Source organism: Haemaphysalis longicornis, unplaced genomic scaffold, assembly GCF_048455015.1.
Source record: "Haemaphysalis longicornis isolate Haplotype H1 unplaced genomic scaffold, Haemaphysalis longicornis Haplotype H1 scaffold_8, whole genome shotgun sequence".
In the NCBI taxonomy this organism is placed as follows: domain Eukaryota; kingdom Metazoa; phylum Arthropoda; class Arachnida; order Ixodida; family Ixodidae; genus Haemaphysalis; species Haemaphysalis longicornis.
Window position 1 is genome coordinate 128041129 of NW_027526445.1, and position 72089 is coordinate 128113217.

The window sequence follows — 72089 nt, forward strand, 5'->3', positions numbered from 1 at the left end:
CCAAACAATACTGATGGGGCAACACAACTCACCTGTGTGAAGTCGATCTGCTAATGGAGTAACCATCCGCGTGCTTTATTCGTGCTGCATTTTGGCTTTTTAAACATGCCATTTAAATAGTACAGCCAGTGGCAGGCTAGCAGGCGCACTAGCGCAAGGGTAGCCACTTTTCTGTTTAGCCGTGCACACCACTGGGTGGACAAACTCTTTGTTAAAAAAAAACTATCACTCTGGCTTCAAACTTTTTTTATTTTTATTTTTTTAGGTGAACCATTCACAGGGGCTTAGAGATCTACCACTGAAAGCATGGATCTTAGCCATCGCCGATGAGCCAGTCATCACAGCCCACTGCACGTGCATTGCAGGTGAAGGTGAGGCTTGCTCTCACGTAGGATCAATGGTGTTCGCTGTTGAGACTGCAGTAAGAATCCGGGACGCAGCTGCTTCGCAACTTGTCGTGCCAAGAAGCGTCTTATGAAGAACTAGGTTTCCTCATTCACCGTGCCGAGAAGTTTCTGGAAGAACTGATCATCAGACAAGGGATGGTACAGCATGTTGAAAGCAGCACACGAGAGCAGTCGAAATGCACAATGTGGTACGCGTACCGGGCTGGGCGCATCACTGCCTCCGTCATGAAAAGCGTGCGCTGCACTAGTACCGAAACACCTTCCATTTACTTGCTAAAGAAAATCTGTCACCAGGAAATGCAAAAGTTTTCCACTCCTGCCACAACGTAGGGTCTAGATCACGAAGCTGATGCAATAAACAGCTACGTCGCAGGAATGAAAAATCAGCATGTCAGTTTTGCTCATTCAAAATCTGGCTTGTGGCTCTGCAGTGACCACCCGTACATTGCAGCAAGCCCAGATGCTTCTGTCCAATGCGCGTGCTGTGGTAAAGGCACGCTTCAAGTCAAATGTCCCCATTCTGCTGCTAATAAAGGAATGCTAGCAGCAAGCGAAACCTCGGACTTTTGCCCTAAGTTTGTTGATGGGAGCCTGCGCTTAAAACGGGCACACGCGTACTTTTACCAAGTGCAAACACAGATGGGGGTGTGTGGTGTTGCGTACTGAAAGAGTGTTAGGATGATACCTTTGTCCAGAAGATGCTAGCATCAGCGAGAAAGTTCTTCACCCATGTGATTCTGCCTGAACTATTCGCAGAGTGCTTTACTATGAAAGATACCGTGAAGCCTACAAGCGACAGTGACAAAGACTCCTTCTGCTACTGCCAGGATCCAGAATCGGGGAAAATGCTATCTTGTTATGGAGATCAGTGCAACTACAAGCGGTTTCACTACACATGTCTTGGAATGAAGCGAGCACCAAAGCAAAAGGTGTGGCTTTGTCGAGATTGTGCGGCACAAAACAGGAGCCAAGAGTGAACTGATAACACACCCTAAATTATGATTGCGGTACTGTTCTAAATATTTGTGACTTCTAGTGCGCGTGCAAGGTCTTGAGCAGCAGTGTTTGTGCCCATTTGTACAACAATAAAAACACGGCAAAAGAAACTGTGCAGTTTACCATTCATACAAAGTAGCATGCAAGGGCTATAAACAGTAAATTTCGAGGAAAGAGCCAATACAAAAACTCTGCAGCATGCACTACTTTGGAAGCATGACACGGTGAAATTTTTACAGCCAAACACAAATACGGAAAATTTGAACTAGAAACAAATTAAATTGCCATATTGCACATTATTTACAGCATGACACAGACAACATTAAAAAAAATGTGAAAAAGGGGTAACAAAAAAAGCCCAACAAACAATAATGAATATGCAAACAATTAAACAATCACAGGCAAACAAAAGGCTGACAAGAAGCACAGAGATAGTGTAGCTCTGAATCGTTTGCCATCTGAGCAGCAGGTGTAGCTGTCATGGCTGGATTTTCAGGTACTACAGAAGGACACAAGTTGGTCAGTGCACAACATACTGCAACCATCTTATCCAATGTTGTGTGCACGTCTCCCGGCCGGCAAGTGCAAAAGTCTATCCGCTGGACCAACTTCATAATGATAAACTTGTTGCGCACTAACCCTATTACTCATTCGACGTGGATGTGCACATTAGCCAGCTTTAGGGTGTGGGCCACATCAAGTGCCGACAATTGTGCTTTTCCTTTGGTGAGCGCGGGAATATGCAGTGTGGCACAGTACAAACCTACACTGTCGGCAATGTTGAAGCCCCTATCCGCAAGGACTACATCTCCATGCATCAACTTGTCGAGAATTCCACACTGCTCTGTTACGTGCTGGTCACTACTCCTGTCAGCCCAAAACGTTATCACGCCCTGCGGTGAAATGCCGATTAAACATTTGGCAGTGTTGCTGCCCTTGTATTGCGACCAAGTCTCACATCGTGGCAACAAAGACGATGGCCGCTCAATCTTGACCTCGAAGCAGTCTATTACGACAACTACCTTCGTTACAAAAGGATCAATGAATGCCTGCGGCATTGTATGCTGAATATCGCATCTAGATGGCCACACAATTTGTGACTGCAGCCTCCAGAATGACGCGTGCAACCACTTCTCCAGGATCCTGCTTACAGTAGAGACGGAGATACCAAACCTGAAAGCAAGATCCTGGAGTGGGAAGTTCCATTTTAACTTTAACAAAAAAAGAAACAAGAAATTATTGATGTGCCCGGAAATTACTAATTTCCGGGCACATTCCAACTGCAGTGTTTTTAGTCATCAAGTCTGACATCAACTCTGTTAACCCTGTTTAGTCTCTGTCAACTATGTTTACACATCAACTCTGCTAACCATGATGCAATCCTAGCAACTTTTACTGGACTTGGCTTGGGCGAGAGGTTACATGCATGGATCTCGAACTTCCTTGAAGGGCGAAAAGAAAGGAGTCCCTCAAAGAGCAGTCTTGAGCCCGTTGTTGTTTAATCTTACGCTTACTTACCTAAAGAGGGTTCTCCCCAGTGGCGTCAAGGTCACACTCTACGCGGATGATATCTGTGTTTGGAGTGCATCGAGGTCGCGTCGGGTCCCACAGCAGAAGCTGCAGAGGGGTTTTGAGAGAATAGCTGCATACTAAGCGCCTAGATGACTCAATCTTTCTTCTGGAAAAAAACTTAAAGCAGTTCCACTCAATGTGAAAGCTGTCGGAAGTGCAGAGCAGCGATTCGCCATAATGGGCTGTACCGCCGTTTTCCGCTTACTGCTACCACCCCATGCAATTCAAATTTCCCGCCTTCGCAGTGCTCGCGCGTCCCCTGCCTGAAACTGCGTCATCGGGAATTCTATTATCTTTGTTCTTTTCACCTCGCACGTGCCGGCGTTGCACTGCCACATTTTTCGTGTACTGTCGTAAAAACCAACCCAACTTGCATCCTTAACTAAAGGAACGCGGGCGCTGCTGGTTAATTACGTGTATTTTTCCTCAAATGCACCTATAGTTTTCTTCGCGCTAAGCAACGGGAAGATGTATGACAAGCGCCAGCGTTTCCGCGTTTCGAAAGCTTATGACTATATATATATCCACCGCTCGGCTTTCGAAGCCTCTGGGATACGCCGCGAAGAACAGCGTTACCCCGGGACGCCGCCTTGGTGCTCTATATACTTGGGTCGAGCGAGCGAGCTAGGACGACAAGGCGAGCGCCTAAAGTGCTCTGCACTTAATATCCCTTACAAAAATGCTTCTTTACATTCTGTAGACGTTCTGTTGACATCCTACCAACTTTATTGCTATCCTACATACTCTTACATTCTATTGACAGTTGTCTGTAAGAAGTCTATTGAATATATGTTGACACTTGTCTATTGACTGTTGTATATAGAAAGTCTACTTATTTGACATTAACATTTGTCTGTTGACGGTGGTATATAGAAAGTCTGTCAAATTTATGTTGACATTTGTCTGTTGACGGGCTTCTGTAGGAAGACTACTGAAAGTTTTTGAGACCCTTTGTCGCAAGTTGAATTGAACGCGAACACCTGATTCCTTCGTCCTGGAGTCCGGTTGAAATTAATTCATATTGTTTTTTTCTAAATACCTGTAAAGGTCCACAATATTTGAGAACAAACTATTTACTTGACTTTAACCAAATTACGTTACTTTGTTTGAATCAGCTTTTAAACAAACACACACACACACACACACGCACACACAGACACACACGCACGTATCTTTCTCCCTCCCTCTCTCTCTGCATATATCTTCACACTTGTGCACTCCAAGAAAAACAAGTGGCAAAAGGGAGCAACTTTCACTGTTCGTACCTAGAGCCGCGCAGTTTTTTCCTCGGAACAACTAGTTCGTCGTCCCTCAGCCGCACGGGTTGGTCCTTCACGACTTGCTCGCTTTCACTCTTCACGGTGATAAACATGGCTAATCAGCGGTTCCGAACAAGCGCCAGCCAGCGGCATCAACCACTCGCAACCGCTCGTCACTGTGTTTTGATTTACGCAAGCTAAGTGCTACATGGTTGAAAGGAACGAATTATTTGCGTAAATATTTCGCGACAGACTGCTGGACGCGTCTCTAACAACAGCGATAATCGAAAATCGCCCGCTATGCAAACCTAATCCCGCGGGCGCAGATGCTTTGGCCGCTCTCGACCAACCGCCACCGGCGCCCCTCCCTATTTGCGTACCTCCGGGAGAAACGCGTCAATCACCGGAGGCAGCCAACACGCGGCGCGCTTTTTGCAACCCATTCCAGTTTTCCGTTTTGTTTGGCTACAGCTTGCAACTATAAAGTAAACAAGAAGATATGTGCAATCGTTTACGTCCCAGTGTTTCCCGGTATTGTATTTTGGAAATAATAACGCGCAGTTTTGTAAACATGCCATGAGAGGCACGGCTCACCGCGGCATCGGCATCCCGCGGATGGCGGCTATATATACATGAAGTGCACTGCTAGAAAGTGTGCGGTGGTGGTGGCGTGCTTCTTGGCGTTTGTGCTTTTTCGGCTATAGTGCATAAGTTAGGGTTGTGTTGTTATGTGACATTTCAAAAAGAATGTATGCCTCCGGAAAATGTGAACGGTTATTATCCTTGAACAACCCTGATCAGCCTACCTGTTGCTGGTTTCTTTTTTTTTTTCGTTTTTGCTGCCACTACACGATCTTTTAGAGAGAAATCATGACGACCTTAAATTAAGCGGTATTGACAGCAGGGTCTACGAATGGTCAGGATTTCCTACTGCATCACATTTTCAATATTCTGTCAAAAAGGCTTCGGTATGCATCAGCGATTGAGTATAAAGTCTACACAAAACTTTCTGTAGAAAGTCTACAGAAACGTTTCAGTTCAAACACGGTGGCCAATGGTTGACAAAAAGTTGGTAGGCTGTTGCTAGGAGGTCTGTAGACAGTAAGTAGACAGTCTACTCAATGTTGGTAGCTTTTGTCGACTTTTGTCAACAAACATTGAATTCAATGTTGGTAAAAATTTTTATGAGGGATATGTCGCAATCGCGCTCACCCGCAAGAGCATGGACCGGTATAACACTCAGATACTGGATTCTGCGTTACGTCCGAACCCAAAGATACCTTGGTATTATAACAGACAGAAACATCTGCTGGTCCCTGGAAGTGAAAATATGACGTAAACGAATATTAACAGTATCAAAAATTATTGGATATGTTGCTGGCACTCGCTGGGGCAGTGATTGTCGCTCTTCGGTGCTGCTCTTCAAAAGCACACGTTGATGGTGTCTTGCGCTACTGCCTTCTCGTGCTGCAGCAACTGTTCCCGGCTAGAAAAAAACAGCTGGAAGCGACAAGAAACAACTGCTTTAGGAAGTGCCCTGGCCATCCTGCAGGCGCGCCATGTTGTGGTACTATTGCAAGAGCTACTTGCCTTCCCATGAATGTGTTACGGCTTCAAGAGACGCTACGTATTTATTTGACACACAGGTTGCACACCACAACCAATTTCCTGGCTCGAATTGCAGATTAAGACACCTCCAGCTTCGGACAAACAATAAGGACAATGAATGCTTCCGTTCGAAATCAAGCACGACGGACCATCTCTCTGCATTACCCGCCCTGGACTCTGTCATCAGTTCACGTAAAACCTTTCATACTTGGAAATGGTTTAAAAAAAATTCCCTCGCATTTCCCCGAGGGGGAGAGTGTGTAAGTGCGAATGCACGGTTGTTGATTGCGCGATTACGGTGGATATCGTGATCTTAATGAGTAGTCGAGAGATTACACACACGCACACAACTACAAAGAAAGATATTTCACTCGTTATTGCTGGTACCGTTGCCCGGTCCGCCATCATCGTTATCGAGATGCAGGACCAGCGATCGCTCTCGACGACGGCGCGCGCTCGACTAATACCCTCCCGCGCCACGCGGCCGCTACACGAGCGCCCTCACGCGTCGGAATGCGGAGCGCCCGCTACGCGAGCGAGAGCTCTCCCGCCCGAAGTGGAGAGGAGGCGCCCAACACCCGCAGTCACTGAGCGGAGAGAGGAGGAGGAGAGTAGCGCGCGCACATCTCCCCCCGTTGCTAGGGAAGACGAGGAGCGCGCGCACCCGCAGCTGTTGCTATGCGGACGACGGCGGCGGACGATTCAGGCTCGCTTAAGAAGTGCATTCGCACTTAAAAAGCACCTGCCCCATAATGCCCTACCTTAGATTACACTTGCGCATATTAACAGCAACTACCCGCATTTTTACTGGTGGATCGTGGAGTTTTTATTCCGTCGGCTAACAAAGCTCTTTCTCACCGGCTTGGGCGAGTGACTTCGTTCACGGGATCAAGGAAGCCATCCGATACATCTTTCGCCAACCACCGACACAGTGGACCATTTTCTCATATTCGAAAGCGGCCCTACATATCCTGCAAGGTGCTATACTGCTTCAGAATCCACGGTCACATATAGCGTTAAGTACACCGTCTACACCATCTCGCGTACCGTGCTGGCCATCGCGTAACCCATCTATAAGTCCCCGGTCACTGTGGTACACTGGGAAATCAGAGCAGATGAAGCTGCACGCAGTGGCCTAAACATGAAAAACAAAAGGAAGATTTTCTTCGCAAAACATGATGCCTCAACTATGACCAAGGCACTAGATATGGCTGAAAGAAACCACTTATGGTTCTTCCTGGAGACAGAGAGAGATCAAACATTATTCTACAGCTCAAGTCCGAGCCACGGAGTTATCAGTCCACGGAGGAAGGGGGTGTTCCACGGTCCTCCGACGGTGGTGGGCTTGGCGGAGGTGCACAAAGAGTTTCAATGTGGGCAGCCACAAGAGGGACCACAGGGCTGCCCTATAGGGTTTCTGGGGGAGCGGCCCAGCTAGACCACGTGTAGGGAATTTCAGGGGGGAAGGGCTTGGTGCTGTGTACGGGGGCCTCGTCTTCCCCATTTCTTTCTACCAACCCCTTTCCTGCTGAATTATCACCACGATTTTCTATTCTCCATTGATTCACACATGAGAGTGAGGCTGCCAGACCGACTACCTCGACGACAGGAAACATTGTTTCATAGACTGCGGCTCAATGCGGCGTTCACAAATGCCTACGTACGTCGTAAAGGCCGGAGTCCGAGTCCATATTGCGACAACTGTGGCTCCCCCGAAACCATCGGACATGTCCCACTAGAGTGTTCCGCTTGCACCGACGCAAGGAGCCTTTTGCAGCAGAAGATTAAATGTCTCCACCTTGTACCAATTACGCTGAGCCTTATACTTGGACCATGGCATTCTCTCTCCTCTCAACGTAGAGTCCTCGACGCAATATTTGACTGCCATTAAGACGTCGCCGTCGCTGATCTGCCCTTAGTGCGGACAGACTACGCTATTTCCAATGCCCCTATACGACATCTCTTTTTTTTCGCATTTCCTCTACTACTCTTCTTTTTTTGCTAATCTACTATCTTCTCCCAGTTCCCCATCCTGCAAGGCAGCGCGCGGACGAACGCATGTTGGCAAACCTCTCCGCATTTCCTCTTTAATAAAGCGCGCCTCACACACTCAGCCTCGGAATTCGGCAGAGCAGCTCGGTAAAGGTTATTCGCATCCCCGCGAACCACAAAGGCGAGGATTCGACTTAAACTTGAAATATATGTACTCCGCTGGGCGTCCTTCTTCATACTTCTTCACAGAGCGAAAGGGCACTTAGTTTTTGGCACGCAGACATGAAAAATCCACCGAACACTGGTCACGCGAACTTCGTGTACAAAAAAAAAAAACTTAAGAAAAATATGCTGCTCCTTTTCTCTTTGACCCACTGTTCATTTCGCGCAGTTCTCCCACACACTAAAAATTTTTACGCCCAAAAGGGTGCTTCAGCTTGTCGCCGCAGGAGCACCCTAAAAACTGAATATTTTACGCCCTTTAGGGTGCTTGGATTTTGTCGCCGCAGGAGCACCCTCTGTGAAGCACCCCAGAAGACAGGTGCCTTATAAACACCCTTGTCCGCCTAAAAGTATCCTAGGGTGCTACTTAGCACCCCAATCTGTAGGAGCATCTTCTGCAAAAGCACCCACCTAAAGGGGTACAAAACGGGTGCGTCATCCTCGGTTCACAGGTGCAGCAGGTGCGAGACCACATATTGCACAATATCACACACGATTATGGTATGAAACATTTGTGCTTTCCAAGCTCGGTTCTGTGAGACATTCCATTGAAGCTCAACATCAGCTGATAATTTCCTTGAACTTGTGTCACCGATTGTTAAAACATCAATTTAAAAAGTCAGGAGCCACATCTCAGTACAGTTATAACTTTAGAGGTAGTTGATTACCCAAAACTTCGTAAAAAACCAATTATATGTTCACTTTGCCGAACTGCAGTACACATCCTTCGAGATTCACTGCAGAGCCTAACCATGCTGTGCAGTGAAAGCAATTAGGTGTGCAACACTTCAACCACACAAAACTTCCTTGAACCTTAAAACCCTTGGCTTCTTAGTATTGCATCAAACTTCCAATCAAGGTAGCTACCTGCAATGTTTAGTGCCTTATTCTTGAGCTGAGCAGGAAGGTTCAATATCAAGGAAGACCAAATGCAAAATGTATAGTTTCCTCCGTAATGCGGCTCATAATATAGTTCCCTCCGTACTGCGGCTCATAATCTACTTATAAAAGTTGGGTACCCAAGCCATTTATTTTCGTTTGCATTATTGTTTTTGCTTTACGGAAAAATATTCATATGGTACAGCACTTGCAAGGTTTGGTGGTATTTGGAGTTTTATAAACATACCTTTAGACTAAATGACCCCACATAGCAATAACAAGAACTGCAAACATCACAGAACAATGCATACAAGTTCCCTGGTGAAGCCCATGGTTGAAATGTAATGCCATTGTTCAGAAAACATTATTTTATCATGAGGCTAGCTTGTACATGGTGCCTTGCATTATGTCCCTGCCGGTGGATGTGGGGTCATTTGTCACTGTTGCAAATGAAAAGCCAACAGCCAGGGCCCATTAGTTTTGGCTAGTATTACGAGGTGCCTCACGGTAAGCATTCTACGTCGATAGACTTTTTTAGAGTTGACTAGAACTGAAATCAGCAAAAGATTCTCTACAAAACATTCATTCTATCCGCAGCTTTAGGGTTTGCTAATTTCCATAGTTGGGTTTCTTCTGCCTTTCTTAACAACATTTTTCTTTTGATAAGAAGGTGCACAACCAAAAGCAAAAAGCTTTTCTGTAAACCTTTGGTAGCTATATAATTGTTACAAAATATTTTACTCTAAATATGGCAGCTTAAACTGAGAATATTTGCATTTAAAAACATTAAAATAAGTTTAAATTGATCATAAATTTTTAGCTGTTTTTACGCAAAACTGTACATGGGATATGAAGTGCACCACAAGGAGGGCTTTGGATTAGCTTTAGCAAATTTGGGACATTTAAGGTGCACTGAAATCTCTACACATGCGCTTTTTCACTTTCTGTATCCACCAGGAAAATGGCTGCCAATTTAGACAGCGATTCTAAATAGTAGTTGACGTGCATTTTAAAATAATCACAAACATTATAGCCACAAAATTAATTTTTACAAGTTGTAGACATTGCCCGTTACACCAGACATTGGACTACACTGTCAAGAGCTTTGACATCTACAATGACGTCTACAAAGCAGGCTTATACTGGTAGAATGTTTCATACCATAATTACTGTGTGTTCAGAGCTCACGTGTGAAGTATGGATACTGCTGCTTCAGCAAGAACCGAGGATGAGCACCCTTCCTGGTTCTGAAAAAAAATAACAGAGGAAATGCCTTAAGCAGGATTCTGAAACGGGGTTGAATGAAACAAGAATGAACAAGAAATTCTTTCAAAACATGTAAAGCAATGCAAACAAATATTTATTTCAACTTATTTCTACAAAAGACCACCTCATGAAGACTGGTGGTGGGGTATTGGCTCAAAAAAAAAAAAGCAGAGAGCACTTATACAAATGCTACAGGGAGCTTTCGCAGCCAACAATTGTTTGAACACACCTAAACTAATCACTGTTCAACAAACTCATAAAAAATGTTTGAATGCATAAAAAACCAGTGGTAAACACAGGAAACAGTTAAAACAGAATGACGGCACAAGTTTGTCCCGTCGTTCTCTTCTGTGTCCTGGGTTTTCCTATGGTTTTTCATCCATTCAAACATGTACCAGCTAGCCCAGTCCAACGCCTTGGTATCATAAAAATATGGATAGTCAATCCTTACACAAAGTTGAAAAAAAAAGAAAGTATAAAGTAGGTGACAAAATTAAAACGACAGCAAATTGGTTGGCTTTTAATTTTAAATGATAATATAAAAAATAATGGCATGAATGAAAGTGAGCAGCACGCGAAGTACCTTGTTGCTAGCCCGACATTCCACTTTGAAGCAAAATGTCCGCTTTCAACACTACACAGGCTAAACATGCAATGAGGCATTCCTTTAGGCACACAAAATATACCATAATTGTTAAAAAAGCTACGAATCAGTTGAAAAAACCTGACCATGACAAATTGGAATTAGTGACTAGATACAGTTTCAGAAATACACAGCGACATCATATAAAAATATATGGTTCCCATACAAAGATTGATCATAACAAAAATTCAGGACATTTATCAGACTGGCATCAATGTGCAAAGCAGCTTAATGAAGGAAGACGGTCTTCACTAAAAACATGTTAATATTGGGAGCTCATGTGCTTCCCTGCAAGTTGGGTGTGTAAACCCACTGACATCTTAACTAACCCGCCTGAATCATCACTTGATAGACATTGAGGAATTTTACGAATTGGTTTATTGTAGCCAGCTGTCTAGTTTATTTCCCTATTTTTCTTGGCATTTCGTGTCTAATTCTAAATTTGGTGACTAGATAGCTTTTACTATGGTCATGCACTGGTGACAACGAATATTTGATTTTACTTTAAAAAAATCTCAGTTTTGTTTTATTGCTCACCAGCCAACGATCTGAAATATCAGAGGTGCTTAAAACGTATGTTGGCATTTCCTTCCTGCAGTGTAGTACAAATAATCATGACTTTTACCATAATTTGTTCACAAATCGTAATATGTGGAAAGTATTCAGCTTAATGAAAATGTCATTTCAGAAGCATGCACAATCAACAAGGCCTCAATGACTCTCATGACGTGCTCCACTTGTTTCTGTCACAAATAACCTGAGTGCAGACACATTCCACCGAAGACGAAGGTAACATGCCCTCTTGGGTGATGAATATTTAAAAAGCCTTACGAGTAAATTTGCTGCTGAGCACGTGAAATTGTGGCATTAAAACAAAAGATCCCTCTGCGGCATCTTTCACTTGGAGGAGCGCTTGACCACAAACTTTGAGAAGCTGGAAAATGCTCCATGAACCGCTCCAGCCAGCAGAAACGATGCAGGACACAAGTTGGTAGGCGGACCGTTGGCATCCTGCGATTGTGAAGATATTTCTGTTTAGTAGATGCTCTTCTTTTTGTACCACTGTTTATTTCACCTTTAACAAGCAGCTGAACTCCTTAACGTTCGCATAATAAAATGCTGCAATGCGGAACAGTTAGCAGGGTTACCTCAATTTTGCTTTTCTACGAATTAACACAATGTAGGTAATCTGCACACAACTACAATCAAAGTACAATTTTCACCTACTTCACTGCTAACATCAGCGTTTGACTGCTCAAGCACAAATACAGGTTAGACATGTGAGCAATCTGCTAAACGTATCCCCACAAACTGAACAATCAGGCATCAGAAATCGGCAAGGAAGGAGGTATCACGTTTAAATGGCACTTTTTTTGTTCAAAACATAAACAACACCTGGAAGCTTGAAGCGTGAGAGGGGGTCTTTCACGCTGACAATGTCAGAACATAGCTTGCTAGTGGGCACCTGCACGATGTGCACAATGTGTTTCTTGAAAATGCGTGCGAAAGTTTGATTGATGTGTAAGACGAGAATTGCAGCACGTTTTGACACAGGCCTTGTGGACGCTTCTGCCTGCTAATGTCAATGTGGATTCTTGCTAGTCGCCCTCTTCGCTTCTTTCTGAATATAATGCTTTAGGCATTATATTCAGGACAACGACTGCATCAAAACGTGCAGCAATTACCTACGTCCCACACATCGGTGAAACTCTCGCACACATTTTCAAGACACGCAGTGCATACATTGTGCATGTGCCCACTAGCAAGCTGCGTTCTGACATTGTCAGCGTGAGAGACCCCCTCTCACGCTCCAAGCTTCCGGGTATTGTTTATTAGATTCCATGCGCTGAATGCAAATCAGTGTACATTGGCGAAACGGGCAATCTGCACAGAAGATTAATGCAGCACTGGAACGAAGTGAACAAGGGCCATGCAAAAACAAGTCCACTGGCAGAGCACCGTGAGAGGACGGGACACGTGGTCGACTGGAACAAGACAAAATTACTGACAACTGAGTGCAATCTATCTTCTCGATTACTGCTCGAGTCCCTCATTGTTCAGACGACGCCCAACATTATCAACATAATGGATGGCAATCTGCACCATATCTATGCAAACTCATTGCGCCGCGTAATGCCCAATATATAGCTTCGTTTTCCACGACATATGCTCACCGTGAACAAGCAACAAACCGTTAAATGGCTTTCTTGACTTGGTCAGTGACCTACGTTTCATCACTGCAATAATGCTTCTACCTGCCTACACAGCATTCCGTCAAACACTGGACTACACCACATGAGCCATTGGCGTTCTTAACCTGCACCAGAGTATATAACCTTTCACTACTGCTATGAGATAGACCCATAAACGCACTTCAATATGGCCTTTATATTTAGCTCTTGGAAACATTATGTATAATTTTACCTTTAAGTTGCACCTGCTACAGCAGCTGGTACTATACCAAAAACATGAAAAAAAAAACGGTGGTTTAACACGCCAAAGCTACACTTGGGATATGGGGAGCACTGTAGGGGAAGGCTTCGCATTAATTTTGACCATCTGGGTATTTTTGTGCGCATCGAAATCTCCAAACACGGGCGTCTTTACGTGTTGCCTCCATCTGAAAAGCGGCTACACCAAGCGGTATCTAACCGACATTCGCCTCCACAGCACACCACCCTAGCCACGGCAGTGGGTTAAACATATGAAATAAAGCGAGTTTTGGAGTGCAAATGAAAATATTAATCACACGTCTTATTTTCCCAATCGATGTACCTTTTGAAATCCACCATGCAATCCCCCCTCCCCTACCGGCCTACCAAAACACCTTTGTCTCAAGAGGTAATCAGGCTGTTGTTAATGAAGTAAGTATTTACAATCCGAGACTTGCCACCGTTAAAGCCATGCACTTTGTTTTAGAGATAAGCGACATTAGCCATTTGCAGCACCAGGAGTTAATTGTGCTAAGATCAGATTGAAAGCATTGACGGTAGTAGTTGAAAGAAATTGTGTGATAAATTACAACATCATCTGCAAATAGACTTACATGGGAGGATATGCAACATGGAAGATAGACCAAGCAACCTGCCTGGGGGGACAACAAAGTGGCACGAGCAAAAGAAGTATATAGTTATTAGAAGTAAACTGCATTTGAGAAGAATGAAAATCTTTTGCTCAAGTGAGGACATTAGGGTGAAGTTTGAGAAGTAGTCTGTGGTGTGCAATGCGATTGAATGCTTTAGAAAAATCGAGAAAAACTACCGCAGTTTGTAAGCCTGTGTCAATGGATCAATGTAGATCGTGAACAAATCCTGAAAGTTGTGTTTCTCAAGTAACCCTTGTGAAAACCGTGGTGATACTCGAATGTGATATTGTGATTTTATAAATAATTAGCGACCTGAGAGTGGATGAAATGTTTCCTGACCTTGCATATGGTGCTTGTTAGGGAAATTTAATGGTGAAGTACCGTCTCCTGATTTAAAGACTGGTGCTACCTCGACTATCTTCCAACCATTGAGATTAGTGCCTGTCATGAGAGACTGCTAAAAAAGCGCTGTCAGAATTCTACAGACTGCGGGATGTACTTTTCGGTATAGTATGATTATTACCAGTATGATCTGAAGTAGACCAGTTTGTATTGCAAGTTTAAAACCATATCGAAAGATCCTAAATGTTTGCTTGGCTTGATTACATACGAATACTTGCTTCAAAGTCAGTTCAATTTCTCTTCTTGCCCTTTAGTCGTCAGCCCCAGATTCTCTTCAATATCTCTGCTAAGCAATGACACGCTCCATACGCACAGCACTGCTTCATGAAAATGTTTCAAATAATCAGAGGCCACAGCACTGCTAACAGGTATACATCATGGCAAGTTCCACAACATGCAATAACTAACCTGAAAGTACATAATCGGTGGGTGCACCGATATGGCAGCAGTGCCTGGACCGATGTGTCGAGCAAATGCGCTGACTTCTGAACGGGTGGTCCAAGCGGCCAGATGATGGATGAATGACCATTCCTGGCGGCAAAGCGTACGGAGCACCAACGAAAGGCCAGGCAGTACTTGGGTACAGCAGGTGCAGTGTCGGTTGGCCAAGGGAGGCCCTGGCAAAGCCTTTGAAACTGGACTGGAAGGCAGCTGACCCAGGACAGCCAGCAGCAGCACCTGCAGGTGCATAATCTGTGAGTGTGCTGACACTTGTTGAAATACAAGAAGAGCACACACAAAGCACGAATGCTTACATCAAGTAGATTTTTAATCGTTTAAAGACAGTAACCTCCAAGGCACTAATAAGAACATTCCCGGAACACCCCAAGTGAAATTTAGGTCACAGTAAGAATGTATTTATTAGACCCGCAGGTACTGTGAGTGGGGTATGCATGATATATGCAAAGCTAGCTACTGAGCTAATTTGCATGGAACGCATGCTAGCAGCTCATCTGTATCCCTTGCTTTCAATCGGAACTGGTGTGTGATAGTTGAGGCTCCTCCATTTCAATGTCTGACTTGTATCTGCACGTTCAATTCTCCAATATAAATCGAGTTGAGTGAGTGCCTACAGCTTTTTTGTTAGTCTCTGTATGGCCTGCGGTTTTGCGAAAATGAGAACTTGCGAATTGGCTCAATTTTCTGCACTAATTTAAACAATACATATGCCTCCGATATCAAGCCCCAGACTTCACGAGAGCTACTCTGACAGAATCGGCAGGCGCCTCGTAGGCGTTGTGAAATCTCCCCCACTACCCCGAGACTATGCTAACTCCCTGCGAGGCCACATGCGCGCATTTCACCTTCAATTTGCACGTATGTGAATTCTATACCTCTATGAACTCTCAGACGGGCGTCGTCATATTCGTGCCGGACTCGTGAAACTCGGCAACGTAAATTACCGCACTCGCTCGCTGGCACGCGGCCCGAACTCTCTCACCGTTTCCGGCCCTTGCATACTATTTTCTCCACCTTGCACTTTGTAAATTCTCATGTTTAACTACACCTCGTGCGCCCTCATCTCTTGCCTGCTTTTCTTCCAGCACAACTCCGTCAGCACCCGGTCGACGCGTACGCTGTCGGGGCGCGTTGGCGAGCGAGTACGGCAATTTCGCTGTTGTCGAGCTTCACGAGAACAGCACACATATCGCGGCCCGAAGACCGCGAGGCGTACGGTCGCCGGTCTCGCGAGCGCAATAGCTGCGAAGCGCACTGCACGGAATTCGTGAAGGGGGGGGGGGAGAGATTTCACAACACCTACGAGACGCCAGCCATGGAATCACGTGTACGCGTTTTCACATGCACTTCCAGGGAACCTCCTGTTCATGTTATTTCTTGGTATACCGCGGGTATTCACGAGGGAGGACTAATCACAGCGTTGTGCCACTCACGCGAAATTGCGACTGCGATCTGCAACCGCAAAGGCACTGTTTGAGAGACACATAAACAAACGCCCCGGTGTTAAAGAGCCTTGCGTGATGTGAAATTATTAGCAGCCGTGTACCATAGCGCGAGCATCGTAGCCAAGGTCTAGCTTCAGCGTAAATTGATGCTGACTTCTGCGGAAACGGTGGACTGGGCGCCAAACAAGTATACTAACTCACGTAGGCTCTCAGAGCAAACGAGATGGGGGTATAGCGAATTACTGACCCATAAACACCAGAACTCATTCCAACCAAATACAGAATAATAAAAAATGCGTACTTACCCGAGCAAAAACGATGTTTCCAACGTAAAATTCTCCTTCACTGTCGTCTTCATCTCGCGGACACACGAACACGCTTTGTTCTGATGCAATGTCATCCACTTTTGACGCGCAGTATTTTATCCGGCGATGATCGTTCTTCCGGGGTCCCCATGTTCAACACACGCGTAGGTTAGAAGGGTAGACATCACCCATAAAGCTTCTATAACTATGATTTAAGCTTGAAATAGATAAAACAGATTAAATCACGCCACCAACCACTCGGCACAAAACGCCATGAAAAAACACACACAAAAGTGAGAGATAGTTGCCAGACTTCAAATGCAACACCTCTATGTTTGACGAAAATTGTGTTACTACTGTAATGTTGGTAATTATCTTTCTGCTTTCAAAGTCTGAAATGTGTTTATAACTTAAATTTAAGGTTTTTAAACACAAAAAGTGAATACACATAAAGTAATTGACATATATACTGATATTGTAAAGAGGTTTGACGTTTGTTTTGGTTTTGTTTTCACGGCGGGCTTCTCAAGAGAGAACGTGCGAGAAAACGAGCTACTTTGGGTTTAGGAAGAGGGCGGTAAATGTCGGCGTGATAGAAAGCAAGGAACAGGTGCTTACCCTGGTCGTTAAAAAAGGAGCTAATGAAACCCTCACGTAAAAAAAAAAGAAAAAAGAAAAAAAAAAACGTTCGACGAGGAATCGAACTATTGACCTACAAAACAGTAAACGGACGCGTTAACAAACAGCTATGTCGGCGGGCGTGTTCAAGACGCCTAAAACAACTCTGTACTTACGTAAGTTGTCAACGAATATTGTTGCTTGTGTCTAGTCATCGCCTCCTTTAACGATGGTCTAGTTTATGCTGCATTTTTGAAATTCTGGCTGTCCTAACGCTTGTTTCTCACGCACCGGTCTTGCAGACGAGGCCGCATTGCTAGCACTGCAAGCGATTGAGCCAAAGCTCCATTATTTGACTCAAGCAAAGCTATCGCAGTCAACCCGACCTTTTCTGCGCAAGCCACGGCAGCCACGAAATAAATGGAATGTGCCGTTAGAATTATGGCGTTGATAACGCTTGTTTGACCGGCACCGTCTTGCAGACAAGCAACGTCGCTCTAATACTACAAGCGATGTCACTCCTGGCATGTCAGGCGCATCAAACCCATCGTGTAAAACGACTGCTAACAGTGCGAAAACCTCTGAGTTCGTAACAAGTGGGGATTTGCGGTGGCGGCGACGTAATAGGTACAGCAAGCAGGTAGGCAGAACAGCAGCGTAGGGTTACAACCTTTCCCCGAAAAAAAAAACGGGCCTTCCGGGGGGGGAGGGGGGATTGTGTTGAAAAAAGACGTCATGTTTTTTAACATGCAGTGCCATTTATTGTAGTGTTTTCTTAGAGAGAAATCAACATAACGTTTGTACTGAAAGTGATTGAGAGCTTGGTTAATCGCTCTGCATGTGCTTCACTGAAAAGTAACCGCAATTGCTGACCGCGGCGGTAGAATTTCGTTATTTTGTTCTTCCCTTAGGTCCCCCTCCATCTGAGGCAGCGCGCTCGCCCGCGTATTTTCTCTGCTCGCGTGTCTTTGCGCAGCTTGTCGACATAGGCGTGCGCAGAGTTCTCAATTTGGGGGGGCAAAGTCTTAACGCTGCGCCCCCCCCCCCCCCCCCCACCCAGAGCAACTCCCGACCTCTTCTCACTGAAGGCCTTGCGGTGCGAACGCAGTGCAAAGAGGGATGGTTATAAAATTTTTATTTCAATGTGATGGAATTGCAACACACACAAAATATTTCTGAGCAGAAATTTTACTTTCATGTGTTACATCGGCAAGGCAGGCATGGGGCAAATTTGGCGCCCCCTTCAGATGATTAGGGGGGGCGGCCGCCCCCCCTGCCCCCCCTGTGCGCACGCCTATGCTTGTCGACACGTATTTATCGTCTTAGTTGTTGAATTGACGCTTATAAAACGCCAAAACGGGCATAATCACGGCACAAAAGCCAAAAAACCGGCTGATGACGACTGGTTTTAGATATGGACCGGCAACCGGCCCGCTGTTTAAAAAAACCGGTCGGGCCGGTCCAAAACCAGGAAGGTGGCAACCCTACGGAAGCGACGAGCGAAAATGATTTTACACGACCGCCCCCGTCGGCCTGCGCAAAAAAGGAAGATAGAACCCCTGCATACACGCCCTCGAAGAAAGCTGTACAGCCGATTCAATTTGTTGTGGACGAAGAGCAACCGAGGCTGCAGCCACAAACGATTGCGCTTGCCGTGGTATGAGCCAAAGCATATCTTCACATAGTTATGTTATCGTCCGTCTGACTGTTACTTACTGAAGGGAAAATTCAGAACACAAACGTTGACGTCTAGAGTCTATGCCAGACATAGACGCTGCTGTTTAGGCCCTAAAAACCACCTTCAGGGCGTCTGTCGGTTCTGTCTGATGGCGCGCTCGCGCCGCTGATTACGAACGAGGCGTCTGTTGGCGTTGACTTATCGTGTTGGCGAGCCGGTAAACGCCATCACGGTTAAACTCCCTGTTGGAAGACTACGCTGTTGGGACGATAGAGTGCCGACAGAGCTTCTTATTGGCCCCACAAACGCCATCAAGGTTAAACTCCCTGTTGGAAGACTAGGCTATTGGAACGATAGAGTGCCGACAGAACTTCGTATTGGCCCCACAGGCGTGCTGTGAGCCCAACAAGAAAGTCTTGTTGGAATTTTTGCCCGGGGCATAATAATACGTGAACAAATTCTTAGGTAAATTCGATTTCGTTGAGGACACCGATGCCTCGCGTAAAAGTTTTATTTATAGGACTACAAGAGGCATTTTGTAGCCTTTCCTTCCCGTGCACCCAGACATCGAAACGAACCTTGTGATACACTCGAAGCAGTAGATTAGTGCAGAGTGGAATTTAAACATTCAGCACGTTTTGTTCAATTTACGAACAGCAATTTTAGAGCCTTTCCCCTGGTCTATGTGGAGAGTTCATATTTATTCTCTCAACGGGCGGTGAAATAGTGCAATGTGCGGTTTAAACATTCAGCCGGTTTTTGTGGAATTTTGCATGCTTGCATTCACACACCGTTCTTTTAGGCACCCTAACGATAAGGTGCCGTGGTAACACCCCAATCGAGAAGAAATACTTTTTAGCACCCCTGTAACGGTCGTAGCACCCTATGAAACTGTTGATTACACCCCTGAATTTCGGCACCCTCGAGGTGGGGTGCCCTAGCAATATTTGGGTGCTTGAAAGGTGCAAAAAGGGTGCAAAATGTTCAGTACACCCTCCTTGCACCTTAAAGGGTGTAAAAATGTTAAGATTTACACCCCTTAATATGTGGCACCCTCATGATTGGGTGCCGGAGCAATGTTTTAGTCCTTAAAAGGTGCAAACAGGGTGCAAAATGTTGAGTGCACCCTTTTAGCACCTTTAAGGGTGTTAAAAAGTTTAGTGTGCACTGAGTACTCTCACTGGGTCGTGATTAATTCGCCCGTAGTGAAGCGCCCTCACCCCCCCCCCCCTTCAATTTGTAGTTGACTCTCAGAACCCCACATACTTACCCGAAGCAGTGCATGACCGCTTCACAAAGGGGATCTACCCTCTCAAAGCGCACTTTGGCGCGAGTGCTGCCTCTCCCACAACCTCAGACTCATTAAAAAAGCCTTTGATCTTGATCAAATTAGCGCGTAGCTGCGCGGACGTCTGCTCTCAGGAAACGACGACTTCGGCGCTGTCGCTTGAGTGGTCCTTGAGGCCACTCCGGATGATTACGCGAGGATGTTTCATGAGGTAGGGTGCACTAACGCTGGCAAGTATGCACTCTACCTCGATAAATAATCGCAGATATCCGCTGGGGAAAAATTACGCCGAAGACAAACACATTTCCGAGTCCCGATGCTCTCAACCGATACTATACAGATCTTTTCTTTCCACCTCCGCACTGCTCGCAACAGCAAAGCAGACCGGCATCGCAAGATATGGTCCAGCCGTGGGCCGAAGACAAAACAGACCACTGCAATACAGATGTCAATACAGTCGAACCTTGTTATAAGGAAGTAATACCTATGCAGCAAATTAGTTCGTGCTATCCGCTATTCGTTGTAACAGTAAAGGCAAAAATAAACGCTAACAAATCGAAAAGCTGGCTCGCGCAAGAATACTAGATACAAAAATGCATTTTTTTGGACTTCGAGTCCACCATAAACAACGTAATCCTTACTTTTCTCCTTGTTGCATATCCACCTCAATGGACCGGAAGATGAATATCGGAAATTACAACAGAACAAAGTTGCTTGGCAATACAGGCGTGCGTCTTTATTTGATATAGAACGTGATCTTCATCTGGTGGCTATTGACAGCACTGAGCAGGATGCAGTTTTCCAAAATGTCCGCGAACAAAGGGGCCGTTATACTTCTGCAGTTTCAGATAACGTTTTTTTTTTTTCAAGTAGCTTCTCAGACTCCCGGTCAAATATTTCTTCGTTATATCCGATGTCGCGGACGGCTCTCACGGTTTCAGTTTCGGTATAAAAGAATAAGTGTCATTGAAATAAAGCGTGACCAACCGAAGTTTGTATTTAGTTCGCTATAGTCGATGATTCTCTATATCAGTGTAGTTATAACGAGGTTCAACTGTTCACATAAAAAGTACAATATTGTAGCGTGAAGCTGAGAGCCACTACGGACCAGTAGCTACTTTAAATAGAGAAACAAAGAGCGAGATCAATCACTACAGTCCTAATGGCGACGACGCCAGCAGGCAGAGCTCGAACGAGCCTCTTCTCCAAGTCAGCACACAGACGTACCCGCAGCCACTCTGCGGCGGGATTGACCTTTATAGCAGAACCCGCGCTCTTTAAATGAACTTCAGCTGTGGCAATATTAAGACTACATAACAAAGGCAAACTGTTTTTCTCGGGTCCACCCAGATGCCGCAGGTCGCCGCAGTCCGGAGGGTCGACGCTACCGAGGGGATACAAGAAATATTGTCTGATAGGTAAAGAAGGGAGATTGTTCAAGACGTCTTCCCTTCAAATCTTACCTCGGCCATCATGTTAAGTGGTCTAACCCTTTCTCTCATCTTTTTCTCCCTCTAATTTTCTCACCCTCTCTCTTTCTCTTTCTCAGGAAAACCTAACGCCGCGAGGCTGCACTCTTTCAAAACACACGCCGTGAACTTAGAGGTGCGAAACGCAAAATTTTCTGTAGATTCTTTTCAATCTTTATTGGCTAACCTAAGCACCCTCTGTGCTCCTCAGTTGCCCTATCTGCTAGAGGATGGTACCCTTTTTTTTCATGCTTCTTTTGTAGCACTGACCAAATTGGAAGTAACCCTTTTTCCCGTACTATTGTGAGCAGTACATCCGACACCTAGCGTGGGACTGCGGGGGCATCCGACCGACACACCCGACAAATGGCGTCCTACGAGGCGTGGACGCCGTCCGCCAGTACAAATTGTGCCAAGACGACGTTTATTTATTTACTCTCAAGCCAATGTGGGAATTTAAGGACGAATCTGGCGTAGCCCGAACAGTTTAGGGCCTGGAGAAGTCCGCACCCATCTAAAACGCCTCCCCCCCTTTTTTTCTTATAGAGGGTGTCCCAGCTATCATGCATTAGATTTTTAAAACACTGGCTCCAATCCACGCTGTGCAGGTGGTTGGAAAGCATAGGTGTGGACGACACCCACAACAATTCCACATTCGACGTCCCTTGGATTCACACGCGTGGCTATTGAAAGAGTGAAACAAGATATTCTGCCAGCCGTTATCTGGGATTCGCGGGGGCGCCTTCCCGAACGCAGCAGCGTCGGCCACGGCTGGGCTCGAGCGGCGGACGCCGCCGCTGTAGCCCGGCTGTGCGTCGGGAGAAAGAAAACGGAGGGGAGCGTGTTTCGAAAGGTGAGATAGGGGAACCTAGCCATCCTGATGTGCTAGCTCGGGGCTACACCAGTGCGCGGCACAAGCGCAGACACCGAAACAATCCAGCATGCGAGCTTAGCGATTCCCATTTATGCAGTCTGTATAAATGGGAATCACTAAGTTTAAATGATTTAAACTGAACGGTGTCGTAAGTTTGAGAATTGCCAGAAAGCAGACGGAAATTTTATATTCGCTATTTATCAGAACCAGTTGCTCCATTCGTCTTTTGTAACACCTGTTAAAGCACAACCGAATTGGTATTCAGCTATTTAGAAAACGCAGTCCCATTTGTGACCAGCAGTGCGCAAAAGGTGGCGTTTCTCTAACGGCCAGGTATCTGTAAGTGGTCTCTACATTCTGTTCTCCGCCCTGCAATTCCATCCTTACCGTATCTTTGCAGTACGACCACTTTCTGTCGGGTCCGGATTACCCAGAAGGTGCTGTCGAACAAGTTGTTCAAGCCGTGCGAAGTAAGCGCGCGATGGACGCGAAGCTGCGCAGAAAGAGGTTTAACACCGTCGCCGAAGCAGACGACAAAGCCGACGGAGAGTCTCGCCGACGCGCCCGCTGGGGTGAGCACGGGGAACGCTGGGTAATAGCGCCCTATCCCCGCGCCATCTACACTGTGCTCCGTGCGTGAAAAGCTGCCTCCCAGCCGCGTTGGGAGTTTCTTGTCCCGCACGCAACCAAAGAACCCTTGTCTGGTAAAAGTAGGAAGCTTCGCTTTAAAAGAGCAATGTCGTTACTCGAATGAAACGTAGTGCATAATGTTTCCAGTACAGTGAAGTAGCGGCCGGATTCGTAATGAAAATTTTTAATAATTATAATTATCTAACTCTAGTAGCACGGTAGTAATCATTAAAGTGCCAGTGAGGCACTTGTAGGTACCTACGAATGCCATCTAATGACGAAATAATTGCGTACTCATTCAGAAACCCCGCGAAATATGAAATACCAGGTGACGGCGCTCCCCCACCCCCCCCCCCCCCCCTCCGCATCTTCAAGCAGTGCCCTCGAACAGGCTGCCTCTGAGTTAGCCAAAATGAAATCAAGAAAAGAACCAAGAAATCGCGACCATGTTTTAGTTTATCTGCCACAAGCGCCCCGCGAAACTTGCATGCATGCCATTATCAAGGTGATGCGCTGTCTCAACGGGCGTATGACAGGCAAAGCATGTGCTTTTCATAAGCATATGTGAGCATATTGCCCCTTCGGACAGCGGCCAGGAGCCGTTGGACCATGGCGGCTACTTGAAACATCCGGACATCGTTCCCTTGAATCCTATTCCCTTCCACAACCGTGTGTTCGGTATGCCGGCTATTTAGCCCATCTTAGAGAAAGCCTGCTATGGCGATAGCACGGGCAACCTCGTGAAAAGATGCGGTACGCCATCGGAATTCATAAACAGCCAACTCAGACAATGGTTTCCACAACGCTGTATTCGACATTCGTTTCCAACAGGCGCGGGCGCTTCCTGATATACCTACCACCATCACGTGGTTGGATTTTAGCACTGCCACAATCTTCTGGATCAACTGCTAAAACGAGCCTGCTGTTCGGCACCTGCGGTCCAGCGGGTATATCTTCGTGTGTATGTACGCGTCAGTACTCGGTTCGAGACCGAGTAGGGCTACTTTTATTATTTCCGGGATTTCTTCATTAAAAAAACGCTCCTTTAGTTTCGGCCTAAACTTTTTCTGTGAATAAACTGGTTTATTATCATTTAGGTCGGCTTAGGTGAGAGAAGACCCTATCACTACGTCTAATTAAAGTTCTGCGCCACACCGGAAGTGCCAGGTCTGCAATGTCCCGCAAACGGAATTGTTGCTTACCTCAATCTATGCCCGCCACACGAACGCGCGAATTGGGGGGCGATTCATTTCTCTTTGTGAAATGGCAATGGGGATGATGATGATGTCGATAGTGGTGGCGTTAGCAGAATAGCTTTTACTTCAATAAAAAAAATCCAGGCTTTGACAACGGAGGTAATAACCCTACGCTATGTTATTAGGTACAAAAGAACGACACGCAAGAGCCGAAACGGAAGTTCGCGTTAACCGGAGGCGCCTGGCAACTGGACACTTCCGTAGAATTTAACGCTTCCCACCGGTCACTACTCCCTGGCTGCTTGTATAGTATACGCTACTATGAAAATGAGGACACAGGCGGGGTATCGTCTGCGCATGCGTGCACGCCGTGTAATTGTCGATTCTTTAGCGGCCCCCTCCGGGCCAGTCGAAAGGTATCCTAGTCTGGCCCAGCTCGTGTATCCACTTGGTGGCAATCCACTTGGAGCCCAGGAGTACGGGGCAGGCGCCGTGTTTTGTGCGGTTGTCCCCCTCGCTCAGCTGACCGTACTTGAAGCGGTGCTCAAAATGGAAGCCGTGTTTCTGCTCCGGCAGCAGGTTGATCCAGAAAAGGGCACGGCCGGCCTTCGCCTCCACCTGCGGACAGTGCGGGCTACTTTGGTTAAATGATTCTCACACTCAACCGCGTATCTTTCCCGAGGCACTCAGTGGAAAGCCCAAGCGTCCATTAAGCATTAGTGTACTGTTATTACACTTTGGCCTTCTGTGTAAATGGCGCGATTGCTTATTCCTAAAAGGTGGAGCCAGTTCTAAATCGTGCGCATTTACCTGAGAGAGAGAGAGAGACAGAGAGAGAGAGAGAGAGAGAGAGAGAGAGAGAGAGAGAGAGAGAGAGAGAGAGAGAGAGAGAAGCTTTTATTAAAAATATGCGCGCAGGCCTGTTTAGTCCTCACATTCCAGAGAACCTCTGGTGACGTCTTCAAGCCGCTGCCTGATGTACGCCGCCAGTTGCCTTTGCTCTTCGGTGGTGCTTGTTGCGGTCAGAGAAGCATTTACCTGAGAATTCGCACCTGCGGCGTTGCTCGTGCGGCGAACGATATACTTTCGTAGCTTGGGATGCAACAACAAAAAAATTGCAGCCTTTAAAACGGGCCTTGGAAGGTTTCAGAGTAGGGGTAAAGATTTCTGATGGGTCCCGGTAGTCACTTTGATTCATTAGTTGGGTTTAACCTCGTGAGTGACTGATATGCGTGCAATGGCTTGAAGAGCTCTAAAGGTGAATACACCAACAAAACAACAGTATAGCTTACGGTTAAATAATGCCATTTCTAACTCTAAACGCTACACGGACAACCCAAAAGTGCACTGTAGACGCCTATCTATAGGCGCCGAGGAAAAAAAAAAAACATTACGCGAACACTCATGGCCACCCTGTGAATACGAAATCATTAATGTGCAACAATTACTAAGCGGATAAGCCGGTATACGGGCGTCGCCATAGCGCCCTGGATGTCTGGTGACAAGTGCGCAGCTTGGATAGATAAGGGTGCTCTCTTAAGTCACGCGTCCCATCTTTTCTCATTGGCGACTTTTCCTCCTTATCGCAGTTATAAGACTAAGAGCTTGTGCAATCACCCTGTACGGGCTTATTTACAGCCTTAACGTTAAGTAGATAAACCGTGACCCTAAAACTCATTGTACGTATAAAACTACGGGTACCAGTTAACCTAAGAAGGGAGGCAGGAATGTCAACGAGGCTATGGTTGACCTTCAAGATAGTTAACATGTGGTTAAGGTAGAGCTCAAATTGTAACATTAACCCGCCGCGGTGGCTCAGTGGCTAAGGCGTTGCGCTGTTGAGCACGAGGTCGCGGGTTCGATTCCCGGCCGCGGCGGCCGCTTTTCTGATGGAGGCGAAAAGCAAAAACGCCCGTGTGTACGAGATTTCGGCGCACGATAAAGATCCCCAGGTGGTCAAAATTAATCCGGAGCCCTCCACTACGGCGCGCCTCATCGCCTGCGTTGCGTCGGCGCGTTAAACCCTACAATCAATCAATCAATCAATCAATCAATCAATCAATCAATCAATCAATCAATCAATCAATCAATCAATCAATCAATCAATCAATCAATCAAATTGTAATATTAGGCCCAGCGACAGGCCGGTACATACTCGCGTTCGCATCGAAAATTCTTTACACCAAAGGAGACATTTATTGGAAACTGCCCTCTTATTAACTACATCTCAGTTAATTCGCATGCTTTAATTATGCATGCAGGCCTCATCAGTGGATGTCTCTAAAACACGTTTATAGGTTGAGTACCAGAACGCCTTTACTAGGTCCGCATTTAGGTATACCAAGAGCCTCCCTGCCGTCATGTTGTGGATGCGAGCTCTCCTTGCATGCCAGAGGTGCTGGGTTCGATTCCCGTCAAGCGCCTAATTTATTCAAAAATATTTTCTCCCGTTTTGTTCTTTACACCATCGGACCACTGTGTGTTCCGTCCCTGTGCCAGAGACACGTACCGCATTTTCCACCTACGGAGTCATAAATGCTTTCACAGAAAAAATATTTCATAGGTGTGGCACCGGAGATTTCAGCCTACCGAAGAAGTGAGTACAGATTCAGTGTTACGCACCTCCAGTCCGAGCTTGGGGAAGATAGTGCTCCCTCCTCGCTTCACGTCGGACAGGTACATGAGCCAGGTGGCGGCGCGCTGTCCGAGGACGCTGTCCATGTGGCCGGCGCGCTGGTAGGGCGGGCTGTAGTCGTGGTGCGGCGAGTAGTGGCCGCCCACGCCGTAGTTGACCACCTGCGTCTCCTCGGCGCACGCCACGTCCATGCCGGTCACCGCGGACACGGCCGCACTCAGCCGGGCCACCATCGGGTGGTGCTCGTCCTTCAGCCACGCCACCTGCACGCATGGGTGGCACACGCGGGCAGGTGGTGCAGGGGAAGAGTTTGCTTCAGCGTCCGTAGTTACGCCTGTCTTGTTCAAACTATTTTGCTTGCGCACCGTCTGCAGCTCTTAAAGTTGCCCGCATGTCTGTTTTGCCACAGTGCTCGTTAAGGTGTATCGTCGCTGCACTGATATTCCGCACCACTGCAGTCAGAGCTGCCACCATTACCCATCCCCTCCGCCCGTCCCTCAACACCTGAGACGCCCTATATATACTATGGCGCAGACTCCTTGGCTCCCCGCCTTGAACAACCGCGACGCTTGAAAAAGGCCAATACTCCTGACGCAAAAACTTACTTCAGCAATCCCATGAAGCTTCGTCACATATCTCGCACTACATATTACAATTGCCCACCCTGCCATACTCCCAATACGACGTACCATCTCGTATGGGCATCCGCCAACCGCCATTTTGAGCCAACACTTGAACATCAATAAAACTATCGACTTTTAAACTGGTTCTTCCTTCCATATGTCACTTAAACGGTTTCTTACTATTGTTAGCACCACTGCGGTTACACGATACCGCGGTCAACATTAGCGATACGGTGCCTTGGTTCGTTCCGTTCCGGCAAACAATGCGAAGTGAAATGTTTGTGACAGAATTTTCCTGTACTACTTAGTAAATATCAAATCGTTTGTCGCAAGCTTTTACCCGAGTCAGTTATGAACTTGCCATATGCATACATGGTGGCATAAAAATTAGTGTAGAAATGTATTATTTCAGATATTGCGTCTGCTAACGTACACGTTTTATGGCACTGTCTATACTTATAATTACGGTAGAAGGCCAAATAACGTTGTAATGACTGTGCATTTCCTATACATCGTTACTGAGACCAGTGAGAGTTTGTCTTTGAGGTCTTTGTTTATTACGTCTTCCGTGAGCTTTAAGCATGTATTAATTTATTTTTTCACGTTGTATTATTTTATATACTCCAACTTCCTAATCTCTGCATTTTCTGCGGCCATGCACAATAGCTCCTGGGCCCCTGTCAAGCTGCATAAACAACGTTTTCCCCAGGAGACCATCCAGAGTGGCACTTTCGTGGGTCTGGTGAATAAACCTCACTTGCCTTGATTTGATTCAAAGAACCCCCTCCTTTCTTCCTCCTCGGAGAAGTGGGAGAGGGGGATGACCAGCTCTCAGCTCAAAATTCAAGAACGCCTGACCTCACGGGCTTGAGCAGCAGCGGTCTTTATTTTTTTTAGCGGCTCAAGTACATATGCCTATAGAAACAACGAGAACGTTTGAATGTAGCAACGTTGTTCTCCCTTTGATCACTCGGGAGTTTAATCACAATTTGGTTAAGTGCTCCAGAAATACATTCAGCCTAAGACGCCCTACCTCTGCAATAGAAATAGCTGTACATTACGCCTATATTACATGGCATCCAGCTTCACAAATCAAGGCCCAAAGTTATTGTCTCGGAGCACCAGCTAAATCTGATAAAATTTTAGCAAACCTCATCGTCCGGAGTGCGGAATCGAACACAAGGAAGCAACGTATTCCTGCTTGAGGCCGAACGACCATGCGGCAGGCGGGCTCGAGCTATAACAAGTTTCAAAAGCATTCACGATAAAGAGTTGTTTTGAGTCTCGAATTTTAATTGCTTTTTTAAATTTGCCTCTCTCGCGGCTTTCTAAGGGAGTGCTGCTGGTGCTCTTCCCTTGCCGAATGCGCCGCTCGGGACCGGAAGCTCCTCCACGCCAACTGCTTCGGTAGTGATGAGGAAGCCACCACAACACGACAGCGAACTCTGTTGCGCGAGAATTATCTGGCCGCGCAGCAGAAACGAGCCCGTCTGCAGAGCTGTGGGCGGAAACTAAAGATAAGATTGGCACGTTCCACGAAATGGCAAAGTACTATCGGATGAACAGACTAGTAATGGCACAGCCGCAGCCTGATCTTACCAGGGACGACCAGGCGGCGCTATTTAGACAGCTGCAGACGGGCTCTTACTGACTCCGGTCATAATGAAGCCCGTATGCGCAGAACAGTATCCGGACGACACGTGTTCCGCAGGGCTCGGGCCACTATGATCCACATCCTGAGGGATTGTGCAGCAAGACCAGCAGAAGCGGAACTGTGATCCCGCCGTGGTTTCAAGACGCGGCGCAGAGCTATAACAAGGAAGACCAACTCCTGGCCGTCCAGCAGATCCTGGAGGCCCTCGAAAGAGCGACCAAACGAAAGCTGCGAGGCGTCGCCCACCCCTCGGGGTAAAGGCGACTAGCCTGGGGGCGAGTAGCGAGGACGCTGACGAGTAGAGGGTCCAGACAGGACCGACGTTAAGCCGCGTCTAGGTATCCCGGCACCGGGGTGCTTACTGCAGGCGATGCAATAAAGCCTCTTTCATGTCATGTCAAGGAGCATACTGGGTTTCTACAAAAACCACCAGAACGCGTGTTGGCCTTGCAACCATTTCAAACCTTGCTAGTTGAACTCTGTTGTGCAGTTCTGAACACTGACGTTAATGACTATGTCAGCATCAAAGCTTCGCCTAACGTGGGTTTCGTCGCACGCTCGTAAAGAACAGTATATCTGCGTTTGGGGGAGCACCGTTCGGCCCTACACCTCCCGTTGGCGCCGTGTACCTTGCTAATGCGTATCTTAGCCGTCGTCTGCGTGTTGTCCGGAGCATAGACGACGGCCCTGAAGAGCAGAGGCTCGGCCAGTTGCTTGAGGACACGCTGCTCGCGGCCGGTGAGGAAGTTGTGCACCAGGGCGATGCGGGGCTCTTCGCTCAGGACCTCCACGTGCAGGGGGCGCCACCGAAGCATAGCGTCCTGCGCAATTAATAAGCCGCCTCAATTGCAAAAACAGAACGCGGGGCAGCATGGCATTTAATGCAGTCTGTGCCAGGAGTAATTCCGTGTAACTCTACTCGTACAGGTTATTACGACGGTAAATGAGCGTCTTTAAAAATTTTCCCTCAGCGACCTGCTCCTCTGTTTGCACTCAAACATTACACAACAGTCGCGTTCAAGCTCTTGTCTGTTTTTAACACTGGGAGCAGCCACATTGCCTGCTTATATAGAAAACAAATACATAATTTCGCCTGTGGCAAACCTGATGGCCATCTTGGCAACCTTGACCGCCGTTGGGATGTGGCGCCACCTCGCGTATCCATAACAAAACACGCGATGACACGCGAATCACCATGGTCCGTCACTTACTCCAGTAATGCGGAGGATGGTGCAATGAAGTCGAGCCGAGGCTCGTCCTTCGATCCTCGTGCGATTGGATGAACACAGCTGCTCGAACTGCTCGGTGTCGAGCGCCACTTCCGAGTATTTCATCCTCTCGTCGGCGAGCACCGCTTCGACGAGTTGGTCGCGCCTGCAGATCGATCACAACGAAAACTAAAGTTAGAACAATGAGAACTAACGAGCTTCTTTCGAGGACATCCCGACTAGACACCTTGCAGCGCAGTTTTGAAGGACCAACTGCAAAACAATTTTCAACCTCTAGAAAACCCTGTTTCCGTATAGTCTCCCTTAAATTATGCAATGAACAAAGTATCACTGCTGAAATACCCGACGCACAGCGCAAATTATCAGCCAAAATCGGCGATTTTGAAATTCATATTGAGAAGCATGCTGCCATTATGATGAGGCCAAAGTGACGTTTCAGCCGGCCGGCTGGCCGGCCGGGAAAACACTTCGGGCAACCGCTTCGCACGTACGGCAGCCTGGGAGAAGCGCACGCAGCCGAGCTCGACCGGTTCTCCTGGCTGCCCGGCGGACCAAGCCAGAGCCACCTGGCTCTGACCAAGCACGCGGCATGCCGCGAGTGGCTTCCTTTTCATGGCTGCTTGCGTGGTCCGCCGGCAAGTGCAGCCTTGTCTGCTACAGAACTATTTTAAATGTTTCCTACCGATTAATAAGGCCTTTCACGAGGCTACCAGTCATGTCCCCGTTAGTTTTGTGGTACATACTGTACTTCCAAAATACATTTACTCTAGGTTCAGTGAATTGTCCTGTAAGTAGTTAAGTAGAGCGGGTCTCATACGTTCAAGTTACGTGACTAATTATTTCTGTTGTTGTTTTCAACTATTTTGAAGCATTAGGCGACGATTTTAAATGCAGAGCATTTCAGTAACTCACGATGTCACCCGGGTTGACGTCCGTAGTCGTAGTCCGCACCCCTCCCCCTACACTATATGTAAAAAAAAAAACTATCCGGAGCCTGGTTTCGATCCCTCGACGCTGCGGGCGGAACGCAATGTACATGGTGCTCTACCCACTGCGCCACAAAGCCGACACAGAATGGGAGGCTACGAACGCGCCTTATATCCTTGACTCATTCAAACTACGTCAAGAAGCTGCTGATACAACGCATTCACTACCACCAACTCCCCAAACACTGAACGTTAACGCAATACACCCACCCCCTATGCGACGCATTTACTCGAGTCCCCCTCGCGGGGAGATGGGCCCAATTTTTTTCCCGTATCACGCCATTTTGTAGCGATAAGCGCTTTTCAATAGAAAATGGCTATTTTGCTGACCAAGATCATCAGTGCCACGCTTTGAGCCACGCTTGTACACGGGCCGTAACACTCATTGAATGGGCATGTCCTACCAAATATAAATTAACAGACACCTGAAATGACCACGGCGAATTATTCACGGAAGCACTGAATAGGTGCACATGGTTTCTAGAGAATTTATGCAGCGCCACGTGCTTACCATAAGATCGTTATAAACATGGTGCAGGAAACCTTCTCGTATTCTATGCTTTCGTAACGTCCTTTGAAGATGGTACTCCTTTAATGTCGAACTGGATATGCGGGTAAATCTCACGAGGAAATGAATGTTAACGAGACGCCTGTAATGGGGTAATTTACAATGTCGGCCCGCAGTCATTAGTTACAAAAACAAGAAACGTGTCTCGCGCCTTTGCTTTCTCACTGAAAACTAACCAAAAGCGATTGCAAGCGTGGAACAGAAACAGAGAGAAAAGCAAAAAATATCCCCAGTATTTCCGTCCGAATCGAGCGTTATAACTCCATTTAGTCAAGGCACGAGTTTTAGAGCGAAATATCCATTCCTCCAGGTATACAAACCTACAAAAAGCCTCGTCCCTCGTAGCGTCGCTCTGACCTACAAGATCATTCAAGGTCAAGTTACCGCCTAATATGGTTCCGCAGTGAAGCCTGTATTCGCTCGTTTGTTCCAAGGGAAGGGTGCGGAGAGGGAAAAATAGGAAGGGCGCATGCAATCACAAAATGATGAAAAGAGGAGCTGGCCGCATCCTTGTTCACTGCGCGTGCTCAACTACAGCGCCGTCTGCGCAGAGCACTGCCCGCGTTTCGTCCGAGTTGCGCTGCATTTGTGTGCGTGTTCCCTGCGCGCTCTTGGCGCACAAATGGATATATCGCTCCGCAACCTTCGTTTCACCGCGTTCAACGCAGCGACATTTTGTAGAGAAGCTTTGACGCTTCCCCTGCTGGCTTGGATGCTATTTTTAGCTACACCATCAGCAAAATTTGTTTGTTATAGCCGAACGAGCACAAGTGCCACTGAATCTCAGCACGACCACCGAGACTTTGGATTTCGCTCGCAGTATTTGACGATTCGCTGTACCGGTATCCGTTATAAAGAGGTTTGACTGTGTATACAGTCTCCCCCTCGTTCCCGCTTGCTGCCCGCTCACTCACACGTGCGTGGACGCTCCGTCGTGCAGGGCCGACAGGAGGCGGAAGGCGGCCTTCTTGTTCTGGACGCGCAGCGTGATCCTGGACATCGCATCGAGGATGGCCTTCCAGTCGTCCGTTGGGTCGTCCCCCTCTTCCTCCAGGGCGTCCAGGCTCGAGGTCCACCAGCCAATGGCGTTGCCCAAATCGTCACCGTCGCAGCAACGCCGCGCCACCTCGCGTCGGTCGTGTGCCGTCACGTTCAGCAAGGGGCTGCACAAGGGAGCCACTCACTCACTCACTCACTCACTCACTCACTCACTCACTCACTCACTCACTCACTCACTCACTCACTCACTCACTCACTCACTCACTCACTCACTCACTCACTCACTCACTCACTCACTCACCCCCTCACTCTCACACTCACTCACTCACTCTCACACTCACACTCACACTCACTCACTCACTCACTCACTCACTCACTCACTCACTCACTCACTCACTCACTGACTCTCACTCTCACTCTCACTCTCACACTCACACTCACACTCACACTCACACTCACACTCACACTCACTCACTCACTCACTCACTCACTCACTCACTCACTCACTCACTCACTCACTCACTCACTCACTCACTCACTCACTGACTAAACGTCGCGTTCTGTTAAGTCCTTTCAAGGCAACATCACCGCATTGGTGCTCTGACAGAGCGTCTTCACATTCAGTCAGTGCTTGAACTTCACATGCGGCCAAAGCCGCAATGAAAGACCTGATCAAAGCCAAACTAGAAAACACTGAAATGCACATGGATGCGCCTATGTCAAGGCAGTGATTTGTGGCTGCGCAGGTACTCGGCAATACCGAATGCTGGCACGGAGTTACGGAGGATAAATCGGCACTTGCGGGTTAGGCTCTCTGGCTTCGAAAGCGTTAAGGTGCTAACCACCTCTGGGTCCCAATAGGCCGCCGATGGAGTTGCGTATTTGTGCATTTAATGCTCGAACTCTTTCGAGTGAAGCCAGTTTTTCTGTTCTTTTACAAAAAGAGTTATCCGATAATCGATGTGATAAAGTAGGGTTGAGCTATGGCTGGGCTGGGCTGGGGAGGGATATGTGGTGCTTCGTACTGATGATCTTTCCTGCATGAAAATGACAATACAGTAGTCATACAGCGCATGACAATACAGCCGTTACCAGGGGCGTAGCCAGAAATTTTTTTCTTGGGGGGGGATGGGGGGGGGGGGGCGGTCGACCAAAAGATGGGAAGGGGAAATATGTAGGCAAGGCATCTTGCACGTTGTTTTTCAAACTGAGCTTGAAATAACTGACTTAAACATGCGATTTGTGTATGCTGAACCCTAAAAGTAAATCCCACCTCAAGGAGCTTAGATGATGACGATGAGGATGACGACGACCTAAATTCCCGTTCGCCGGTCTATGTGTAGGCCAAGGGTGATTCGTTCGTCCATAGAGCAGTCGGTTATGCGGGCACGCGCTCGTGAGCGTGATCATGAGTGTTCTCGTGAGTAGCGTGCAGTCCCCGAAGTTCGTCAAGCGGAAGTGGGGGCCAACACTGGGTGTTAACTATCAAGATTCGCGTGTTTTAGATTTTCCTTTAGGATGGGACTAATAAGTTTTCTTATCAGCTATGAAGTACAGTCGAGCACGATTTGAAGGTTATCGCGCGAGCATCTAGCGGCCAAGCGTGCTACCTGCGTACGGTTTCATTTCGGAACCATTAAAATCAAGATTTAGCGCTCTTCTCTCCCTCGCTAGCTGTTCCATGCTACAACAACGGCCCGCACGACTGACTTGCCAACCTTTAGGTTTCAAGCTTAACATTCATTGTTTTCAAGCATAGACTTGGTTGCCTTTTATCTACGCTTACGATAATGAAACTGGCATGGAAGATTTGCTAAAGCTGGTGTTATGTCTGCTTCATTTGAATGAGTAGCTTTCCCGCGATAACCTTCGAATCGCACTGGAATGTATGTGCGGCACATTCGTATATTGTGGCGTTAAAGCTAGCAAACGTGCGTCTTCGTCCTTAAGTAATCGCCTCTTTGTTATTTTTTGTGCTAGTAACGTGAATAGTAAACTTACGCTTAGCGGGAAACCTTATTGCACTGCTGTTGAATGTTGCGCTTGTTGCACGGTTCTTAAATTTCATTCTATTTCTAGCCGTTAAATCGAACAGACATGACTTCCGACAAATTCCGGTTAAGCAAATACGGAATGCTGATTCTAACCAAGTCCCTGGGAGGTCATTGAAACAATGAAATTGACAAAAAGACAAAGCTCTGAAATAAAGAGAATTGTACAGTTTTGTTGATGTGGCGAAAATACAAGATGGGCAGAGCAATGCTTTTCATATAGCAGAAATTATGGAACCGCAATAGTCAATGAAATGCGATGTCGGTAGAAAAATAAACATATCGAGAATTGATAGTTGACTGAACAAAATACAGTGACATGCTCTGTCATGTTATTACACTTTGTACCAGTGTAAAGACAAAGAATGACACGCTAAAGTCCAGACCACATGTATGCCTATATGATGCTTTTCCTGCTGTTCCGCCATTTCCTGGCCATGCTATTCCGACAGCGACACAGCGGGACTGCCTCGATCGGCTCGCGGCAGGTTCCCGGCGCAGCACGGTGTATCCGGCGCGAAATGCAGCCGGGCTGTATATGTTGACATGTACAGCATCTGGAGCGGGCACAGGGATTTTAAGTAGCCCTTGTTTTCAGCTTTAAATGAACAAGAATGTCCTTAAAACTGCAGGTTCCGCACTTGCAGGCGACTTCAGGCTGTTCGGGGGGGGGGGGGGGGGGGGGCACGGGTTCGCTGTGCCCCCCTTCCCCCCCTCTGGCTACGCCCCTGGTCGTTACAGAGGATTCTAGACGAACACAGACAGGCGCACGGCGGACAGGCAGACTATGGGGAATACGAGGGAGTGACGCACCTCCTGAGCTCGACCATCTGTTTCGCGCTGAGCCCGTACGTGTGCTGCAAGCGGCAGACGCCTATGGCGGAGCCCGCCAGGTCCTCGTCCGTTGGCCACAACCGCGTGCTCGCACCACTCCCCTCGGGCAGCACCAGTGGCTGCCTGTTGGCGACCGTGGCGTACACCTGGTCTGACACCAGCTCCGGAAAGTTCTTCGCCAGCCACGTGGTGCGCAAGTAGGCCGTCAGGGGGCGCTCCTTTCCCGCCCTAAAATACATCATTTAAAAATCAGGGTCTAAAAGTGTTTAAGACCAACGACAAATCTCACTGAACCTTGGCTTGTGGTGGCACCACACTGAACTGAGCACAGCGCATACCATGAACTCGCCGCACAAGGGGCACTTAAACTAGTACGATGCAGGGTTGCCACCCAACCTTGCGTGTAACATATTGGCATTAAAAACCGCTTCGCCAGCCGTGTTGTCCGCAGCCAAAGCTTTCTCTACACTATAAGTGAAGACGGGTTCGTTCAAATCTGCACAGTCGTTCTTTCACGCCGTGCACTCTAACCTGCTCAACGAGAAAGGGGAATGCGGCGAAGCGTTACTTTGGGAAGTTCCTGGCTCGCTATAAGTTAACCTAAATTAGCGTTCTCTTCAGTGTGTTCTACATTCCTTAAAATCCCCTGGACGTTTAGAGAGTAAACGAGCGCATGCACGCACACAAAACATTGCCATGGTGCTGTCGTTATTTTTCCATGTTAATCTCGATTTTCAACCTAACAGAGAAGCGTTTAGTCTCCACAGCGGCTGGACCAAAATGAAGGTTTCAGTTTTTTTCCCCGTAAGTTTCGTGAAGTATGCGTGGGTTATGCTTCTTTTCTTTATGCTAATGTTATTGCTCACTACGCGGGCCGAATGGCTATTTTCAGCCGCTATTATTTTTTTCAGGACCGCGGGAAAAAAGCACTGTTAGAGCTTGTTTTAGTGCCTTTAAATGTGCGAAATCTCGCATTAACTCATTCTGTCTGATGAACCAAGTAGCCTTCATGTATGAAACATCACCTTCACACCTCACCTAACCTTAAAAGTTCCCCCTAAAACACCCTTGGCACTTGAAAGTATAAACTTTTCGTATCATTCCAGTTTCGCGCGCGGCACGGGAATGCACATGTATAATGCTTAAGAGCAGTTTTATCGTTGAGATTGCAGATTCCTGCAAAATGTGCAGTACAAAAGACGCTTCTGTAAAAGCGAAAATATTTGACCCCCCATAGGTACGCAGGTGCATCGTACAGCTGTTCTGCTAGAGCACTTCTTCGGCGTTTAGGCGTTAAAGCAGACTTTTCAGCATGCATTATTAAATAGCCATCAGGAGAAAAACTAAGCTGTTCGAAGTGCGATGCAGCTCATGCTGACTGCAGCTTGATCGGCCTTGTGGGAAAAATTTCGGTATTCTCTTTTAATACTCCAAACTTTTAGCGTTATGGAGGTGCCAAGGAAACGAGCTAAGCTTGCGGACGTATGGGCCTCACGGAACAGTCAAACTCATTATTCATTGAAATGTTCTCGCCTCCTTCAAAGCGTACGTCACGGAGTTGATGTAGCACCGTTATCATGGTGATGATGGCAAGGATTCAGTCGTTTAATATGAAAAGCACCCAAGGGGCGTTGGCCAGCGCTAGCAGGTACTATGCGATAAATTTGAGAGGCATCGTCAAGAGCCGTTGACTCACGGGTGGTCATCGTCAATATCATAGTCGTCGTCGTGGTCGTCGTCGTCGTCATCGGGGCCATCGAGCCGTAAGCCGGGGTCCAGGGCCCGCATGTAGTCCAGCATTTCGCCGCAGAACTGGAGCCTCTCCTGCTCGCGCTTCAGGTATTCCGCCAGGCCCAGCGCCGCCTCCTTCTCCGTGCTCTGGAAGAAGCGAAGGTGCGCGATGGACGTGAACATCTCGGCGCGCGACGAGCCCAGGAGAGACGCCGCGGCGCCTATCAACGCCCACAGGAGGTGTCCCCGGGAGAAGGAACGTCGTGCGAGGGTTGCCATTGAGCCGTCACGTTCGCTTCTGCATCGTGCCTACCCTTCTTCTTCGTCGTCTTTGCTTTTGCAATGGCGTCCTGTGCGAGCACGCGCCGTTCGCGTGCACTGTCGGCGGGCTAACAAATACTGCAATACTCGTGGGGGTGCTTATTCGCGCAGAGGTTGCATTTTACGCGATCGTACAAATCAGTGACTGCGTCAGATTGAAACCGTTCTATGAACCCGGATTTATTACGTACCATGAGATGGTGATGGCGATGATGGTGTAGTGGCGGCATAGTCATCTGCCTTCAGTGCCACTGTCATCGTCACAAGTTTACGTAACAACCATCATCCAACGCATTCCGCCGCGTCGTCATCAGCGATGCGTCGCTTTGAGCGTGATCCGTGCCACGCTGTAGATCATAACTAACACGACTACTGGCCTGGGCGAAATCGTGTCGTCACCGCGACTAAATGCATCGGGGCTTGCGCACCTGTAAGAAATGTAGGAGGGCGGACATCCGAACCGATCCACGGCCCCTTCGTAGCACTGGGAGAGGCGGTGGTGCATGGTTATTTGTTGATATGAGACCGTTTTGTCTCTGGCAGATCGGGCACCATGGTAAGGGAACGTGCTTGCCGCGGCTCGGTTAGTGAGTCTTCCAGCCATACTCTGGATGGCCTCGTTGCCCGACAAGCCAGAGTGCGCCGCAGTCCATACGATTTCAACTGGGAATTATGGTGGGTGGGTGTTGTTGGGTATTTTTGGCTGCCTGCGGCGAAAATAGGCCTGCGGCAAAAATTTGAATGGTCGTCTTCGTATAGCATATTACGGTTGTAAGGGTTGACCCTTGCACGCGCTCGAGGGCTTTTCTGCAGTTGCCAGGCTGGAGGTGAGAAGAGTTGCTTTTTGTGAATTTGAGGGGGTAGGGAACCTGTCTTCCGGATTGTTGGTGTCGCTTTTTTGTTGTTCGATAATTTGGTTTCCAGTTTTAACTTTGGATAAACGAGCTACCTCATTAGACATGTGAGCTTCTATGAGCTCTTCGGCCGTGTTGTGTGGCTTATAAGCTCTCGAACTTGGCAGTGGAAGTGCTTTGAGAGAGCTGAAGCACCGATTTGTACGCCCTTCTGATTAGTACATTGACTTTAGGCAATTCGGTTTTAGAGGGTTGAAAGTAAGGCAGGGATGACATGTTCCTGCTTGTGGATAATATTTGAATCAGCCGGATTCTTTCGTTTTCCCATAGCACCTTTGGTTGGAGATTCTACGGATAAGGTCTATCGTTTTGGGAAAGTTTTTCAGATATTGGTTATTTGCTGTGTTGTTTCCGATGAGCATTCCTAGAATTAGAGCATAAAGAACACTCACCCCCCCCCCCTCTCCCACCAACGTGCTGCTCACACTCGCACAAAAGCAGACGTGGCGAATACTTCAAACCAACATCTTTCGAACCCAGCCGAACTCAACCTCATCCACCCTTCCGTTTACCTTTCACCACACTGCAAAGCACGCGGACTTTTTGCGACCCAGAGACCTTCCCCCCATTTCATCGAATGAGCAGTGGGAGGAGGCAGTGGCGAGCTCAGACCAGGAGATCGAATCCTCCTTGGTCAACAGACCCGCCGATGTCTCCACCCGGCATAAATCGGCAGCCACGACAGCCTTCTTCTAACCGCGCAACGCTGAAATAAAGTGTTCTCTCTCTCTCTTTCTCTGCTTCTCGCTCTCTCAGCCATGGGTGAATTTGTTTGGATTTGTGCACCGTACTGATATCTGAGCACCACTTGGCTTGTTTTGTAAAAAACAAATGGCGTCCCAGGTGAAGATGAACCTCCCCGACCGTATAGCGGGGAACAAATCTACAGTTTGCGGTCGTCATGCTGGCGTAGACGCCGCCAAGGACAACGGGATCTTGGCCGTCGTCTGACGAAGCACCCACGCGGATACTTCCTCTCGACAGTGGTTGCACTCACCAAAGACGGCCAATAAAGTTCTCTATCTCCCCCGTACCTGTGTCGACAAAAATGGGGACCCGAGCCATTGATGATAACTTTATTTTTCCTCAAACTCAGTGAAAGGAAGAAGGAAGTGGGAGTCTTCCTGGATTCCTCCAGCTCAGATGGCGGCCCCTTGGGGGGCGAGCGGCATCTTCGGCCAGTCGGACGATCTTGATCTTTATTCTTTACTTCAGGGTCGGGGCTGAGCAAAAAGGTTTTCCCACTGCTCCCCGCACTAGTAGTGCGTAAGTGTGCTCGTAGAGTTCGTGGCTGAGCATCGCAAGCCCAAATATTGTGTTTGTGGCTCGATCGGTGCAACATTTGCGTCGATAACTGTAAAAATCGGGATAAATGTGGCTCAATATTGCAGTATCGGGGAATGCACTACACTGTAGCTGAAGACAGGATACAGGAGCCATTCATCAAGATTATCACCACCTACGACGGCCCAGCCCGTACCCACTCAGGTGGATTGGCCAATGACGATGGCAGCTGCCGATCAGCTGAAAGCCGGATCTTTTGCGTTTTGAAACCCGACGTTGTTTAAAGGAACTCACAGGTAGCCTGACATGCCCTTTGACGTTTTTCAGCACATCGTTTGCTCCACGTTAAAATCGCCTGACGTTATGACTGAACGCATTCCTAACAACGCACCCATTTGCGTGTATTGGCCAGCGGCGATGACTACAGGGGTCAAAAACGCGACATTCCGACGCAGAACGCGGAATGGTCCCTTGACTGCGCCTACTAGGAATCGCCTAGACGCTTCCCAGCAGTAGTAGTAGTAGTAGTAGTAGTAAACTTTATTTTGTGAACAGGGGTGAGGGAAAGGGGAAAGATCAAGGGTGGGATTCAAATTCCAGGGCTATTTGGCCATCCCCGGCCCTACTAAGCAGCGCAAGCTGCTGTGCAGGGTCCGAGCTGGACAGGGCTTCCTCCCAGGACTCTAATGAGGTTTGGTGGCTATTTTCGTCCCAAGTAATTGGGCGATTCCAGACTGTATGGATGATGGCGAGACGCGTCACTGATGATGATGGCTGTGACGCACGCCTCTCTTCGCATCGACGTGATGCAGGTCGCACAAGTGAACATTTCCGCGTCTGACTTGCACGGGAGGTGCATAACTCAATTTTGTTCTGCGCTTTGTTGAGTCGTTAGTGCAAGCGCTACCGGACTGCAGGCGACCGAAAAAATACGTACAGCTGCAATGAGGCCGATGTAGAGTTTGCAGGCTTTAGTCGACATCTGCCGAAGACATCGGTAGAGGCCATGTCAACGTGCATCGGGCTACGATAGTTCAATTTTGTATCATTGAAATGGTGGTAATGGTGACGGTAGTTGTAGCGTTAGCCGCATAGTTCTTTATTACTGATAATAAATAAAAGCTCCGAAGACACACGTAATATTCCTATGCAATCTTGCAAGGCCCAAAAAAGAACACAACAAAAAACGCGAACTGGAAGAACCCACCCAACTACCAGTTTCCGGGCAGCCGGACGCTACCCACCGGCCACATATCTCATGCTGCGTGTATAATATACAGTAATACGTTAAGGAGGACACAGGCGGGGCATCATCGGCGCATGGGTGCACGGCGTGCAATTGTCGATTCTCTACAGAACCCCTCCGGGCCAGTCGAAAGGAATTCTGGTTTGGCCCAGCTCGTGTATCCACTTGGTTGCAATCCACTTCGAACCAACGAGTACAGGGCAGGCGCCGTGTGTCGTGCGGCTGTCCCCCTCACTCAGCAGGCCGTACTTGAAGCGATGCTCGAAGTGGAATCCGTGTTTTTGCTCTGGCAGCAGGTTGATCCAGAAAAGGGCACGGCCAGCTTTCGCCTCCACCTGCGGATAGTGCTAGCTATTGCGGTCAAATTATTCTCACGACCTAGCTTTAACGGCGCGATCAGTGCAATGAGCTACCGTGCATGAAACGTTACTCATACTTTGGCTTAATTTATCAATAAGCCGTCACAGACACACACAAAAAAATGCCGAGGTACCTATCTTCCCCTTTTGTTGCAAATGTTGACGAAAGAGGGAGGTCTGCGGCTCTGCCAAGTAAATGCCTCCCTTCTCTTTTCCGCTTATCTCTAATGCTGTTCCTCGCCTGTCTCGCTCTTACCATAGAGTTTCTCAATATCACCTAGAGTGGAAAGTGTCGCTGCGATCGCACGCCGCCATGGGAATTGTGGGTACTGTGGCAATCGGATTGGCAGCAAGTGGCTAGTGCAAAGGGCTATGGGTTAGGCTTCTCGGCTCTGAAGTGCTTGTTAGTTCTGTGTTCGGTACGCTTTTCTGTTTTCGGGATGCCCCTTTCTGGCAATCAATGGATATCACAGATATGTCTAAATAACAGGGTGATCAGCACTTAACGCATGTGCTCGCGTTAGCGGGGAGTTTCTAAAGATGAAGGGGTTACCCCATGCAGCGACTACGACAAGCAACGCGGAAAACGTAGCTCAAAAGTTACAACAACAGGGTGTACGGGGCGACACCGACACGCGACAAAAATTAATACACAGCCGCCCATGTCCTCTGTCGTTCGTCGCTCGTCGCTACAGTTCACTATGTCGTCGCTGCCGCTCGCTTGTGGGCTGCTTCTGGCCGGCAAAAAGCGAGCGAGGGTCCCAGCCGCCTCTTATACCGCATTATACCGTTTGCCGCTGTCGCCCACACTACAGCCACTAAATAAGCTAAGCTAGCTCACACTATCCATTTTCTGTACTCATTCAGTTAGGATTTTCGCGTCGATCATGGATGTCGCTGCGTGCACTTACCCCTTAAAGCATGCACTGCCCTCAGGCGCAACGAGGCAACATACACAGCGACTCGGCAAGCCAGTATTTATTTGCCATTTAAAGCATCCATGCAATTTCATAGTACTTTGCGCGCGTGCTTGAAGACTTACTTGCGGTAATAGGCTTCGCCTCCAGGTTTATTATTATCTTCTTGGACAAAACAAATAAATATGACGCGATTACATCTCTATGTTGCATCTGCTTCGCCTGCCAAATCGCGTAGCGTTCGATAATAATACTGTAATGAGAGGAAGCAAGAACACAGTTTAAGCCAATCTAAATAATTTTTTCAGCTAAATATTACAGAAAATCGAAGAAAACCTTACCAAGTTCGGAGTATGTAATAATTTAAAAATATATCCGGGACGGCCCACTGTATCTGGCGGCCGGAGCCAAAGGTAGGACTTCTTTTTTTTTCTTTGTAACCCCCAACTTTGTTTTGCAACATAAGCCCTCTAACACAGCGTCTTATACAAAATAGTATTTAAAAGCGGCACTTTTGGCAGCAATTTTTTTTTAACAACAAATGGCCTTGTAAATGCTCCTTTCGTTGCAAATGTCGACAAAAGACCATAGTCTTTATCGACCTTTGCCAAGTAAATGCCTCCCTTCGCTTTCCTGCTCACCTCTCATATTGTTCCTCTTGCGTCGCGCTCCTCCCAAGGTAAAAACGACAAAGGTTTGCGTAAATAATTTTAAATTTACCGCGTTCCACTGCTCCAACCCGGGTGACTCGATGCCAACGATGCCGTACGGCGGAGAAGCGCGTGAATCGAGGCGCTATACTTCAGCGTTTATAGAACCACGTTGCCTTACTCCACGTACGTTCCAAGCAGAACATGGAACCTATCTAGTGGAACCTTTCGTAGCTGTTGCCGGTTGATTTCTTAAAATGGCGCCAGAAGCTATAGTGGCGCGGGCGACAGGAGGCGACGGTGGAGGGATTTTTAAAGACGATAGTCTTTCTTGGGCTACTTAAACCCAGAAATTTTGGTCTGTCTGTATGTTTGTCTGTCTGTCCGTCTGTAACTCGATTCAGCCACCCGGCCAAAGTAAAATGCTTACTGCGCAATAGTCTTATATACTCACAGTCAAATGTAAACGTCTAAGCCGGGTTTATATGCTCATACTTGTCAACTTTGTTGAACAAGAACAAGACGTTACGCAAATATAAGACAGGAAATTGGTACACAAGGGATACTTACAGTGTTCCTTTATTAAAAAATTCCTGGATGCTTGGTTTTTCAATAGCAAATTATATTCTACATCTACTGCAGAACAACGCGTACCGCCCGCTGCTGCCCCCGCCACCTCCTGGCGGCATATGAGAAATCACGCGGCAACAGCAAAGGTTCCAGTTTCACGTTCTGCTTGGAACGCACGTGGAGCACGGGAACGCGGTTCTATAAACCTTGAAGTCGGCCGCCACGATTCACGCGCGTGTCCGCCGTACTGCAGCGCTGGCACCGAGGAACACCGCCTGTAGCAGTGGAACGCGGTAAAAATCAAATCGCCTTGCGCAAACCTTTAGTGTGTTTACCTTGGGATGAGCGCGACGGTACAGGAACAGCATGACAGGGGAGAGGGAAAGCAAAGAGGGGCATTTCCTTGCCAAATGTCTACAAATACTATCGTCTTTTGACGACATTTGCAACGAAAGGAGCAGATACGCGGTCAATTTTTTTTTTCTGCAGTTGATGAAGTGTTTCATTTCGCAAAAATCAAGCATGTATGATTTTTTATAAAGGAACACTGCAAATATCACTTCTGTATTAATTTGTTGTCTTATATTTGCGTAATATCTTGTTCTTCTTCAACAATGTTGACAAGTATGAACATTACACCGGACGTAGACAGGTAGGATTACCTGCGACTATATAAGACTATTATGAACGCCGTTTCCGCGCGATCGCCCTCCGCCATGGGTACCTGCCAATATCCAGACCGCAGATCAAGGGAAGAAAAAAACTCGGCGCCTTGTAAACTGTCAAGGGCACCGTCGATCCGTGGTAAAGGATAGACACCTTTCCGCGTTATGCTGTTCAGACGGCGATAATATACGCAAAAGCAGATGGAACCGTCCTTTTTTGTAACAAGCACAATGGGAGACGCCCAGGGACTGTTGGAGGGCCGAATTACGTCACGCTTGAGCATCTCGTTCACCTGTTCGTCAATAGTGCTGCGCTTCTTCGGCGACACACGGTATGGTCGTTGGCGCAGTGGTGCATGCGAGCCGGTGTCAATGGAGTGAGCAACTGCAGATGTTCAGCCCAGTGGTGCCTTTGCGCCGTCAAAAGAAGAGCGGAACCGATATAGCAGAGCGAGGAGCCTCACTGATCTGATCTGAGGGCAGGATCGATCGAAGCGCCAATGTCCGGAGGCGACAGGTCTGGTGCTGACGGGGCAGGACTCAGTCCAGCCACTGGAACCCATGACGGAAAGTCGTCTGGTACGGCGGTGACAAGCTGTGGCCCAACAACTTCGACGCAGCCAAGGACCTCACCGTGCAGGAGACGAAAAAGGCTCCAAGGACTGTTAGTGACTACTATGGCTACTATGGCAGGGACAGCGATTTTCGGTGGAGAAATAAGGGCGGCGGCGTAAAAAGAACAGGTGCATCGGGAATGGGAGAGCAGCTCAGCGGTACTAGAGTAGCCGAGCGGGGAGGAATGTCCGTGCCGTGAGCCACGGTGATATTTGCAGGGACAGCGGACTGGAGGTCGTCATAAGGCGCGTCCAAGGGAGAATCAAATTCTACTTGTGCACGTGCACAGTCGATTATTGCGCGATGGTGAGATAAAAAAATCACGCCATATCCACGGAATGAATGATGATAAGTGGGGCGAAGCTCGAGAGGGGGAGATCATCGGTAACCGTAACTCTCCCGTGAAAGTTCGCCCATTACATCATTAAGAAAGACGTAAGACTGTGTGCGTACATTGTACAAATCAACTTTTATTTTCGGAGTCAATGCTCCCAGGCCCAGAGCTGATGAAAGACCCCGCGCCATCGAGGACTACCCCGCACCACCACCACAATTTGTCACGTAGGATGGGACACAACGGTAAAGAAAGAACTTTTATTTAGGGCGAACTTGTGCCCGAACAAGACGAGAGGAAACGAGCAAAGGTCCTTGCGTCTCGTTCGATCTCCGAGAACGACTGCCTGCGTTCGTGGCGTGATCTCTTGAGTGATCTCCCCCTCGCAGTGCACGTGCGCTCGCGCCTCCGTTGGCGAACACAGACAAGCTCGCGCTCCCGGTGCCGAGTTTGCGCTGCCGGTTGCAGCCGGTTCTTGCGCGTGCAACGCGGCCCACTTTGCGACATCTCCGAAAGCATGCGGCGGTCGCGTACCACGAGACACAAGGGATGGACAGACCCATGGCTTTAGGAGCTTCGCCCCTAAAAAGTCCCAACCTAAAATGACGTCATGGGAGCAGGATGGCAGCACGAGGAACTCGACGGGGTACACGACGTCCTGGATCGTGACACGCGCCGTGCAGGCTGCCAAAGGTTTTACACGTTGCGCAGTTGCGGTACATAACGAAAATTGCGGCAGCGGTGTCGCAACTTTTCTAAGCAAGCGGCAAATATCGGCGGTAATGACGGAGACCGCTGCGCCTGTGTCGACTAGTGCGACTGTACATACACCCTCAACAGATACGTCGATTACACTTATAGGCCTTTTACAATTTGAAAGTCACGCAGCTCTTGCCTCCAGAACTGCGGCGGCTAGTTTTCCTGTTCAATTGGTCTTGAACAACGCTGCATAGGCGATAGTGAGCGGCGACGTGGGCAGGTTGAACGGCGGCTATCGGCGTCACGACGGCTGAAATCGTTGTAATCGGAGGTAGGTAACGGTGACCTGGGCGGCACGTCAGTCATTAGCTGCGAAGACACGTGTGGCGAGCCAAAAGTGTGGTTTCCAACGTCATCAATCATTATGGACACGCGGCGCCGGCAGTAAAGGGACACATGGCCCAGAATTCGGCAGGCGGAACAGCTGGGGTGATTATCAGCCGTGCGCCACGGACTCCCCGTTGGCGGATTTCTGCGTACCGCAGAACTCGGCGGGGTTGGCGGCATGTCCCGAAACGACGCCCCAGCGGGCTGTAGCGGTCTCCCCATGGCTTCGGCATACGCGAGGCTGTGCATAATACAGAGTGTGTGGCAGTGCCTCAGCCACCTGTTCCTTGATAATGTGGCGAAGCGCTGGAAGCGTCGGCGAGACAACGGAAGGAGTCACTTCGGTAGGCTGCGGAGGCACAGAGATGGGCCAGGAACAGACGGTGGCATCGTTGATCCAGGCTCCAGGGTAATAAGGGACACTTGCCGAGCGACTTCTTCGCGAACAAACTGTTGAAGCTGCCGCATCAAGGGTGCGTCGGCCCCGGCCGCTGTCAAGCTGTCAAGCTCGACAACGGCTCTCCCTGGACAGAAGAGCCCCGAGTAAGCGCCATCTGCCTGCGGAGTTCTTCGTAGCTTCGGCACTGGGTGACGATGTCAGCAACAGTTAGCAGATCTTTCGCTAACAGCATCTGGAAAGCATGATTATCTATTCCTTTCATCAGGTGCTTAATTTTCCCTGCTTCCGCCATAGCTGAATCAACACGGTTGCATAGGTCCACAACATCCTTGATATAACCTGTGAAGGTCTCTCCAGGACGCTGTGCTCGTGTGCGGAGACGCTGCTCAGCCCGAAGCTTCCGCACGGCGGGACGTCCGAAGACCTCGACGATACTGTTTTTGAATTCAGCCCAGGTAGCCATGGTGGCTGCGTTGTTGTGGAACCACTTCTTGACTAAGTGGTCCAAATGAAACTCAACGTCATTAAGCTTGATGCGATCGTCCCATCTGCTGTGCATGCTCTGCACTCGTTCGTACTGTCACAGCCACTCCTCCACGTCGTTGTCCACAAGGTCCTCGCAGCGTGAACGCGACAAAACTGATATACACCCGCCGCGGTGGCTCAGTGGCTAAGGCGTTGCGCTGCTGAGCACGAGGTCGCGGGTTCGATTCCCGGCCGCGGCGGCCGCTTTTCTGATGGAGGCGAAAAGCAAAAACGCCCGTGTGTACGAGATTTCGGCGCACGTTAAAGATCCCCAGGTGGTCAAAATTAATCCGGAGCCCTCCACTACGGCGCGCCTCATCGCCTGCGTTGCGTCGGCGCGTTAAGCCCCACAATCAATCAATCAATCATCCGTTCCATCGAAGTTAGGGGAGTATCGCTGGCGAAGCGCACCCGAACACATGTTGGGCGGCGGTGAGCATGGTGCCATGTCTTGGCCAGTGTCACGCTGCATCACGGGCTGTAGCCGTCTGCTTCGTAACTCCAGGATGTTGTATCGGAGTCTTGTGATGCGAAGGTAGGGTCACGCTGGGAACGAACCCGCACACTCCACCAAACTGAAGCGTGGTTTATTGGACCACTAACGAGCAGTTAGAGCTTCGGAGAAGCCGAGGTTCTGCGTGCTAAGCAAGCTATAGCAAGCGGGAGCGCCATTGCGCATGCGTGGCGCGCAAAGCCGCGAATGGCATTAGCTGCGCTTGCGCTGAGCGCGCCGCCGATACCGGAGCGGACTGTCGAAAACGGTCAGCTAAAACTCTCTATTGACTGACTCGCTAGAATAGGGAACACACCAAGCACAGGCGTTCGAGCTAGTACTGATGACTTTTTACAAATGAATAGGGAGCGCTAGTTCTCTCCAAAGTGCACTCGCTGATAACCACTGGGAGATCAGTAAAACACACTCACAATATATATAGAAGGGGTTCGTAACCTGAGTTCGTACCCTTTTTCAAAATTATGTGCCGCGACTGCTTCATTGCTCTGTGACGTTAAAATGGTAAAATGGCTCGTAGTAAAATGGCTCCTGATTCATGCATGCCTCGGGTATGGCTATGGACTCATGTATTCTTGATGTTCGGGAAATAAAACTCGCGAGGCTCCAGGTGTTCTTAAAGCGTAAGGCTTGGAAAACTATCGTATAGGTGTTTGAGCTACTAACACGAGCTCACTTTTAGACCCGCAAGCCATTCGAAACAAGATTTGAGAGGCGTTGCAAAGCGCAATGTCTTCCTGCGTGCACGTTTATTAGTTTCTGAAGCACGAGGGCTTCCAACGACGAGGCGTTAGTGTGTGTACGTTTGTTTGTTTCATCAAAGTAACGGTGCGTGCGCGCGTGTATGTGTCCTTTCTAGGCATGACCACCGTCACCGCTTAAGAGAAATAAAATCTGCTTGCACCTTTCTTCTTGATTAGGTTTCACTTTAATGTGATCTGTGCAAATGCTTCGCTGGTCATCGATATTCGCAGAATGGAATCGCTGAAGGTTTGTGTACCTGGCTTAGTATTTTTGGTTGTCGTGCGTGTACCAGGGATGCCGCATTTTTCCCCCTACAGAGTCGTCGAATGCTTTCACACTAAAACGCTCTGAAAATGTGGCACCGCCATGCAGCCGTCCTCCAAGAGAAGAGGCGGATAGAGGGCTGCACAAACCTGTAGTCCCAGTTCGGGGAAGACGGTACTCCCTCCCCGCCGCACGTCGGACAGGTACATAAGCCAGGTGGCGGCACGTTGTCCCGTCACGCTGTCCCTGGTGCCGTCGGGTTCCTCTGGCGAGCTGTAGTCGGGGTGCGGCGTATAGAGGCCGCCAACTCCGTAGTTGACCACCTGCAGATCCTCGGCGCACGCCACGTCCATGCCGGTCACCGCGGAAACGGCTGCGCTCACTCGGGCCAGCAGCGGGTGTTCCTCGTCCTCCAGCCACGACACCTGCGTGGGTTGGAGACAGGTGCGCACAGAAGGTTCAGGAAAAGAGGCTAGCTTCAGCGGGAAGGGAGGGGGTTTGTTCAAGCAATTGTGTCTACTCTGTATATATGCTCTTAACGACAAAAGAGCGTTCGCTTTGCCTCCCCGCCGTAATAAAACTGGAAAGGAAACTTAGTTTTACTCAACGGGCTGAGGATGGAACGATGGTTGGTGTAATGCTTGGGGACAGGCAACGATCTTCCTGGGTCAGTGGAGTCAACATAAAAGTGCACGTGTTTGTATATGCGTGCGTGTATTCATATATCTCAGGCATGACCAGCGTCACCGGTCAAGAAAAGCGAAATTGGCTCTTACATCTCAGTTCATTAATTGATCATGATGGCTAACGCGCCGATGCTACACAGGCGATGGGGCACGCCGTAGTCGAGGAGTACGGGTTAATTTTGACCGCCTGGGGCTCTTTACCACACGCAGAAATCAACACACGGTGATTTCGCTTTTCGCCTCCATCAGAAAAGCAGCTGCCACGGCCGGCAATCGTACCCGCGTCCTTGGGCTCAGAAGCACAACTGCTTAGCCAATGCGCCACCGCCTCTCGGTTCAGCAGTTGCCACCTCAACGTTGTGTTCTAAAAGTCTCTGCTGGTTATCCATGTTTACAGAGGCCTGTTTCGCCTATAGAGCCTGTCACGCTACATTGGCACAGTGTATACTTTGCTAATGCGTGTCTTTGACGGGACCATAGTCTTGTTCGCCTCATAGACGGTGGCCCTTTCGAGGAGTGGCTCTGCCAGTTGCTTCAGGACACGCTGCTCGCTGCCGGTGAGGAAGTTGTGCACCAGGGCGATGCGGGGCTCTTCGCTCAGGACCTCCACGTGCAGGGGGCGCCACCGAAGCATAGCGTCCTGCGCAATGAATAAGCCGCCTCAATTGCAAAAATAGGACGCGGAGCAGCACAGCACTCCAATAGAAAGCGTAGGCGCTGTTTCTAAAGGCATTTCATGTACGAAGTAAATACCGGAAAACACCTTCCCTCAACTTTCTTAAAAGTAGCACTGGAGTCTGGCACATATATCGAAGATGAATTTCTAAAAATTCTTATGGAGCCCTACGTGAAGGTATCACTCGGCACTTTCACGCGAGTAGGCATCCACCCGTGTAGACATTTAACGAGCTCACGGTGGTATAGAGATCGCCGTGCATCCAGTGGATACCACCTGGTTGTAGCAACTGATATAATTTGAACAATACCGTTACACCCTAAGTACGGAATACATAATCATTTGTAGCGTACGCGTGCCCGTGTTTAGTTCCTGACTAGCTCAAGAGTTTTCGGAAAGTGTGTTAACGCCGATGGGTTTCGGTGAGTTGCTGTTGTGTAAGTTTTCAGCTCGCGCGGTATTGGTTGCCGTGATAAAGAAGTGTCACTGACCCCATTGATGTGCAGGATGATGCAGCGAAGTCGGTCGGTGGGGGAGCGTCTTTCGAGTCCCGTGCGGTTGGATGAACAAAGTTTCTCATACGTCTTGGCGTCCATCGCAACTTCCGAGTTCTTCACCGCCTCGTCGTCCAGAACCGCTTCGACAAAGCTGTCGCGCCTGAGGATAGATCGCAACGAGATTTGAATAGGTAACAATAAAGACTAACAAGCATCTCTGAAAATTATTCCGCCAAGACACCTTCCAAACCACTGATCTCCACTTAGTTGGTGGATGGCGCTTCGCCGCTGTCGCGGCCGGGCGCGCGCACGGCCACCGGAAGTTCAACGGCTCGTCCCGGAAGTCAAGCGTCTGCTACGCTTCTCACCCGCTTATAAGCGTCCCCATTGAGGCATTATGGCATTTTGTTCTCACTTTATTGCAGTTTGGCTGTACACATCGCGTTCAGATCGCAAGTTATGCTATACCGAAATATGGGACGTTAATATGAAGCAGAATTTAATTGCAAAGGAGAACGAAAATGTCACTTGGGTCTCGGTTTGAGAGGAGACCACGCAGCTCTAACGGGATTTATGCTAGAAACTTATGCTAGGGATTTATGCTAGAAAGAAAACAACGTGGGCACGGCGTCAGGCTGTAGCCGAGTTCGTGCACCCGTTCTGTCAAAACAGTTGTCAGTAAAGTGGTCACTGCAGAGCCTGCTGCCTGGGAATGGAGAGCTAGTTACACGGGCCTAGTTAACCACGGTTAAGGAAAAGCGCGGTTATACAAAACCGCAGTTTGCTGCGTTAGACGACAGATGAAACTGCGGTTACGTCGCTAACGATGGTTAACTGAGCTTGGCCAGTTCGGTCACGCTAACCACAGTTTCCGCAGCCGCAGTGCTCAAAATCACACAATTCAGTTCGGACGCAAGTGGCGGCGCATCAGCGGAGGCGAAAAAAAAATCACCTGGCGTTTGGAAGAGACGAAGGTTCTCAAACAGCGGGCGCCCCAAAGCTGTCCCCAAGACGCGCTTGCGTATCTTAGCATCGCTCTCGCAATAAGCGCGACTGCCCGTCAGCAGCGGCTCTTTTCCCGATCCGCCCGATCAACTACGACAAAAGCCGTGCTAAATTTGTAAATTCCGCGCGTCGTCCGCCAAAAATGGATATAGCAGGCAATCTTGAAGCGTTTTCAGCACTCGGAGACGATCGGCGCGCGCGTCAGCCGTGCCTGTAAACACGCCGGCGCGCCTGCCCGCACGGCACTGCTTGCGACCCGAACCGGCCCAGTCCACGACAGCAACAGCTTATCGCATCGCCGCTCTTTGAAATCAATTTGATCGCGGAAAAGAACTTCCGCATGCGAGAAAATGGATGTTAGTGCGATGAAAAATTGTGCTAATCTGAAAGTTCCCAACACCGAACAGACCTAAGCAAACCAAGCCGGTTGGGAGCTGTTGGGGAAGCCCCTCTTCTCGCACGCACGAGTGCGTTGCGTTTGTGTTAGAAGCGAATGCTTTAACGATATTTCTTTTTGTCTACACTGCTTCTCTTTTGTTTTTTATCGTGAAGTTAAAAGTGTGCATTTATATTTGTTGCGCTCATAATCAAGTGACTCCGGTCACCAAACTTGCAATTTCGCGTGTAACATCCAAAACCGCAGTTTACGATAACCGCGGTTAAAGTTTAGTAGCCAGGGTTAAACTCAACTGCGGTTACTTTCGCCGTGTAACTAGGGTATAAGTTTGCCACCCAACGCCGGTATAAATCCGGCTTAGAGCGAGGGAATCTGCGTAACAAGAGCTACAGCTTAAAAACGAAACCGATATGACATTTGCGTTTCGCTGCGTATCACGCACGTCATACCGAATATTGTAATACTTCCAAGTAAAACGTCTTCCCAGACGACTACTCTGGTCTGCTTGTGCAGTTGACGGCGCAACAAGCAGGCATTTTTGGCGGAATGCGTGCGAAACCAGCCCATGCGTAGCATGCGCTATGCTGGAACGGCCCGACTTCCGGGACGAGCGCGCGAACTTCCGGCGGCCGTGCGCCGGAGAGCTCGAAGCGCCATCCAGCAACTCTAGTGGAGATCAGTGTTCCAAACAAATGCCAGAGGAGGAGCCAACCACTTTTTGTGGAGTGGGTGCCCTCTGGCTCATATTGAAGCCAGCGTTTTATGTAGTGAGGTAACCAGAAGGTGTTTCTAAGTAAACTGACGGGCATAATTTTAATTTGGTGCTGAATTTCGCAAAATCTCAATAGTGGCGCCAAGTAGTGTATAAACGTGACACGATTGTACATCTACCAACAGTTCCGTCTCTATCAATGCGTGATTCAAAAACTGCGTAAAGAGACATGAAAGGGTGCATTCTATTATTGTTTTAGCTGTTGACAAGTCCTAAATACTTGCAATCATCTCAAGTACAGGAGAAAAATGTTTACTCGCAGGTCACTGCCAGGATTGTCAGCATTCGTCTTGGCAGCATATGGAAGGCTGGTAGAACTAAAATTCCCCTTTCAAAACGTTCAAGGGCCCCATGGTTACGTAACACCGTTTTGGTTAAAGTTGTTTCAAGGGATCCCTTTTCACTTGGGATAGAGAGAATATACTCAACAAAAACCGGTTGTCTGCAGCTCTAAGCAGTAGACGGCTCCCTATTCGTTACAGTTACACGGGCGTTTACATTGAAATGGCTGCGGGAATTATCATTTTAAATGCAGAGCATTTCAGTTACTCACGATGTCACCCGCGTTGACGTCCGTCGTAGTCCGCATCGTCGTTGTCCGCACCCCTCCCCCTACACTATATAAAAAAAATACTATCCGGCGCCTGGTTTCGATCCCTCGACCCTGCGGGCGGAACGCAATGTACATGGTGCTCTACCCACTGAGCCACAAAGCCGACAGAGAATGGGAGGCTACGAACGCGCCTTATATCCTTGACTCATTCAAACTACGTCAAGAAGCTGCTGATACAACGCATTCACTACCACCAACTCCCCAAACACTAAACGTTAACGCAATACACCCACCCCTATGCGACGCATTTACTCGAGTCCCGCTCGCGGGGAGATGGGCCCAATTACGATGGCAGTGCAACGCCGGCACGTGCGGGAGAAAAGAACAAAGAGAACAGAACTCCCGCTGGCGCAGTTTCAGGCAGGGGGCGCGCGAGCACTGCGAAGGCGGGAAATTTGAATTGCATGGGGTGGTAGCAGTAAGCGGATAACGGCGGTACAGGCCACTATGGCGAATCACTGCTCTGCATTTCCGACAGCTTTCACATTGAGTGGAACGGCTTCTTTTTTTTAGACTATGCGCTGGCATGGCTCTCCTGCTGACTGCGAACATGAGTACTTCTCTTTGAGCTCAGGCCTCAGCGTTCGTCAAAATGAGTTTCCACTGCATAGCAGAACAAACGTTTGTTTTGGCTACATGCTCTCACTCACACGCGTGTGGGCGCTCCGTCGCGCACCGCCGCCAGGAGGCGGGCGGCGGCGAACTTGTTCTGGACGCGCAGGCTGATGCCAGCCATGGAGTCCAGGATGGCCTTGCGCTCGTCGCTCGGTTCGTGTCCTTCTTCCTCCAGGGCGTCCAGGCTCGAGGTCCACCAGCCTAGGGCGCTGCCGGCGTCGCCTTCGTCCCAGCAAAGACGCGCCACCTCAAGTCGGTCGTGTGCCGTCACGTTCAGCAAGGGGCTTCACAATGGAGTGAGTCACGTCAATCAATCAATCAATCAATCAATCAATCAATCAATCAATCAATCAATCAATCAATCAATCAATCAATCAATCAATCAATCAATCAATCAATCAATGTTGATATAAATCAATCAGTAAATCAATCTGTCAATCAATGTTTCCACCTGTCAATAAATAAACGGATAAACTAGTGAGACGTTTTGTTCGTGCTTCCCTGGCAGTGCAGTGGTTCGGAACCGTGAGCGTGCTGGGCAAAGCGGTAGAGGGCGCTACACTGAGCCACGTCCGCAGGTGTCACGGTGTCAGACAATTTACTCTCGCTGCTAATGATGCCCACCTTTTCTCCGTCTCTGTTGTTCCGCAGCACCTGCTACGCAGGCAAGTTGTAGGGTCATGCGGCAAAGCCACTTCTTCGCGATGGCGGCAAGGTTTGGCAGGAGGAATTTGAGTGTCGCGGAGAGGCAGACAACCTGAAGTGTCCTCATGGACCTTGTGAGGACCACGGACCCCATTCGGGAACCACTGCTCTAGCGTGATTGGAGGTTTCATGAAACTGAATTTATATAACAATTTTCGATATCTCACTGCTTTAAGTGAACAATATTGATTGATTGAGTGGTTGATCTATCACTTATTCAGTTTCAGTCGAAGCGGGACATTATGAGACCCCAAGGTTTGAAAAAAAGCGTTTGCTATGGCTAGCTTGGTTCGCTGGCGACTTCCCTACAGATTACAATCCCGAAACCAAACTGCCTGCACATGCAGACAGACCAACAGATAAACAGACAGACATGGAGACACGTAGACAGTCAGACAGACAGACTCATGGACGGACGGACGGACGGACAAACGGACAATCGCATGGAAAGACAGACAGACCACCCGGAGAACGAGAAGGCGGCGCACCTCCTGAGCTCTGCCATCTGCTGCGCGCTGAGGCCATACGTGTGCTGCAGACGGCAGATGCCAATGGCTGAGCCCGACAGGTCCTCGTCGGTGGGCCACGTGCTCTCCCCACTGCTCCAGGGCTCTAGCAGCGGCTGCCTTCTCGCGTCGACGTGCTCCGACACAAGCCTAGGCCAATTCCCCGCCAGCCACGTGGTACGCCGGTAGGCCATCAGGAGGCGCTCCATGTCCACTCTGAAATTTGTCGATCAACGAACAATTTTTGTTTATATATATATATATATATATATATATATATATATATATATATATATATATATATATATATATATATATATATATATATATATATATATATATATATATATATATATATATATATATATATATATATATATATATATATAGGGTTTGGAAAATGAGGGGCTCGTTAGGAAATACAGAAAGAAATGCCGGCAGTCTACAACGCCAAAGAAGGCATAGGGGAAGGTTAGACAATTTTTTTACCGTTAGTTACGTTACATTATTCTTAATTAATTTTTATTAATTACGTGAGAAAGAAAGAAAGGAAAACACGCGCCCAGAGTGGGGACGGTCCCCACTCTGGGCGCGTGTTTTTCTTTCTTTCTTTCTCACGTAATTAATAAAAATTAATTAATAATAATGTAACGTCACTAACGGTAAAAAAATAGTCTAACCTTCCCCTATGCCTTCTTTGGCGTTGTAGACTGCCGGCATTTCTTTCTATATATATATATATATATATATATATATATATATATATATATATATATATATATATATATATATATATATATATATATATATATATATATATATATATATATATTTATTTATTTATTTATTTATTTATTTATGTATTTATTTATTTATTTATAGGGAGAGTCTCAACAACATTGTACAGGAAGCCCACTGACCGCCAACGATATCTTCACTTCTACAGCAGCAATCCCCGCCATTATAAAACAAGTATACCCTACTCACAAGCACACCGGTACCGCAGGATATGCTCCGGACGGGACGATATCAAAAAACATGCTGAGGAACTAAAGACCGCCCTGATTGGTCAAACATATCCAGAAGAAATTATTGACGATGCGATTAGCCGAGCACGCAATTTACAAAGAGAAGACATTCTGCCTGAAACCCTAAAAGAAACCCACCATGAGACTAACTTAGTCCTTACGTACTCGTCCAAAACTTCCCAAGTAAACAACAGCCTGAGACGGCATTTTAATATAAGGCAGAGTGAGCGCTTGTCGGCTGTTTTTCAGCGGCGCCCCCGTGCTGTGTACAGACGGGCCAGAAACTTGAAGGACCTTTTGGTCAGGGCAAAAACAGAAGTACCTGAGCGAACTCTAGGCTGTCGGCCATGCGGCAAGGCGCGCTGTAAACTTTGTCCCCACATGGAGACCACTAATGTTGCCCAGGCCACCAGGTCAACCTTTAAATATGAAATCAAAGACAACCTCAACTGTGACACCCCTAATGTAATCTAGAAACTCTGCTGCCTTGTCTGTGAGGAGGAATATATCGGCCAAACAAAAAAATCTTTCCGCAAAAGGTTTAACAATCACAAGTCACAAGTGAAGGGCCTCCCCGACCTTCCGCTGTCCAGGCACCTCCGACTCCCGGGTCACTCGTTTGCAAAAATACAGGCCGTCTTAATTCAGTCCGGCTTCCGCCGCACATACGAACGGGAACAAAGAGAATCCTTCTTTATACATAAATTTCGGACGTTTGCCGAGGGAATAAGGGAGACCACAGGGAGATTGAGTTGCTTTCAAAACTGATGTACCACCCTGAGATGTTTTGAGGGAGGGCGAAACGAATAATCATGCCATATTTTTTTTGTTTTTTTTTTCTTTTTTTTGTCTCCTTTAAGTTCGTAGAACACATTCTTCGCCCCCTGAGGGGACCGTGTTGTGCCTGCATCTGTGAGACGACGGGGTCGGTGGGGGGTGGGGTTGGCGGTGCGGGACGGTCGGCGTGGCGACTGCCCCTCCGGCGGCGGTGAGGTGATAAATCCTTCTCCGCCTGTGGTTCTTTACAAGGAGTAAATCGTTTTCTACGCAAACCTTCCTGACCATTTCACTCAGACGGACCCGCACGAGCCTCCGCGCATTGGGGACTCACTGATCTTTCTTTTCAAGGCTGTCCACGAATGTTTCGTTTCCCGATCAGCTTCCTTTGGCCACCTGCGGCCATGTGGTACTTGTCTCTGTCTAACAACGGTCTCAAACCGCCATTAACAAATGCCTCTCTTTCGTTCTATTTTACCATTGATCACCAGTAGGCAGAGGTTGGCATGCTTCTCTGCCATCCAGAGCCTTTTCGTTCAGGCTTTCGAGCTTCGGCTCTCCAAATGTTATCTCTCTCTCTCTCTCTCTCTCTCTCTCTCCGCACGCAGACGCAGCACGCCGTTTTCTCTGTAGACGCACATTGGTTGAACTTTATGCGTCTGTTTTCTGTCTATCAATGCCGCAACTCTGCCTCCTTCGCATTTACAACTTTCCTCTCTCCCTTCCTCTTTTCTTGCTTTTTCCCACCTTCTGTAGTACAGTTACGACATGTTATTCTTACTTTCCCGCTCTTTTACTCTCCCCGAGAGTTCTCATTGACGAGGGTGAGGAGAAAGGGAAGCCTTCGCAGGCAAAGTGTGTATAAGCGTTTTTCTGTCTGTTCTAAGATAACTCCCGAAGAAGAAAGGTTCTCCTTTCGAAACTGTTGGGAACAATAAAACCCTTCTTAAGTTTTGACCTATTGCTACGGTGGTCCGGAACTGTTTACCTGCTATATATATATATGGGTGGGTGTACAGAAAGATAGGTCGGCAGTCTACAACGCCAAAGGAGGCATAGGGGTGTGGTTAGGCACTTTTTGTACTACGGTTAATGAAGTTAACATTTTTAAATATACGGAAGAAAGAAAGAAAAACACGCGCCCAGAGTGGGGACCGAACCCACGCTTTCGATTAGAACTCGAATGCCTTACCAATTCGGCTATCTGGGCGACTGTGTTCTCCTTCACTTTCTGGGCTATTTATATATACTAGAACTGTATCTGATGCTTGAGGGGGGTAGCCAGCGCCACTCTGACTACACGGGGATAAGGGGACCTTCTTTCAAACCCCGGGGCGTGACTCTAACGTCTACAGCCTGTCATGAGCGGGTAACTGGCGGGAAGCCCTCTTATTTATCTTACCTAGGCATCAAGGCTGCCACAAACGAGACCCTCGCTAGGCTTTCGCAGAATATATATATAGCGAATCAGAATGGAAATGAGGGGCTCGTTGAAAATAAGACAGAAATAAAAGTTGGCAGTCAAGAAAACCTCGGAAAGCAAAGGAGAGGATGCGGTAGGTCATTGAAACATATAAAGAATTTGGAAAGAAATAAAGAAAGTGGAGAAGAAATGCCTGCCAGGTGGGATCCGAACCCACGACCTCCAGAATCTGTTTCAATGACCTACCACATCTTCCCCTTTGCTTTCCGAGGTTTTCTTGACTGCCAACTCTTATTTCTGTCTTATATATATATATATATATATATATATATATATATATATATATATATATATATATATATATATATAAGGTTATTAGAGACAGAGACAAATGAGAAAGACGTAGAAAATAGAACTAAGTTTACTGACGTTTCAGGGAGAGGACTCCCTTTCTTCTGGTACTCTGACTCCCTTTCTTCTGGTACTCATTTTGCCACGCGCTCGCGTGCCCCGGCTTATATTGACGCCGGGTGTACATAACGGCGCCGAGTTACTTAACGTACACGGTGATCAGAAGCCTCAACAATTAAGGGCATTCCCTTTTATCTAGAGTTACAACGACAAGATTGCTTCTTGCAATCTTGTCAGTCAGTTGCAAAGGCGATATGTGAAATGAACAGACTGCCGTGGGCACGGCTTGCGCAGCCGTGCAGACGAAGCAGACGATCATCACCGAGTACAGATGAGCTAATCTTTAATTTGTTATTCATTTAGCGAATTCTAGTGCAATTAGCTCTTCGTATTAAATAATTTGGCCACGCAAACACAAATTGTGCATTTCTGTTTTCTTTGTTATTGCCGAGAACATGTGTTGTCTGCGTTAGCGAGGAAGCACATACAAAGGCAGACGACAAGTTCATGGCTGAAGCACAATATCAAACGTTACAGCGTAACAAGACCTGTTCCGGTTAAATTAATCACATCATTTACTTGACAAATATTTCACACAGAGTTCTTTAAAGCAATGATGAACAATTACCAGAATTATTTTTTTTATTTATTAGTTGCAGGTTTCTTCGCGTTAGATGTAGCAGCAGAAGTATGCGATATTGCTTGGGTCCCAGGCAGTATGCTCGGATTCGATCCCTGCACGTCGGAGGCCAACAACACGAGGCGCACGCGTATCGAGCGGCACCGCACGGCACCGTCAAGGGAGTAATCCGAGGCATCGCCGCGGAAGACTCCCCCCTCGAGATACAAGAAAATGTTGTCAACAGTGCAAATCCCATGGCTTTGGAGGCTCATCGCATTGGCAGTACAACGACAGTGGTGGTGCTTTTCGCGGGTACCAAGGTTCCTAACTTTGTCAAGTATGGTTCCATACTCCTACGCTGCAGTCTGTATCGCCAGCACTATGACGTTTGCCGCCGCTGCGGCCACATCGGACACCGAGCGGACGTCTGCCCACAACCGCACAAGATTGTGTGTTTCGCCTGCGGGACCCCAAACCCCGGGCAAGGCCACGAAAAGCAGTGCACACCCCATTGCAAGTTGTGCGGCGGCAGCCACCCCACGGGGACAGCCGGCTGCACGAACAGGTACAAAGTCCCCATTGTCGTGACGCGACGGCGCTGGGAACGCCAGCTCGCAGAGCAGGAGCAACGCCACCAACAATATGCGGCCAACTCAGAAGAATTCCCGCAGCTGCCGCAGCTGGAACAGCAGCAGACGCCGCCGGTCGGAGGAGAGCGCATGGCACCCGGGACACGCAGGAGCCGATCGCGCATGCGCCAGACCGCCAGAGAGCGTTCAGCGAGTACCAGCGGCAAAGGTGGAGAAGCGCGGCGCTCCGCATCGAGACAGCGGGCCGGAGGGATCACCGGCGCCACCGGAGGGACCGTCAGCTGGGCGGACGCGGTGCGTCCGATCAGCCTATCCCGACGCCCTCTTTCGAAGCACGAAACACCAAGACAACTGAGCAGCAACGCCGAAACGACCCAACTCCGCCACGAGAATGCACAGCTTCGCCGACACATAGCAGAACAAGACGCCAAGATCGCCGCCCAAAACGCCACAATCAATGCGATCAATGCCAAACTTGAACAGCTGCTAGCCCTGCACCAGCCCGGTGAAAGCCCGGCACAAACTACCACAAGTGTACACAGTGCGCAGTCATCGACAGTAAGCACGCCCCCCGAAATGGACACTGACACTATGGAGCTCGCAGAGGCCCGCCCAATGGTGGACAGAGGCTCGAGAGTGGGCAGCGGCGTGGAACCTGGCCCAAAGCGCGGGGCGCTGGAGAACTCGAAAGAGCGACGTATACTCACCCGCCTCGACCATCAGCGGGACCGACAGGACCGGGTCGAGACAGAAATCAAGTCTATATACACACGTCTAGGGACCCTAGAAAGTAACGGACAACAACTTGTGAGCACCATGCAAAACATCCAAACCATGATACTTCAAATCCAAGCGCACCTACAGCTGGCACCCGCCACGTCGTCCTCATCACCACCCCAATACCCAACGGCCCAACCATGACACCGCCCTCGAACCGACACCGTCCCCTTAGAATCTGGCAATGGAACGCAAACGGACTCCACTTCAAAAGAAATACGCTACAACAACACATCCGGCAACTCGATCCCGAGTCCACACCGGACGTCCTCTTACTTCAGGAAACACACAGCGAGCAAATCCTGACGATGCCTGGGTACCATGCCTACGCCATTCCCCCCAGCGCCCAGGGTGAAGGTGCGGGAACAGCTCAAGGCGTAAGCATCCTAGTCAAGAAAGGCATTACATGCATCGAGCACCCACCCATCGCTGCCAGCCCCATAGAATACGGCGTAGCGGAAATCGTGCTAGGCAGACGTAAGAGCAAAGAAAGTATCTTCGTAGTCACTGCATATAGCAATCCGAGACACTACAGACAGAGATTCCGCCACTTCTTTCGAAGACTGATCCAACTAGCTGGAAGCAACACAGTGCTCGTCGGAGGTGACTTCAACGCCCCACATCAAGCATGGGACTACCCCCGAACGACAGCTAAAGGACGGTCACTGCATGGCGAGGCAGCCGACACCGGCTTCTTGCTCCTCAATGACACAACGTTCCACACCCGCATCGGCACCTCGGTGCAACGGGACACCAATCCCGACCTCACCTTCCACCGCCCGGCCCCGCACTGCGCCGCAGCCCAATGGAGCCATACGGGCCACTCCCTCGGGAGTGACCACTACATCCTCGAGGTCCTCGTCCCGACGAGTCAAGTGGTCCTGTCGGCCAAACGCCGCACGCAACATCTCACGGACTGGGACGCTTTTCGGCATGAACTCGAACAGCTTGACACCCTCGACGGCAGAGACAACATCCAGGCCATCACGGAGTGGACACAGACACTCCAACGAGTCAAGAAGCGCACCACGCGGGCCGTCGAAGCCCCCGAACAGGTGGACAGTGTAGACAGTCACCTAGCCCACATGCTCGAAGCTCGACAGTCCCTGCAACGCAGGTGGAAGCGGTACCGAAGCAGCCGAAACCTACGCAAGAAAATTGCCCAACTCAACAGGGAAATCGAAAAATACTGCGCAACTCTCTGCCGCCAACAGTGGCACGCAGTGTGCCAACAAGCCGGGGGCCAACTACATGTGGGACGCACATGGCATCTGCTCCGATACCTGCTAGACCCAGCGAAGTCCAAGACCACCCAGCGTACCCATCTCGAGCGTACGATACATCGGGCGACGCGAGAGAACGGCTCCCAAGACACGATCCGCTACCTGCAAGAGAAATATCTCCCCACCACCCCATCTGCAAAGCTTCCACTATATGGCGGAGCCGCCAACCCTGACCTCGACCGGGACATAGAACTCTGGGAAGTGCAGAACGTGCTCCAGAACCTCAATGCCACCTCGGCGGCGGGCCCAGACGGCATCACCAACAAAGAGCTACGCAACCTCCCTGACACATCCCTAGAGAGACTCACCCGCTACTTCAACCACTGCTGGCGTTTGGGCCACCTACCCCAGAGCTGGAGAGACTCCAAGACCATCCTGATACCCAAGCCAGGCAAACCGCCCCATATTGGCAACCTCAGGCCGATCTCACTCACTTCGTGCGTTGGCAAGTGCCTTGAACACGTGCTCCTTAATCGTTGGAACCACTACCTAGAAATGAATCACAGGTATCCCCACACCATGACCGGATTCCGCCAGGGCCTCTGCACGCAGGATGCCATGCTCCTCCTCAAAGGGGCCATCTACGACAGGCGAACCAGCGATACCAAGGCCATCCTAGGACTAGATCTGCAGGGAGCGTTTGACAACGTGAAGCACGCGTCCATCTTGGAACAGATCTCGGCACTCAACATGGGAGAAAGGACCTTCGCGTACGTTAAAGCCTTCCTGTCGGATCGAACGGTCACCATCCACGCGGGGGACCTAGAACTCCCGACTAAGAGGCAAGGCAGCACAGGCACACCGCAAGGCTCAGTCATATCCCCCCTCCTCTTTAACCTGGTAATGATGAGAGTCGCTGCGGCCCTCGACAGAATCCCAAGCGTTAACTACAACCTCTACGCCGATGACATCACCATATGGGCCGTCCACGGAAGCGACGGTCAGATCGAGGAAGCTCTACAACAGGCGGTGCAAGCAGTAGAATGCAGTCTCGACGGAACGGGACTTAGGTGCTCGCCGACGAAATCGGAACTGCTGGTCATAGCATCGAGCCGCACTCGATGCGGAGCCCAGCCCAACATCAACCTCCACACGGCGGACGGGAGCGCCATACCACGAAAGGACATGCTGCGCGTGCTCGGCATGCACATACAAGCTAACGGCGCCAACTCGCACACGATGCAACGGCTTTTACGCAAGGTCACTGCGGCAATGACGCTCATCCGCAAAGTCGCCACACGCCACGCTGGGATGCCGGAGGCCAGTGCACTACGGCTAGTGCAAGCGTTCGTGGTCAGCCACGTTGCATATGTGGCGGCCTACCACAACTGGACGGCGGCGGAGACCCAACGCATAGACGCGGCCCTCCGCCAGGCATACCGCGAGAGCCTAGGACTGTACAGATGCACTAGAACGGACCGCCTCCTTGAGCTGGGTGTGCACAACACACTCGCCGAGATTGCTGAAGCCCAACGCATGAACCAGCTAAATCGCCTCTCAAGCACGCCCACCGGTCGCCACATCCTCGACAAAGCAGGACTTCGCCCTCTCTACGATCCCCCACCGCAAGCACAACCCCTACCCCCGGTCTTCATTCGTCGCCTGCACATCGCGCCCATTCCGAAGAACATGCACCCGGGCATCCACGACGCTCGCAGGAAAGCCCGGGCTAGAGCCCTCAGTAGACTGTATGCCAACGACGAGAGTGCACGATACGTAGACGTGGCCGCATACCACGCCAGACCCGGGCAGTACGCGGCAGCGGTCGTGACAGCGACCACGGGCGTCACAGTCACCGCGGCCAGCTTCCGAGCAAGTACACCGGCGCAGGCAGAAGAAATCGCCATCGCCCTCGCCGCAACCGACCCCGGCTGCGCAGTCATCCTCAGTGACTCAAAATCGGCCATACGCAACTACGGTACCAACGCTGTGGCGGCAATCGCGGCACGAATTCTCAGCAACGCTCCAGGCTCTACCACCCGACCCTTGAGACTGCAATGGTTCCCTGCACACGAGGAGCAGGCCCCCGGGGTAGACCGCGCCCGCAACCGCAACATCACTGCGGACCGGGCCGCTCGCGAACTCACCAGTCGGGCGGCCCCCCAGGCGAGGTCTCCCCCCATGCCCCTGAATCCCGGACGGAGATCCCATGAAGATGCGCCCTACTTGCTACCTACACCACTAGATGACTATGGCACCATACTACGGTGGTACCGAGACACCAGGAGACGGTTCCCGGCCCCACACCCCAACCTCACTCGAAGCGAGGGGACCCTCTATCGCCAAATACAGACAGACTCTGTGCTCACACCAGTACTGGGCCGCCACATAGCCCCCGCAATCTACGAGACATCCGCGTGTACCGTCTGCCGCGCCACTCGCGGCACGCTGGCCCACATACTACAGTGCACACCCCAAGACCCCGCACCCTCAAGCATCCGACAGCTACCAGTGACAGTGCGAAGAGCTATCACCTCGTCAGACTACAACACCCAGAAATTAGTCGTCCAGTGCGTCCGGGAGGCCCTGGAGAGGCAGCGGGTAGGCGGCGCGAGCCCCTTGGGGCCGAGCGCCGGACGCCTGACCTGAAGCTCCTAGGGCTGGCCCGGATGATGCCATCGGCGCCACCGGACCGTTATTAGTCAATAAAGTCTTTTCTCTCTCTCTCTTGCTTGGGTCTTTAGCCTTTTATTCGTGGTGATAAAACCTCTTCTATGACCGGACCTTTCGTTTATGCTGCATGCCTTCCTTACAGCTTTTTTCGCTTTATAGCAACAAGTGAGAAGCTGCGTAGCCTATACGGCTGCGCCGATGGTTCCCTGAACTATAAAAGTCTGGTTATGTACGAGTTTGCAGTAGGCAGGGTAGACACAGAAGTAATTTCAGCGAGTTCATGGCCAATGTGTTAGTATGTGTTGTTTTTGTTCGTGCTGTAGCTATTTTTAAAGTTTTAGTATCTGTTGGTTGTTTCAATTGGCCGCCCCCTTAACTAACACTCACCCAATATAAACGAGCCAATGAGTTAGTGCACAGCAACAATATACGGTACAGTTTAGGCGCTTTTGTATGCATTATGAGGTATCACAAAGAAAAACATAAGACAGCCCTGCCGGGATTTGAACCCAGGTTCTTTGCGTAGGAGCCCAGTACTGTATCCGCTGCACTACGACAGATTTTTATTTATTTATTGCCTGCTTTGACATTTGTACATCACACATCATGTCATGTAATGATCTGTCAACCCTACTTGGCTGACTACTTGGCTTTAAAACTTTCAAAGACACACTAAATCGTCACGCACAGGCAACCACTCAGGGGGATCATCCTCAGCACGAAACACTTCCCGTATATACTGTAGGCTTTCAATGAAATTTTCCCTGACAGGCCGGGCATTTATATCCGCATTCCTCACCGCCATTCTCGTCCTCCATATACTATGAAGGCTGAGGAGCATGGTCAAATCGTACGGCACACCACCCTCATTTTTTTCAGGTAAGAACCGAATTCCACGCGGCGTTATGGGTAAGTTTTTCTTTAACGTACGTTGGAGGACGCCCCAGTGGAACACTGGGTCCCAACAGTCGATGAAGACGTGATTAATAGTTTCCGGCTTTTTGCACAGTCTGCAGTCGGTTGTCCACGGCACAAAAATACCTCTTTCTGCCAACAAAGTATCTACGGGAAGGGTTTCACTGTGTAGTTTAAAAAAAAGGACTTCATTGCAGGCTTCACAGGCATACTTTTAACCCTCCTTAAAACATCAAGCCCTGTGCCCTCACCGTATAACGACCTATACAGTGGCACAGGTAAACAAACATCGACTAAATCTTTGTACAGGCGCTTCCTGGAAACACTACACAGGTAGTCGAAAGAAAAACGTACCTTCAAAAATTCAACAGACAGAGCCACTTCACGCAAATATCCTTTCACCCCCCTGCACACAATATCACTTGAAGAAACAACAAAGTCAGGCAGCACATTTTTCAACCGCACTTGAATTACAGTGCGCAAAAAGGCGTCTTTTTGATCCCGGACAAAAGAAAACCTTGCGACAACTTGTCATAAAAATAAATGACAAAGACCAAGACCCCCCTTTTTGACTGGGCGAAAAATGTTAGAGCGACTGGTTCTTTCCCAGCTGGAAGACCAAATAAAGACCGCAAATACTCTGTGGATTTTTTGGACATTAGCACGTGACATCCACAACACTTGTAGCACGTACCACACTTTGGCTAACAAAAAAAGGTTGCAGATAGTGGCACGTGCAAACATAGAAAAATTGCGTCCTTGCCAGTGTCTGGTTTTGTCTCTCAACTTTTCGGTCTCGTTGGGTAACTTTGGTGGTCCATCGCTTGTCATTTCGTCTCACTACATGGCCAGCCCACGTCCATTTTGTTTGATCTAAACTCTGATATCTTCTACGCGTGTTTGTTGATTTTTCTTCGTTCCAAGGCCCGTTCAGCCGAACTAAGTTTGCTTTCCTGTTGTTTAGTAAGGAGGTAAGATTCCACTCCATCCGTTATCACCGACAGGACGAATTAGCTGTATATTTTCCTTTTCAGCGATACAGGTCGCTTGCATTTCGTTATTTTGGAGTGCTTGCCGAGTGCAACCCCAGCCCATGCCTGCGCTCGATTTCTTTCCCGTGGTTGGGATTAGCGCACACGACCTGGGCGAGGTAGTTATTATTTTCTTCCTGTTCTAGAGTTTCATTGCCCATGATGAAGAGGGCACTTGTGGCATGTTTCTGCATAATTACGTTAGATTTATTCATTTTTATTTGCAACCTGACTGCTCTGCTTTGTATTTAGTTGCTCAAGCATTTTCGTAAAGTGTCTGCAGACTCACTTGGCAGGACTGCCAGTGTCGTCTGCAAGACTCAGATGGCTGAAGTATTCTTCGTTTATTCGTAAACCGGGGTTTTCCCAGTCAAGCTTCCTGAATACCCCCTCTAGACATGCTGTGAACAAGTTTGTGACATAGTAACTCCCTACCGTACACCCTTTCGGATCGGGAATTAGTCGCGTTGTTCGTGAAGAATTATACTGTCCGTACATCCGTTATGTATGTTGTCGAGCAGCCTTAAGTAGGTCACCTGTATCCCCTGGTCTCTAAATGCTTCCAGCGCTTCTACGGTGTGTGCTGAATCAAATGTTTTTTCGTGGTGTTTAAGTGTCATGTTTATATATATATATATATATATATATATATATATATATATATAGGTCGTGGGTTTGGATCCCACCCGGCGGGCATTTTTTCACCAATTTCTGTCTGACTCAAAAAATTCTTCATCTGTTTCTATGACCCACCACAACCTCCCCTTTGCTTTCCGAGGTTTTCTTGACTGCCAACCCTTATTTTCTGTCTTCTTTCACGGAGCCCCTCATTTCGCATTTTCTGATTCGCTACATATATATATATATATATATATATATACAAAAACATAGGACGGCAGTCTACAACGCCAAAGGAGGCATAGGGGTGTGGTTAGGCTATGTTTTTGTATTTCCTCAACCGAGCCCCTCATTTCCTGACTATATATATGTATATATATATATATATATATATATATATATATATATATATATATATATATATATATATATATAGCAGAACAGAGAGATACGGGACGAGGGACTCGGTAAAGATACATATCAAGGTTGCAGTCGTCATTGCCAGTGCTATTCGGCTTTTTTCGAAATATTTAATAGGGCCGAATGACGTGTGCTTGTCACGTTTCTTTGATTCATTGATAAATAAGCGAAAATATAAGTCGAGAAAAAATCCGCCGTTTTTCCGGGAGCGGGACTCGAACCCACATCTCCGCATAACCGGTGCGGTGCGTTAACCAATTACGCTATCCCGCAGCGGCTTCTCTCTCGACTTTTAAAGCGGGGGTTTATATTTACAAGAGCTCTGAGGCCGGTCAACTAGCGCCGCCCCTCGACTACCGCGGGAGACGTAGAACGTCTTCTTTCCCAGCGGCCGCCACGTAGAACGTGGTCGGAGGTCGGGGTTAACAATTGGCATATCCGAACTGCTGGAGCCAGTGCCTCGTAATGCATGTAGCAGAACAGAGAGATACGGGACGAGGGACTCGGTAAAGATACATATCAAGGTTGCAGTCGTCATTGCCAGTGCTATTCGGCTTTTTTCGAAATATTTAATAGGGCCGAATGACGTGTGCTTGTCACGTTTCTTTGATTCATTGATAAATAAGCGAAAATATAAGTCGAGAAAAAAATCCGCCGTTTTTCCGGGAGCGGGACTCGAACCCACATCTCCGCATAACCGGTGCGGTGCGTTAACCAATTACGCTATCCCGCAGCGGCTTCTCTCTCGACTTTTAAAGCGGGGGTTTATATTTACAAGAGCTCTGAGGCCGGTCAACTAGCGCCGCCCCTCGACTACCGCGGGAGACGTAGAACGTCTTCTTTCCCAGCGGCCGCCACGTAGAACGTGGTCGGAGGTCGGGGTTAACAATTGGCATATCCGAACTGCTGGAGCCAGTGCCTCGTAATGCATGTAGCAGAACAGAGAGATACGGGACGAGGGACTCGGTAAAGATACATATCAAGGTTGCAGTCGTCATTGCCAGTGCTATTCGGCTTTTTTCGAAATATTTAATAGGGCCGAATGACGTGTGCTTGTCACGTTTCTTTGATTCATTGATAAATAAGCGAAAATATAAGTCGAGAAAAAATCCGCCGTTTTTCCGGGAGCGGGACTCGAACCCACATCTCCGCATAACCGGTGCGGTGCGTTAACCAATTACGCTATCCCGCAGCGGCTTCTCTCTCGACTTTTAAAGCGGGGGTTTATATTTACAAGAGCTCTGAGGCCGGTCAACTAGCGCCGCCCCTCGACTACCGCGGGAGACGTAGAACGTCTTCTTTCCCAGCGGCCGCCACGTAGAACGTGGTCGGAGGTCGGGGTTAACAATTGGCATATCCGAACTGCTGGAGCCAGTGCCATATATATATATATATATATATATATATATATATATATATATATATATATTGAGAGGACAAGGTTCACCGGAGAGGCCGATGTTCGGGGCGACCGTTTACCGTTTATTCCGAGGCTCGAGCAGGGAACGCCCGAGTACATGATGATGAGTATTCACAGAGATGAGAACGAAGTGCTAGAGCACGTTCGCTAAGGATGATGATAATGTACAGATGAAGAGGAAGCACTGATGGCAGTCCGATGATCCCACACCAAGACCGACTGTGCCAACCGGTGCCGGTAGATTGCCCAAGGATGCTCACAATATATATATATATATATATATATATATATATATATATATATATATATATATATATATATATATTTTATAAACGACATGGATACGCTCCATTGCTGAGTAGCCTTTCCTAAACCCAGACTGCTCTCTGGGTTGTTTTCGAATCTACGTTGTCGCTTATACGGTCAACTACAACCTCGGTAAACAGCTTTTATACAACCGAGAGTAGGCTGTGTACAAGTGTACCACATCATGCAGGCAAAATGCGACCTTGTCCGATTTAAAACAACTAGCTCTTGAAAACTCGCTCGGCTCCATCCCAGCAAGGAAAGGACTTTTCGAACTAAAAAACGCAAGAAACATGCAATGAAGTTTGTTTTGCGCTACGCTGACGCCATAGCAGCAGCAGTGACCACGCAGAGGTCAGTAATAAAAAAAAACAACGTTATCAATGTGTTAACGGCACGTTATCACTCAAGGGATACGAAGTGATACAATCGAACTGAACTAGGCGGCTGCTTACAATCGCTTATCATGTTTCATCATCGGCGGCCGCCGATCAAAGAAACAACATTCTGAGACGTCATAGAGACTTCGCCGAGAAGACGGTCTGGGAGTAGGCGCAGCTGAATCGGTTTTCTTTAAAATCTAGATTATTTGTCTAGCATTTGCTATCGGTTGGTATTGTTGTTATCGGTGAATAATTTCTATCGCTGCTATGCAGACGAAGCAGTCTTTTTTAATGAATTAAGTTTGTATTTTGTCGTCATGGCCCGTTAAACCTTACAAAATAGTAGGCGGGTGTCCTCGTTTAGTCCACATAGAAATGCTTACGCGATTTAAAAGCGGCGTCATGGGTACGAAGGCATCGACAAATCGGTTGACTTACGGACGGTCATCGTTACGGTTGTCGTCACCGACTTGGCCATCGCGAGCCCGCATGTTTTCAAGCATTGCGCCGTAGAACTGAAGCCAGTCCTGCTCGCGATCCAGGTACTGCGCCAGGCCCAGCGCCGCGTCCTTCTCCTTGTCCTGAAAGAAGCGGAGGTGTGCGATGGACGTGAACATCTCGGCGCGCGACGAGCCCAGAAGGGACGCCGCGGCGCCGATCACCGCCAACAGGAGTCCCCGGGAATGAGAGCGTCTTGCAACCGTCGCCATTGAACAGCACGAGGAGGATGATGATGATGATGATGATGTTCCTTAGTAATTCTTATTCGTTAGGAGAAGAGAAGAAGAAAAAAGAAAGGAAAGGCCGGGAGGTCAACCAGGTGTAGAGCCCGGTTTGCTACCCTGCACTGGGGGAATGGGGCTCAGGGAATAAAAAGGGGGGGGGGGAGAAGAGGAAGAGATAGGAGTGGGAAAGCGCGCATATAGTCTTTCAAGCAAGTTCGTTTCACTCAGGAAACGTAAAAGGGCTTTCGTCGCCTTCTGCGAGGTCGATGGTGAAGACCGATGACTTAAAATAGTTTCCACCGTAAATGGTCGATTGTCCAATCGGCTCAGCGCGGTGGCAAGCACGCTCCTCTCCGACGAGTATTCGGGGCAGCGACACAGCACATGTTCTATAGTCTCTTCCGCACCGCAGGCGTCACAGTGGGCGCTGCTGGCCATCCCGATGAGGAAGGAGTAGGCTTTCGTGAAGGTCCCTCCCAACCACAGTCTACAAAGTAAAGTTGACTGGGGTCGAGACAGCCCATACGGAATACGGCGCTGAAGAAGGGGATCCTGAATATACAGTCGGGGATTCGAAAAGTCCGGTGTATTCCATTGCTGCATGGTAATCTTGCGTGCAAGGGAGCGAAGCGTCCTGGCGGCATCGGTTCTTGAAAGGGGAAGTAGAATGGTGCGGTCGCTCTCATGGCCTGTACGGGCAGCTTCATCCGCCAGCACGTTACCGATGACTCCGCAGTGATCTGGAAGCCACTGGAAAATTACGTCATGTCCGGCTGTGATGGCTTGATGGAATTTTTCTCTTATCTCTGTCACCAGTTGGTGTAGATCACCAGTTGGTGTAGCGCAGGGCTGCGCGTAAGCTCTGTAAGGCAGCCTTGGAATCCGAAAAGATCGCCCAGTTTTGAGGAGTAGCTCCGATGATATGGTCAAGAGCGTCACGAATGGCTGCAAGTTCTGTAGCTGTCGAGCTCGTGGTATGGCCAATACGGAATCGAGTTGTTGCAAAATCTGCTGGCACAAACACTGCACCTGCCGAACTGGATGACGTTACTGAGCCATCTGTGTACACATGTTTCCGGTCGTTGTACCGTTCATGCAGTAACAGCAGCGTAAGGTGTTGAAGGGCCAATGATGACAAGTCGGCTTTTTTTCGAATTCCCGGAACGCTGAGACAAACCTCAGGTTGTGCCAGGCACCACAACGGGGAGGTCGGTGTTGCCGCAGGGGCGTACCTTGAAGGGATTTCAGCCCTGTGAAAGTAAGTAAT

The 72089-nt window shown here is 48.7% G+C and overlaps 1 protein-coding gene, 1 long non-coding RNA gene and 1 other non-coding gene across 4 annotated transcripts; all 3 read right to left on the minus strand.

Moving 5' to 3' along the window:
• Nucleotides 1–10274: 10274 nt before the first annotated feature.
• Nucleotides 10275–16848, minus strand: LOC144148769 (uncharacterized). The gene is made up of 3 exons (XR_013318054.1): nt 16541–16848; nt 14740–15009; nt 10275–11855 (listed from the first exon to the last, which is right to left on the minus strand). It is a non-coding gene; the product is annotated as an uncharacterized LOC144148769 (long non-coding RNA).
• Nucleotides 16849–24120: 7272 nt separating this feature from the next.
• On the minus strand, nt 24121–55690 carry LOC144150252 (prolyl 4-hydroxylase subunit alpha-1-like). 2 transcript variants are annotated; one of them, XM_077682108.1, is made up of 12 exons: nt 55463–55690; nt 54305–54553; nt 50862–51027; nt 50143–50334; nt 49158–49433; nt 37569–37750; nt 35852–36100; nt 32903–33151; nt 30417–30579; nt 29835–30026; nt 26916–27191; nt 24121–24911 (listed from the first exon to the last, which is right to left on the minus strand). In XM_077682108.1, exons 1-12 carry the CDS (start codon nt 55687–55689, stop codon nt 24681–24683), a joined length of 2652 nt encoding a protein of 883 aa, XP_077538234.1. In that variant the 5' UTR covers nt 55690; the 3' UTR covers nt 24121–24680. The 2 variants fall into 2 exon arrangements, with proteins under 2 accessions (XP_077538234.1, XP_077538235.1); XM_077682109.1 differs by lacking the exons at nt 54305–54553; nt 55463–55690 and adding an exon at nt 51820–52158 and having other exon boundaries at nt 24123–24911.
• Nucleotides 55691–58424: 2734 nt separating this feature from the next.
• On the minus strand, nt 58425–58495 carry Trnar-ucu (transfer RNA arginine (anticodon UCU)). The gene has a single exon. It is a non-coding gene; the product is annotated as a tRNA-Arg (tRNA).
• Between the last annotated feature and the right edge of the window lie 13594 nt (nt 58496–72089).

What these genes read in the sequence shown, in the direction of transcription:
- LOC144150252 (XM_077682108.1), bottom strand. Translation starts at nt 55,689, where the DNA reads ATGGAGCGCCTCCTGATGGCCTACCGGCGTACCACGTGGCTGGCGGGG. An exon ending in GACGGAGCGCCCACACGCGT is followed by an intron (nt 51,028 to 54,304) that starts GTGAGTGAGAGC and finishes ATCTATCCTCAG; the next exon opens with GCGCGACAGCTTTGTCGAAG. An exon ending in GATATTGACGATGACCACCC is followed by an intron (nt 36,101 to 37,568) that starts GTGAGTCAACGG and finishes GATGTATTTTAG; the next exon opens with GGCGGGAAAGGAGCGCCCCC.